Below are 72,089 nucleotides of genomic sequence, written 5' to 3'. Positions count from 1 at the left end.
AATCTATATACACAGGGCTGGCAGCTTGTTCACTCACACACTGTACGCAACACGTGCGGTTCACCTCCATCTGAGTGTTAAGGCACAACATTCTTCTGCTTAACCTCAAAAGACCTTTCCACATTGGGCTTTCTCTAGCCACATTCCAGTTGTTTCAAAAGCTTACTCTTAGGATGGTTCACAAAATGTTTAGGGAAAAAGTTGAAGTTTGTTTTGTTAACACAATACACTGGATTCATTCAGTTCTGCAGGTGTGGTCCAACCCAAATGTCATGCACTAAACTGCTGTTGGCTGAGCATCTGTCGATCAGCTCACTACTCACCCTTAGGACCTCAAAGTCGATTGGTAGATTCTTTCCTCCTCCCTCTCTCCTTCTTATCCTTCTGTCTTCCTGTCGTAAACAAATCAGCACCTCCTCTCCCTCACCCTGCACCTCGAACATGAACTGAAAGAGAGACAAATGCAGGAGGGAGAGAGAAAGAAAGAGAGAGAGACAGCAAGAGAGAGAGGGAAAAATGGAGAGTGCAGAAGGAGATAGAGAAACAAAGGCAAGTAATCAGGTATGACAAGAAAAAAGGCAGAGACATAAAAAGAAAGAGACGCATAATGAGAATTGTGGTAGGGAGGGATGCATAGTATATAATGAAAGGGAGATGGACAGAGATGGACAGCTAAAGTAAAAACATGTCTATGAAGTTTTACAGCAGTCCGACTATATCCATTCTGCTGAAGTTCAAAAATAGAAGAATATGGGAGTGTCTCTACCCACTCAGCTAAATAAATAACTTCTCTACCAACTGTCACAGAAGAACGGTCTGTGTTGATACTGCAGACATCTGTGTAATGTTCAGCAATACCTGAGGGTTGTTGAGAAACATATCTCTGTGGCTGATGCAGCCACCACACCTGCTTCTCTTATCCATCTCTCTCTCCCATCCTCCGTTCATCAGTCCATCTCCACTCCTCTTGACGCGCGCCTCCCTCTTCTTTTTAATTGCCTCTCCTCCTTTTGCCCAGTCTTCTGTTTTTCTCTTTCTTTGGTTCTCTCTCTGTGGGCTCGGAGGGTTCTCTGTCTCTCACCCAGTCTCTCCTCTTTCTTGTCTCCTCTCTGGGCCAGGCCTGGTTGGCCAACGTGGATGCCTCGAGCTGGGGGCGTCTTGGTGCTCGGGGAGATTGTTGTTCTGCGTCAGGGTTCCACTGGGCCTTGGGTCCACTCCCCAGAACAGTGGGCCCTGCTCCAATGGGATCTGGGCCAGAACAGAGACCATAACAAGCCGAAACACCACCACGTTGGTGAAATATCGACAGAAATCCTCAAACTCCATCCTGAGGGAAAACAACATATGACTGCTTTTTTTTCTCGTGGTAAAACCTGGCTGATATACTTTGTTTTATCAAAAAGTATTGGTTGTTTACAGTTTACTCCATACACACAAGTCCTCATTGAGTCAGGTACTTGTAAGTGTTAAATTTACCAGAACTCTCCCATGTCTCGAGTGATGAGCCCCATTTTCTCTTGCTCAGTGCGGTTCAGCTGCTGCCATTGTGGAGACCTGCTAGGGGCACCAAAAACAACCTGGCCTTGTCATCCATCATTGACGTAAACAACAGAATCAAAAGAATAAACTGAGGTACTATATTGCCATACAACGTGAACTACAAAAAACACACACAAACAAAACTGGGTTTAGTTTGTGTATAAATGTCTTCACACTCAAATTTGATTGGAAACTGGTTTCAAATGGACTGTCTGACTGAATGTTGAGATTTGGAAACATGAGCTTTCATGTTTGTGTGCGTGTGTGTGTGTGTGTTTGGTACTGTTGGCACTTGACCATCTGAATGTTTCATTGTGTGAGTGTTGAGGTGAAACTGGAATGTCCACAAGATTTTTGTGGGATTTAGGGCGCAGATGCAGAAAAACTGTTTTAATCTCAGTCCAGCTGTTGTGTGAATATCAGTTGTGTATTGGTAGTGTGTATAGGACAGCTCCATATCAAGCTACGGTACCCCTGTGACGTTCAAACCAGTTCCATAGTCACCTTTGGCCACTGAAGTTGCATGGTCTCTCAGTGTGGTTAAGAACAGGTTCAGTAACATTGACTTGGGTGTGTCAAACAACATTTAACACTTTTGTACAACACATTGATTAGATTTAGACTTAGACTGCTTTTATTGTCATTTCCGCATATGAATGACTCATACATACAGGGGAATGAGATTGCGTCACACGAGGACCACAGTGCCACATAAAACAAATAAATAACGCACAATAAATACTGAGGACAAAAAGAAAACCCCCAAAAAGTACTGAGCAATAAATATTAGGAACAAAAAGTACTGAGTAAAACTTGTACAACATAGGAACAAAAGTACTGAGTAAAACTTGTGCAACAAGTATACAATACAAAAAAATACCCCTACATATTACTAACCTAGACATAACAAGCACGCCTGTCACGGACAGTGAATTACTAGCAGCAACATTGTGCAGGTAGGTGAGTTGTTTGGGGTGTCAGTGCAGTTGTAAAATTGCAATTTATTGTGCACAGGAAGAAGTCAGAGAGTTGCTGTTTGGAAGTTCTCAGTGTTCAAGCTGTTGAAGAACCTCACAGCCTGAAGAATGAAACTGTTGCATAGTCTGGTGGAGGCAGCACGGATGAAGTGGGGGGTGAAGTGGATATGTGAAGGGTGGGTGGTATCCTTCACGATGCTGAGGGCATTCCAGGTGCTCCGTGCATCGTAGATGGCCTGGATGGATGAAAGAGCAGTTCCTATGATCTTTTCAGCTGTCTTCACTATCCGCTGTAGGGACTTGTGGTTCGGAGGCTTTGCAGTTCCCATGCCAGACAGTGATATAACTAGTCAGAATACTCTCTATGGTGCCTCTGTAGAATGTGGTGAGGATGGATGGGGGGAGACTTGCCTTCTTCAGGTGCTGCAGGAAGTATAGATGCTGCTGGGCCTTCTTGGAGAGCGCAGTGACATGTGAGGACCAGGAGAGGTCCTCTGTGATGTGCACTCCCAAGAACTTAGCGCTGCTGACTCTCCATGTCCGTACCATCGATGGTCATGGGGGTATGGTGGGCACTGGTCTTTCTGAAGTCGATGATGACCTCCTTAGTTTTCCCTGTGTTTAGGTAGAGGTTGTTGACTTTGCACCACGCTGCCAGTTGGTCCACTTTGGCTCTGTATGGAGATTCATCATTGTTGCTGATGAGGCCTACCACAGTAGTGTCGTCAGCAAACTTTATGATGGGGTTGGAGGTGGATGATACTGTGCAGTCGTGGGTCAGCAGAGCAAACAAGAGCAGACTGAGCACACAGCCCTGTGGAGTGCTGGTGCTCAGTGTGATGGTCCTGGAGGTGATGCTGCCAATTTGGACTGACTGTGGCCTCCCTGTGAGGAAGTCAAGCACCCAGTTGCAGAGAGGGGTGTTAAGGCCCAGCTGGCTCAGCTTTCTGATCAGGTGTTGAGGTATGATTGTGTTAAAAGCTGAGCTGAAGTCAATGAACAACATCCTCACACAGCTGTTCTTACTCTCTAGGTGGGACAGGGCTGGGTGGAGGGCAGAGGATATGGCATCTTCTGTGGAGCGGTTAGCATGGTATGCAAACTGGAAGGGGTCCAGTGTGGAGGGCAGGTTGGACTTGATGTGTTTCATGACCAGCCTCTCAAAGCACTTCATGATGATGGGAGTCAGCGCAATGGGGCAGTAGTCGTTGTGGCAGGACACGGGGGACTTCTTTGGCACTGGTATGATGGTATTAGACTTGAAACACGTGGGGACTGCCTGGAACAGTGAGATGTTGAAGATGTCAGCGAGTACATCTGCCAGCTGCTCAGCACAGTCCCTGATGGCTCGCCCTGGGATTCTGTCTGGACCCGCAGCTTTGCGGGGGTTGACTCTGGAAAGGGTCGCTATGCTTGACACAACCCTGTTACAAATACCCAGGAACCTCAAAAAAGTATACTTTAAAATATTGTTTAATAAATCCTTTACTATTAAGTAAAGAAAGTCGCATTCACACTGAATACTCATTTAATTTCAGATAAGACATGACTTATTTTAATTTAAGCAACTTTGATATGATATGATGATATGGTAACAGGGTTGCACAAAGTAACAGGGTTGAATGGATACATTACTTTTGATTGTAAATCACGACATAAATGTGACAAATAAATACTTAGGACCACAGGAATATTGTTTAACAATATGTTATATATCTTTTCGATGATGGATCAACAGGGTGAGTAAGAATGCAACCATGTTACTCTAATTACAGTAACAGGGTTGCAAATCAATGCTAATCATAGCTTTTTCTCAGGAATAGATGCAAGCTGTGGAATGTAACGTTACTTTCAAGGTCAAGGACAAACGTAGTTATATAAATAAGGGAAGAAAACTTTGAAATTCATTTGTCTTATCCTGATAATATGAGTAACAGGGTTGTGTTGGGCTGAAAGACTGGAAAAATATGAAAATATGAAAAATAGAAGAAAGGATTTACCTTTGGTCTACCTGTGGTGTTAACAAATGGCTTGATGATGTCATTTTCTCTGTGTCATATGACTCACTGTTTTTGTCTCTTCCTCTGCTACGCTAAATAGGTTTTGGTAACAGGGTTGCGTGCATGTTGTGGGATACAACTTCAGTGCATAATTACTATTATTTAAATATGTTGATGATTAAACAAATTGTTTTAACAATTACAAAAGGGAATTAATCAACAAAATCATACCCAGAAAAGTAGATTAAAAACTTATTTGAACTGTTACATTTGATATCCAAGTTGGTCATCAAGAAGGTGGGACAAGAGAAAAATGCCATTTTAGGCAGGGCTCGAGCGCTATTTGGTATTTTAAATAATATTTTGGAGCCACTTTTTTTCTACAACTATATACTTTTTGACTGAGGACAAGTATAATTTACACAACAAATACATGTGTTAGTATTTTGTGCATGGCTTATTTGAAATTTCAGGAGTGGGACAGAAAATGTCCTCCAATTCTGGAATGTCCCAGGTGCAAGCAGGCTGTGCAGTGTGTTCCTCTGTGAACAGTACCTTAGCGTGAATAGATTCATGCACAAAGGAACAAGAAACTCCAGCTACAGTGATTTTAAAACATTTACTCTATTTCTGCAGAGAGGCCAATTGTCACAAATGTTTTGGCCTTCCAAGGCATGTTAAGTGTTTGAACACCAACTCACAAGCTGCAGTTACACCTATCATGTGACCAGTTGATCATGTGATCAGTTACACAAATAAATGGTCCAATTACAAACCAGTGAATCAGCAACTTTACACAGACGAAGAGGAAACTTCTCTTTGTTGATCGATTTTAAGGAAATCAGGTGTAAATTAAAAAATGTGTAAGGCGTGATAGATATCTCTGTTTGCTAAATGTGTGTCGTGATTTAATTGCAGTGTACTTTTACAATTTTTTTAAACATAACCTCATGTGATGTAAGCTCATTTTATGGTGGCAACTGGATCAACTACTAATAAAAACTATGATTAGACATTTAAAAGCTGTTTTTCTTTTAATTAGTTTCACTGTGTGTTGTATAGGTGGTGTTCTTCCTACTTGACATCTTTGCATGCCGCACCTCCACTGTGCACTCTGGGTGAGCTGCAAGGTCGTCAGCTGGAGCCACCATTCACCGATGTTTTGCCCCCTACCCAGTACATCTCCTGATGGTGGGGGCAGTGGCCAGTTGGAGATGTTCCACCAGCAGAGTTCCACCAGAACCTTCAGTTAGTCAGCTTAACTGCTTTGTGTTGTGAACGAGCTGAAGTTTACGCAGTTACACAATACTTACCCGCTCAGATTCTTCAACATGGCAGGAGCCACTGAAGGGAACGGCCACGTTTACCAAATTATGATTTTGTGCGGCGTTTGATCTTTTCAGTAAAGCAACGAAGTAGTCAGCCAATTTACCCTAGTTTATTTGGTGTTCTAAATGGTGAAATACATATATATATATATATATACACACACATGCACAGATACATAGATCAGTAAATAATTACTTAAACAGATGAATAAAACCTATTTTAATAAACTGATGCTCAACATGATGAGTTTAATTGCAATCCAAATGTCATACATCTCCCAGTGGGGGGCAGAGTTCGGGACATTTCCCCACCACCCCCTGCTGCTGCCCTTATTGGGGTGTTGAGCCCTAGACACTGTCCCTCCTCCATAGCCACATCCAGTAGCTTGACATCTCAGCCTTCTCTGCCAGTTCTTTGATGGCCCTCTGTAGGCTCGCCCCAGTCATACCAGCAGCACAGAAAAGTTGCTGATTTGCCCCAAAAACCTCTGCATCCAGCTTGCACTGGGTGAATGGTTGTGGTCCAGCCAGCCTCATTGTGCTCTGCTGCCAGTTCAGAGTACCTGAGCCGCTTCAACTCATGACTATAATTACACACGTTGATTTATAACGCTCCCTGTAACCATAAAAGTGCGGCAGGACTTTGAATATCTGGAGTCGATAGTGGGCAGTTAATCCTCAGGCCGTTAACAAAACTACACTGTTCTTAATGATAGAGAACCTGTATTTGGTCTCATTCGGAAGCATAAAATGCCGTGGACACGAGTATGCTAATATAATTTTACTGTTCCCTAACAGGAAAAAGTTGGATAAACTTATATGAACTGAGCTGTGATTAACACTTTCTAAATTCCAAGGGCTGTCCCCTCCCCCTAGCCAGAGACGCCCCCCAAAAGAGATAGCAGCACGCCCTTTACTAGTGCAGATAAAAGACCAACACCTTTCTATCCTAGCTTTATTACTTGCCATTCGCCGTGTTGTCCTGCCTCATTCCCTCCTGTCCGCCTTCGTGGAGAACTGACCTAGTCTTCCTGAAGATCTGAGTTAATAACAGTTTTTAACTCCGAACGAAATCCATCTCGCGGCTTCCTAAGACCGTCTGTGCATCGCTCTGCGAAACTTCAACTCCTCCAGACCGTCATACCTGATCGTGGTTGGGCCTGCTCTTCTTTCTCCCCTCCCCTCACTACCATTGAGAGTAAGTAACTATATCTGTACACCCTTTAGGTAGACTTTCTCCTCGGTTAAGCGGGCCTCTTCATAGATCAGTTGTTAACTTGTATTTCATGTAGCTCAGTATCTTCTAAATGGGATGAGAGTGAATCCTTATTACATCTCCCCTGTTAGCCACTGGACCATCCCACCTATCAAAAAATAACAAATCACCTACTGGTTATAGTAAAAGTCAAGTGTTATTAGCCTGAAGTCTAATACTCACACTGAACTATTAACCATGGTTATCTTTACCACTGGCATGACAAAAGACGGTAGTGTAACTATAAACATCATATTTGGACAGGCAAAGGTCCTTCATTTTTTTAACTTAATTAATTCATATTTTAATTCATTAAAGTCGGTTGGGTTTTTGGGTGAGCGTAAGCTTCAGCTGTTGTATTACTTTCATTAAGAACAGACCCTATGAGAGACAATGTTAACAGTTGTTTCTGAAGACACAGACCAGAACCCCTTGTGCCACCTCGACTTCTGCGTTTCCTCATTCCATGTCGGTTTGTGTTTCCCAGACTGTCAAGCTGATAGAATGAGTTATCAGTGCATTTATTGCTATATATTACATAATAGTATAGTGTGCATAATGCAACACGGAACATCTCCAATGTTACCTAATTGTGCCCTCTGAAGTACTTAAGTTCTGACTCACTGTTGTTGTGTCATGTTGAAACCTGTTCACACACGTGTACTGTTTCCCATCCAACTTCTGCTATGGTACATGGGCATTTGATTCATTCAGAGATGACTAAAATCAATTAAATGTTTGCACAGGACTGAGTTTTTTTCAGTCACTGATGACAACAGATTCTGCAATTTTGGGAAAACTACACACCCTGGAGACTATAAGCATAGATACTTTTGTTGTTCTCCAGCTGAAGAAGGTAAAAAAAAAATCGAAACAATAAAACTGCATGGTGCTACTTTAGCTGTACACTGTAAGATGGTATAGTGGCTATGCCAAGAGGAGGGTTTTGCATATGGGAGAGGATCAATTTCCTTTCTTTAGTTTAGTATTATCTTATGGATTCAGAGAGTTGAGACCTAGAAAAAAAAGTTTTCCACTTTTAGTTCTGGCAGCCACAGTTATTATACGAGTAAGTTGTCTGTCAAAACCAGTTACTCTCCATTTTAAGACAAACATTTCTGCAAAGTGATGAACTTCCTCCTTCTGAAATTTACAGACATGGAATATATATGTGTTTTTTAAGGTCAGTTTGGTGGTTTTAATCAGATGTTCCATTGTTTTACATTTTGTTGGTCATAGTTGAAAATGCTGTCTCAAGCAATGCTTCCAAACCTCCCCTGTGTGTTCACCTAGACTGAGACCTGGTGACTTAGGGGCCATAAAATATCATTTATTATCATAATTCTGCTCAGAGGGTTGTCATCCTGCAAGAGACAGCACTAATCAGGACAGACATGCGCAGCAATAAGATGAAATTGATTGGTCAGAACTGCTTTGTAATTACTGCTTTTTTTTCACTGCCCTCTCTAAAGAAGCAGTTTTAAATCTGTTTCTCATTGTCACTTACTTATTTTCTGTTAGTAATTGTTTCAGTTAGTTACTAACAGAAATGCATTGAGAACCAGCGCTCTCCTTAACAGAGCTACCTGGTTCCCTGACTGGGGAAACAGAATACTAGACTATTCTCAATTAAAATGTCTAGACTGGTGTTTGCAGTCAGCTGATTCCGAATCTGGGCTTTGCTTTTTACAGACATCACAGTTGACAAAAATGCATTTTTGACCACAGTTGACCTTGGCTCAATATTCCATGCCAGTGTTAGCACTGTTCCTCAAGAAAAAAGCTTAGCAGTCTTTGTCAGTGAAGTTCCTGTTAAATGTGGCAACAGTCACCAACAATCGGCCCTCTTTCAATACATCAAGTCTCTTCCTCCCGCCAATGTAAACAAAATAACTGGTGAATGAGTCTGCTCAGGACCCAAAGGCTGAAGGGAGCTTTATATGACTGATTAACTCAGGCGACACACCCTGTGTGGAAGCTCGTATTTTTAATGAATGATGTACTTTACATTTACCTCACAGTGTCTCTTTAGTTTAGGCAGTTGCCTTACGCGACAAGCAAAATCTGAAACAATAAGGCAACAATAAACAAATAAACAAACAAAATCCCATTAAAGTACATTAATTAATAAAAATGGATTGAAAAAAACTAAAAAGATATTACTTCAGAGCTCTGACCTAGATGCTCCACAGAATCTCACCTGCCTATGGAAATGTGTAGATAGAAGGACTTTTGGATATTTTAAATAACAAAGAAAGATCCTCTCAACCAGTTTTTACAGTTATGAATTACATTTTTCAGGTTTGCGGTCAGTTAAGGCTCCCATTCCGTGGGGGCTCCCATTCCGTGTAGGCAATTTAAAGGCTGTCGTCTTCACTATTAAGCTCTTTGCTTCCGCAAAGAATCCTGATTAGCATCCCTGCTAATCCTGAGATTAGCATCCCTGCTATTGCAATGTAAATTACTGTGGTAGTCCAGAAAGCGAACAAGTACAGCGTTTTGTGACAGTAAACTGAAGTTATCTCGTTGTCGATGCCCGGGTTGTAGTTTGGGGGATAAATGGAGTAAATCCATACACTTCCTGCAAAGACAAACCCATATAAATTATTGTTGTAGTGAGGTGTTAATTTAGCTTAAAAAAACGCACATTAAATGAAATATTGAGTTTATATTTTGGACATCAAGCAAACAAGATGCAGATGGTTTCGCAAACCTGAGAACAAAATGTAAAACTATGTGCACTATGTGCAACTATCTCCCCACTCGATTAAATTTGTTTAGTTGCGCGCTCATAATTATTCACCCCTCTAGTAGCCTATAATTATGTCCTCTTGCTCTTTAAAACATAGTAAAATATTTGCCTGTGCTAATTTGAATACGTTACAGCTCAACGTAACTTTCAAATAGCCCTTTCAGCCAAAAGGCTCACAATAAATGAACTCAAAACGGTTCATTTTTAAAAGCACGTTTATTAGTTGCAAAATTCAAAACACCAGGTCAGTCGCTCATATTCAAATTCTGTTGTTAGGTATAGACCTGACGTGACACCAGACTGTCAGTCAGCAAAACTGAACGGGGGTAGGGCGCAAGGAACTAGGAGGTTGTGTAGGCCAATCCGGGCGCCTGCAGCTGTACGGCTGTACGCACAACACATACCATGATATTCTCGATTTGTGAGCGAGGAATGTCATGGTGACCGCCTATGAGTGTTTACTGCTATTTACAGTTCATTTGAAGTCTACTTCATACTTCTCCTCCGTCTAAACGCTCTTCAATTAAACTATGTGATTGATGTTTGGTCTGTTGTCACTGTTGTCATAGAAACAGCCGGGAAGGAAGTTGGTGTCGTCAAACTTTTGCTTCTTGCTGCGCATAAAGGGAATCTGATTGGTTAGCTGATGCGCAGAATCTTAAATGATCACTTTTTCAAATGTGGCGCTTTCACCCCCAAATGATCACCAGTGACAGTCCTACGCTGGCTAGTTCATGTTAGAACTAAGAACACGGCAGATTTCTACCTCAGCATTCAACGTGCGCTGAAAGTCCTGCTAACTAGCCAGCGTCCACTGCCTCTGCCGAACGCTCATGTGGCACAGAGGTGTCCAAATACTTATTTACGCAACACGCTGACAGACGGCAGACTTACTGGCCTTGCCCTTATGAACATTCATCCTGAAATGTTCATCAGGGACAGTGGGGAAGCGCTCAAACAATTCGATGCGACCGAGAGAAGGAGAGTAAACTTCAAAAAGGTGGGCCAGATTTAATGATTCATTAATCAGTCAGTGGTGTTTCTCTCTCTCAGCTCTCTCTCGACGTGTGTGTGCGCGCGGGCGTGAGCCCTCTCGCGCGCGGTCAGGTCTCTGTGCATAGTGTAGGTCTACCCTAAGAAGAAATCCTGCAGGTGCCCCTGGGCTACTCATCGCCATTTAGTTGCGTTTGACAAATATGACACAGCTGGTATGATAAATACATTTAATAAATTTCTCCCCTAAGAATCTTTGACTCCCCTTTTAATAACCTTCCGCTATCTTTTCCACACTGACAATTATTTCTCGTTTTCTCTCACCACTAATAAACCAGCAGATCTGTAGCATGGATAGCAAGGAGTTCCAGACAGAACACACGTAATGCAGTGCCTCATTGCCACTGCGCTCTGGCTCCTCAGCACACGGTAGGCAGGACAGCACCGATATGGCAACACCAGTCACTCCCATCACCAGCAGATAAATGGGTATGTATCGCTGCAGGGGGCAATCCTTCCGATACAAAGTGCCTACAGGTAAAAGGTAATAGGAAAATACGCGAAAATCGTTAGAACTAATTAAAAAGGAATACGATTCGTATGAGAAAAGTTTTGGTTATTATAATTCACACCAAGTAGTTTATGGTTAAAAATAAAAAAAATGATATTTGTTTTTATAATGGGCAGGATAAACGTGTCTTGGGACAAATAACAGCCGCAGAAAACAAGTTGAACTCACCAATGGCAATATGCACGATCGACACGATCATGAGGAGCAGTTTGAAAAACACTAAAAGATTGAAAAACAGCACAGGTCGCACATACAGTCGTACCTTCCCATGTTTTTGTTCTTTACCAAATTTAAATAAAAGTTACATTTTTTTAACAACATGACAATATGTAATTTTTGAGCCACTATGTAACTGATTGTCAGATGCTATAATACAAGGTTTCATCAACATCACATTTCCCACGTAGATACAGATTCATAATAAACACAATGGATCTTTTTTTATATAAATTGTCAAGGGCTATGCACCAATAGTAGATACTCTGATATCAACGGTTTTAGGCATCCGATTTAGAATTCTCCTCGTCTCCATGATGTATCACCACACGCCAGTAGGACGGGAGAGGAACACACATACAACCTGGTAAAGATAGTGTTGTGTCAATACCCACTCATTTTCATGAATTTTTAAGTATTTATTTAACCAGGGTAGAGCCACGGAGAACCATTTTTTCCTTTGCAAAGACACACCAAAGAAGGGAGCAGATGGGATGCTGCTACGGTATGTTTGGAGCAATTTATTAATGATCTTGTGCAAGTATTAACCAGTTAAACCAGTCAAGATACTAAGAGGCACCTGCCCAATACAGCTGGAAAGCCCCAGTGAGAAAATATACGGCTGTTCTAAATGAAATAGATATTGGCAGCAAACATTGGTCTTCTTTCTATGCTTCAAATACATACAAAGAAACCATGGAGGATAAATGGAGTAAATCCATACACTTCCTGCAAAGACAAACTCATATAAGATGTTGTTGTGGTGTGATGTTGATTTAGCTTAAAAACGCACATGAATATTAAATACTGAGTTTACATTTTGGACATAGAGCGAACATATGAAGATGGTTACGCAAACTTGAGAACAAAATGTAAAACTATGTGCACTATGTGCAACTCCCCACTCGATTAAATTTGTTTAGCTGCGCGCTCATAATTATCCACCTCTCTAGTAGCCTATAAGTCTATCCTCTTGCTCTTTAAAACATGATAAAACACTTGCCTGTGCTAATTTGAATACGTTAGCTCAGCGTAACTTTCAAATAGCCATTTCAGCCAAGAGGCTCACAATGAATGAGATCAAAATGGTTAATTTTTAAAATTACGTTTATTAGTTGCAAAATTCAAACTGGCGGTACACCAGGTCAGTCGCTCATATTCAAAGTCTATTCTGATCAAAATGGTCCATTTTTTAAATGATGCTGCCCAGCATGCAATGCGGGAAGCATATTCTTGCTATTCTCATTTTGTTTTTTTCATTCACTTTTCTCCCAGGCCAAACTCATACAAATATAGGTCCGATTTGCACCACATATGGTAGGCATGTCAGGAATGACATGAACTCGTGCATGGAAACTTTTTCATTTTAGAAGGTACTTTTCAATGACCTAAGCACCCCAGGCCGTAGGTTTGTGGAATGTCAAACCTGATCCTGGACGTAGCCCTAGGGGCCTATTAATCCAGTTGCACTGGGTTTATGGATATCCGCTATAATTTCGGAGTTACCTGGATCAATAGCTCATCTATGCCATAACATCATAATCTCACATAGTTTATTTCAAGCTTTATTTTAACTAATTGTGTCGTGACTTTCAGTGTCAAAATAAGCCATTTCATACGCATGTTTAAAATGACTGAACAAAGAAAATGTGAAGGGATTTATGGTATCTTGTTATGCAGAGAAACAGTTTTTGTTCTGTAGAGACGCATACTTACTGTACGATTCGTAATGTCATGTTAGTCATTTAATTTAATATGTTTGATTAACTTTGCATGCTGGGACTATTTCACTCTTAAACATTTTTCAGGAGAGATATTTTAACTCTACCTGGAGTAACTTCTTCTTAGCAAAAGTACATCTACATTTGCTATCTCTGCTGGTACAATAAGTATGTTTAATAAATTTCTTCCCTGAAAATCCTTGACTCCCTTTAAATAACCTTCTGCTATCTTTTCCACACTGACAATTATTTCTCGTTTTCTCTCACCACTAATAAACCAGCAGACCTGTAGCATGGATGGCAAGGAGTTCCAGACAGAACAGACGTAGTGCAGTGCCTCACTGCCACCGCGCTCTGGCTCCTCAGCACACGGCAGGCAGGGCACCAAGGAGTTCCAGACAGAACAGACGTAGTGCAGTGCCTCACTGCCACCGCGCTCTGGCTCCTCAGCACACTGTAGGCAGGACAGCATCGACAGGACAATGCCAATTATCCCCGTCACCAGCAGATAAATGGGTATGTAGCGCTGTAGGGGGCAATCCCTCAGGTACAGAGCGCCTACAGGCAAATAGGGAAACATGCGACAATTGTTAGAACTAAGTGAGAAGTATTATGATTCGTATGACAAAAGTTTTGATCACACTTATACATAGTAGTTTATGACTAAAAATGGAAAAAGAAAAAAAGATATACGTTTTTATTATGGGCAGGTTGAAGTTGGCGTCAAGAAAAACGTATCTCGGGACAAATTACAGCCAAAGAAAACAAGTTGAACTCACCAATGACAATATGGACGATCGGCACGATCAAGAGGAGTAGTTTGAAAAACACTGAAAGATTGAAAAACAGCACAGGTCTCACATACAGTCGTACCTTCCCATGTTTTTGTTCTTAACCAAACTTAAATAAAAGTTACATTTTTTTAACAACATGACAATATGTAACTTTTGAGCCCGATTGTCAGATTCTGTAATACAAGGTTTCATCAACATCATCTTTTCTGGCCTAGATACAGATTCATAATAAACACAATGGATCTTTTTTGTATATATATAAATTGTCAAGGGTTACGCACCAATAGCAGATACTCTGAGATCAGTGGTTTTAGATACCCGAGTTAGAATTCTCCTCGTCTCCATGATGTATCACCACACGCCAGTAGGACGGGAGAGGAACACACATCAAACCTGGTAAAGATAGTGTTGTGTCAATACCCACTCGTTTTTATGTATTTTTTAAGTATTTATTTAACCGGGGTAGAGCCACGGAGAACCATTTTTTCCTTTGCAAAGACACACCAAAGAAGGGAGCAGATGGGATGCTGCTACGGTATGTTTGGAGCAATTTATTAATGATCTTGTGCAAGTATTAACCAGTTAAACCAGTCAAGATACTAAGTGGCACCTGCCCAATACAGCTGGAAAGCCCCAGTGAGAAAATATACGGCTGTTCTAAATGAAATAGATATTGGCAGCAAACATTGGTCTTCTTTCTATGCTTCAAATACATACAAAGAAACCATGTGTTACCTTGAAATGACTTTTCTTTAGTGGGAGCCAATTGCAGAATTATAGCCAAAATGTACTGTATATGCACTCATCAAAGGCAGAGCAGTCAAAACCCTTCATGGAAACTGAACTTCCTGTAATGTACCTTAATTAAACAGGACCAATGTGACAAACATTACTTTTCTAGACACTAATTTCAAGACAGGAACATAAACTTACCAGATTAACTGTCAGGGATCACAGAGGTGTTAGAGAAGAAGTGGAGTAAGGAACGATAGACAAAGCTCCTTTTGTAGATTTGCATATAACCCGTCCTACAAACCTGATAGCTCGTTCTAACGAGCTGCTGTCCATCCTCATTTTCAACGGACAGAGCAGAGCACATGGTCCAATGTACGAGTCTGTCTCAAATTCAAGTTCTCAAATCATGTACAATCTCAAAATTTTATATTGATAACTTAAAATGTGGGTATATTTTTACTTAATAACAAGTACGTTAGAGGACTGCATTCCCACAATGTAATAAGTGTTAAAATTGAGTATTCAAAGAAATTTTAAAGGGTAGGTTTGAAGACATACACAGTAAAGTCAACAGTGTTCAGTTAACTCTAAGAGCTGATTTTAACACTTTCTGAGCATATATGGTCCCGTTCAATAAAGTGTTACAACCACTCCAGTTATAGTGTGAATACGTAGAGTTAATTTTACACTGAATAGTGTTACAGAGGAACACTACCAGTGTTGACAGTTACACTCATCACTGTTGATATCATTTAATACTATTGCTTTGCTACACTGTTGATGCCATTCTTCATTCCATTGTTGACTCTGGTAAGTGTTATTTGTTAAATGCTCTTACCAGTGTTGTTTGTGTCTGCTTTGCCCTATTTGGTTCTCCAACAGCCAGTTCACTCCAACAAATGTTTACATAACCCTACCTTCACACTGGAAGCTGCGAGAGCATCAAAGTGACTGGAAGTCATTCATATTCTATGTGAGCCAGCATCTCTTGGCGGTGAGTAGCGGCGTGACCATTGGCGGCGCATCTTGGGCAGTGTGGGCGTCAGAATAAAGCTGAAGTACAGATAACTTTATGTGAATGAGCTGTCACGCGGTTCGATGGCAACCAATCACAATTTAGTAGTGCTCTGCTCTAGAGCATTCTAGAGCACACAACCATGTAAACTTTTGTTCCCACCAAACTTTAGTTCCCAAGCACAATGGAGAAGAAGTTAATAGTTGCCGTGGCAGATTTTCCCGTTCTTTATGACGTGTTCCTGTTTGCGTACAGGGACCCAAAAAACAAAAAGAAGCATGGACCAAGGTGTCTGAAATTGTTGGTGTTCCAGCTGAGTTGGTGAAGTTCATAATATATTTAAAAAAAAAACAAAAAAACAGGAGGGAATTGCATACTAACTTTACCGTCAGTGTTGGTTGATGCAAAACTGTTGGTAATATTAACATTACTAATTTAGAACATAAATGTTTGTTTTAACATAATTAAATGTGCAACCAGAACAAACATGATAAGGCTGTTTAGTTACATGTGACTTATATGGATGATGCTGTCAAACGGGAGGTATTAGTGGAGCTGTACAATAGCCTACTTTAGCTTGCCACATTTCATATTCTAAAGACAAGTTACCGCCAGTGTCATTATCAGCTGTCATATATATAACATAACATGGGCTAGTTTCATACTTTTCATGATGTAGTCTGTGTTGATATCATACAGTGAGTCATTCTGCAGTACATTTGAAGTACATGTAGTACCTTTACTCAGTTTAGATTTACATGTAATGAGTGGTCAGCTAACACGAACTAGGTTTGGTGGCGGGGGAGTGGACTGACAAAACAGCCAGTGTTAACGTATGAACAGCTACATAAATTTATTATTTTAGGGTTTCACAACATCCCCTTTTTGCTATTCAGAAGGCATCCAAAATAATAACACAAATAAGAGCTCTTGTCACAGTACCAAATAAAACAGAAAAGTCTGTCTACCTGTGTGTTTAACTAGTGTTCACGCTAGAGAGTGAGAGTCTTGCTCATCTGTATCCTGCTAAGTAGAATATGTCCTGATCTTCAAAATTCAAAGGTTCTAGTCGATCTTCAAACCAGCATGCGGAGCTTGTTCTGGATCCAGCGGGACTGACTCGCAATCAAAAGTCATCCGTATTCAAAAACCAGTCTGCAGCACATGGAGGCGTAATGCAGTACAATCAGTGTCATTAATATTATGAGATCTCATTTAAAATACAAGGAACTGGTTTCACTCACAGGTCCCATAGTAACTACAGTAACCAAATCTGTATATGTAAGTAGTTTAAGCTACTCCTATCTGTAGTTTGCTTTTAACTACAATTAGACTTCCGTTCATCAGCTTAAAATGTGATGTTTTACCTTTTCACTTTTACTACTACACACTGTACAGTTATTTCAAATTGTGAAATAACATTAACCGTACAGGGTTTTACACACATACCATTACACACCAGCTTTCACAATGTTTCCATTTTGGGAGTGCTCACAATCATTCTCATTCTCACATACATTCTCACATGCTGCAACTACCTAATGTGTTCAACTATAACGCTGCTCTCATAAAGTAACATTCATCTAAATGAACTTAACAGAAACGTTACGTGACTGATAAAACTCCAATTGGTTTTAAATTTACTTTCAGTTACAAACCAAAGTAATCTTAACATATTACCATTCCAATGTTTGTACAAGCATGCTAATCACATGCATTGCTAGAGAATACTATACAACTCACAACTCACGAGTTCTCGAGTAAGCAGCTACAACAAAGCATTCAAGCTTCAGAATGGTTAGTAATGAAGTAGTCTTTGAAAATCTACTTTTTCTTCTCAGAATGCTTCGAAATAAACAACAACTTTCACATTATGTTTCTTTCCAAATTCTTCAGTTACATTTCGAACACATGCACTGATCGTGAGGCTTGCCGAAAAAAAAACGGATGTATTAGAATAAAAAAGTGCCCCTCTGCAGGCAATGACATCATCATGAAAATAAAAGACTTCCAGAAAATATATATAAGAGATAATGAAATACAAATAAAATACATGCGAATAAATTCCAGTTTCCTTCTGTTTCTTTCATTTTTTTTCATTTTAAATAATCTCATTCCATTGTATTAATTAGCTGTTTTGGCAGCAACTAATAATAAAATTGCCTATTGTAGTACCCAACATATAAGGTGGGTTACATACACACGTTAAACTTTAGCTACGTAAGCAATGTAGGGGGGAAGCCCTAACCCAAGAGGAAAGAGAAGATGCCATGGCCAGGCACAGTCAGGCAGCACACCAGTGTGAGGCCAGCAAGAAACAGCCGACCCAGTTAAGTCAGAGCCCAAACCCGAGCCCAAGACCACCAATCTAGAGCCAGTTAGGTCAGAGCCCAAACCCGAGCCCAAGACCAAGACCGCCAATCTAGAGCCAGTTTAGTCAGAGCCCAAACCCAAGACCAAGACCAAGACCGCCAATCTAGAGCCAGTTCAGTCAGAGCCCAAACCCAAGCCCAAGACCGCCAATCTAGAGCCAGTTTAGTCAGAGCCCAAACCCAAGCCCAAGACCAAGACCGCCAATCTAGAGCCAGTTCAGTCAGAGCCCAAACCCAAGCCCAAGACCGCCAATCTAGAGCCAGTTTAGTCAGAGCCCAAACACAAGCCCAAGACCAAGACCGCCAATCTAGAGCCAGTTAGGTCAGAGTCCAAACCCGAGCCCAAGACCGCCAATCTAGAGCCAGTTTTGTCAGAGCCCAAACCCAAGCCCAAGACCAAGACCGCCAAGCCAGAGCCAGTCAAGTCTTGAGGGACAGGCAGAGCCCACACGCATACACACACACACACAGAGTAAGAGGCCACACAGCACATATTTTTAGGAGAGGCTGCTAACAGCTTTGGAGGCTGTTAGTAGAAGAGCTAGCCCTCCCAGCCCTCCTCCTGAGGACAGTCTCTTTTTTAAAAGCCTCCTGGAAGACTTCAGGACACTGTCCTTCAGGAGAAGACAGGACTTGAAGTTCCGGATGCACAGACTGGTTTATGAGGCAAAATGTCTGGAGGCTGGACACAGACAATATTGAACAGTGAGGAGAAAGTAACGGGCTGCAGCTGACAAGGCTGTGAGGGGTGTTAGTAAAGCTTATGTCCCTCGCAGTCTTGTCATCTGTACCTTGTGCTCTCTCCCTCACACACACACACACACACATTCAGCTACTTGCACTTGCACAACTGTTCACTGAAGTGCATCGTTTCAGGTCGTTATGGTTAAGATGTATAGTTCCTGTTCAGAATTACTTCAGTAGTGATTGCTTGTAGAAGTACAAATATTTTGTTATGAGGTGCAGCTGATAAGGCCGTGAGGGGTGTTAGTAAGCTTATTTCCCTCGCAGTCTTGTCAGTTGCTGTCTCATTCACACACACACACACACACACACACACAGACACACACACACATTCATTTTCAAACAATGTTACTGAAAGTATTGTGCCAACTCATTTTTTCATTTTGAAGTTAATATAATACATTTTTAAAAGCATTTCTGGTTATGTGTTTTATATTATTTTCAAATCTATCATACTGTAATTGAAAAAGTGTAGGGAGAGTGGGTGATGTCACACTTTTCAGGTTTTTTTTTTTTTAAATGACTGCTAACAATTCATCAATGTTGAAAATGTTATACTAAATGAAACACCTTAATCTTGGTCACATATGTCATGTTCAAAAGACTGTCATATGATATTTCAGTGCAAAAGTATTAGCCAAAAGTGCACCTCTGACAGCCTGCCCATAAGGGGCTAAATTGTCACCAACAATGGGTAAGTTGTCACACTGAATTACACAATGGGAAGACACAGTGTATTGAATACAAATAAGATGACAGTGACACAAACAAGTTTGACAGTGGGAAATGAAAAACAGTAAAAAGAAAACAGTGTATGAACAGTAGACAGTGTGTAAACAAAACAGGTACTGTGCAAAAGACAGAGAGTGCAATATAATAAAGTGTGCATTGTAGAACTGTATCCAGTATGGAAACATTTACAGTGAGTGCAGCATAGTATGTACTTGGATCAACCAGCCATAGTGTGTATGTGTTGAACACTGGCAACATTGTACCCTTTACAAAGTGGCTGTGCGTTGTCTTAACTGTTCGATAGATTGGCTGTGCAAGTGGGGGGAATTTGTGGGTCTGAGGGGGGTTGTGAAAGCAGGATGTGAAGAATAGTCCAGGGAGGATGGGGGCAGCATTGTGTTCAGGAGCCAGACTGCTTGGGGGAAGAAACTATTGCACAGTCTGACAGACCTGCTCCTGATGCTGCAGAGCCTTCTCCCAGATGGGAGAGGGATGAACAGTCCATGGGAGGGGTGGCAAGAGTCAGCTACAATGCTGGTGGCCTTGTGGATGGCTTGGGAGGTGAAAATGTCCTGTAGGCAGGGGAAAGAGGTGCCGGGGATCCGCTCTGCTGCTCGCACAACTCTCTCAAGAGCTCTGCGGTCGGAGGCGTGACAGTTCCCATACCAGGCAGTGATGCAATTAGTCAGAACGCTCTCGATGGTGCCCCTGTAGAAGGTTGTGAGGATGGGTGTGGGGAGGTGCACCTTCTTCAGCCGTTGGAGAAAGTGCAGGCGCTGCTGGGCTCTCTTGACCAGGGAACTGGTGTTGGTGGTCCAGGAGAGGTCCTCCGTGATGTGAACACCAAGAAACTTGATGCTCTTCACTCGCTCCACTGTGGCACCATTGATGCTGAGTGGAGAGTGGACAGCGTTGGACCTTCTGAAGTCGACAATCATCTCTTTGGTCTTGTCAACGTTAAAAGACAGATTGTTGACCTTACACCAGTCTACCAACCACTGCACCTCCTCTCTGTATGACTTGTCGTCAATGTTGCTGATGAGCCCCACCACGGTGGTGTCGTCGGCGAACTTGATGAGGCGGTTCATGCTGGAGCTGAAGGTACAGTCATGGGTCAGCAGCGTGAACAGCAGCAGGCTCAGCACGCACCCCTGAGATGCGCCAGTGCTTAGTGTGACAGTGTTGGAGCTGCTGCTACCGATCTGTACTGTCCGAGGCCCCCCAGTGAGGCAGTCCAGAATCCAGTTGCAGATGGAGGTGTTGAGCCCCAGCAGGCCGAGCTTAGCAGTCAGTTGCTGAGGGATGATGGTACTGAATGCTGAACTGAAGTCAATGCACAGCATTCTCACATGGGTGCCTCATTGATCCAGGTGGGTCAGAGCCAGATGAAGTGCATGTGAGATCGTGTCATCTGTAGATGTGTTTGTGCAATACGCAAACAGCAGTGGGTCCAGTGTGGGGGGGGAGTCGGGTCTTGATGTGGTTCAGGACTAGCCGCTCAAAGCACTTCATGATGATTGGAGTGAGTGCTACTGGGCGGTAGTCGTTGAGCTCCGACACTACAGCTTTCTTCAGCACAGGTCTGATGGTGGTGGCTTTGAAGCACTGTGGGACAACAGCCTGGTTCAGGGAGGTGTTGAAGTTGTCCGTTAGGACGTCAGCCAGCTGGTCTCGACCTGGTATGCTGTCAGGCCCCGCAGCCTTGCATAGGTCAGCTCTGGAGAGCATCTTTCTCACGCTGGCCGGGGACAGGGAGAGCACCAGATCATTCGTTGGGGGGTTGGTTTTCCTTGCTGGCTCGGTGTTCTGGGCCTCAAACCTGGCGTAGAAAGTGTTGAGTGCGTCTGGTAGAGAGGCGTCGGAGTCACAGACACGTGGCGGGGTCCTGTAGTCTGTGATGGACTGGATGCCCTGCCACATGCTCTTGAGCAGGTGAAGTGATGAGTGACTCTTTGTGCGTAGTCACGCTTTTCCTGCTTTATGCCATGGGACAAGTTGCTTCTTTCTGCTCTGAGTGCTGCCTCATCTCCCACTCTGAGAGCAGCATCCCGGGTTTTCAGCAGTTTATGAACTTCTGCTGTGAACCATGGCTTTTGATTGGCTCGTGTGGTGATGGTTTTCATGAGTGTAACATCCTCAATACATTTGTTAATGTATCCAGTCACTGATGCAGCGTACTCCTCAATGTCTGTGAGATAGCTGCTGGTTGCTGCCTCTCTGAAGATGCTCCAGTCTGTACACTCAGTCCTTCAGGGCCTAAATAGCTCTCTCTGGCCACACTCTGACCTGTTTGGTTGCAGGTATTGCCCTCTTCAGCAGTGGTTTGTATGCTGGAGTGAGCATTACAGTGGTGTGGTCAGAAAGTCCTAGGTGGGGACAGGGAATGGCTTTGTATGAGGCCTTGATGTTTGTGTAGACCAGATCCAGTGTGTTTAATCCTCTGGTTGGGTAATTTGGGTAATACAGTCTTTAAATTTGCTTGGTTGAAGTCTCCGGCGATAATAAAAAATCCGTTGAGGTGAAGCGATTGCAGTTCGCTGATAGCTACGTACAGCTCATCTTGTGCTGAAAATGGAAATAATGCTTTCTTGAGTAATTGGTGGCTCTTAAAAAGGCCATTTACAGCCATGGATTATGCCACAGGTTGCCAGAGGACAGCTCCCTTTGTGGAGAAATGTGAGACAGATGCTTCCCTGACACAGATGGCCTCCTGTGTGGAGTTGCTGCTGCCCACTCAGGTGACCTCCTGTAGGCAAGCAACTTCTTCATCTCCAGCCAATGGTATGGGTGTTCTGGTGGTGCTCACAGTCCTCCTCGAGAAGATATGCAGGACACAGGTGGCTCTCGCACAGGCGTCCACGTTGGCAGGGCTGATCCCAATGACTCTCCTGTACATACATCACTGAGCTGTCAACAATCAGTCTTGCCCGTGACAGCCCGTAGTAGAAAACTGTGCTTGCCAGAGAGGTTGGGTCCTGGAAAAGGCCGCATGAGACAGAGCAGAAGAGCCTCATCTGCCACAAATGCGTGTGGCTGTTGTCGCAAACGCAGCAGAGCATCCTGTGGCAGATCAAGGATCCCATCTCGGAGTGCTTGGCTGAGGGCAGAGTTAGACAGTGCACAGCCATTGCATGTCCTGCCCTAGCGGCCCGAATCCACTACCCAGAAGCAGCACTGGGCATCTACCCCAAGAAAGTCCCCTTGTAGTTGTAGAACAGGGACCCTGATCACCACATGTTTCCCATCGATGGACCCAAGACAGTTGGGGAGGTTCCACCGATGGAGAAAGTCAGTGGCGATGCTTTGCCGGTCCTTCATTCTATGATAGCTATTCACTTTAGCCTACCTGGTCACTGAGGACCCATAGTGTATAAATTCGTTCCAACGGAAAGGTAAATTAAACATCCATTCAGTATCTAGGCTACATTACACACAGCTAGCTAGCGACTTGGGTTGGGCAATATCAAGGTATTACAGTATACCGGGGTATTCAGAAATACCAAAGGTATGAGTTTCAATACAGTCAAAAATACTGACGCTTCTCTTTTTCTATATCTTGATATGGAGATGCTTTATTGAGGTGAGGTACTGTAGTGCGCAGCAGGCGCCACCAGAGGCCAGTCTACTGGTAACAAAGATGGCGACTGTGAGTGGTGGAGATAACATTGGGCTAGTAAAAAAGAAAAATGCCTCTGCTCCAATGTGTGTATTATTTGCTCTTTTTATGAAAATATAAAATGAAATGAATTTATTACAATAGGGATCTGAACTTAACAGGGAACTTTCCCTAACGCTCAACTTTCACACTGGTGATCCCATTTACGCTCAGATGATTCCTGAGTTAACAATGCATGATGGCTAATGCAGTTTCGCTCAGATTTCACCTAGCTTATCAATTAAATATGACTAGATATGGAATCATGAAAATATTGCCAAATACAACTGTATCTTCAGATGACTACTTCCAACTACAAAACCAGTTCATTAGCCACATGATTTTATTCAACTGTGAGTCTGCCACCACCACCCGCACCTTATCGGATCGGTATCGGGGCTGATCAAGCCATTTTAACTGATTGGTGTCGGCTTTATTGGGCACGAACGAACTCCCAATCCTTTGTTTTATGTCAGCTGTCACACAGAGTTTGTGGGAGGGCACGGATAAAATGTCTGCAGTGTGAAGTATTTTAAATTGGAGAACCAAAGCAGTCAAACAGCAACATGCAATGTCTGCAGTGCAAGCATTTCGTGAGGTGGAAGTAACAGAGCCACGTTCAATACTACAAATTTGATACGGCACCTAAAAAATATACACCGAGATCACTCAGGTAGCTCAGGGAAAGGCTGCACCAAAACAACAGACACTGGAGGATACTTTTAAAAGGAGAGAGAAGTTTCCTAGAGACAGCGACAAGGCCAAAAATATTACAGAGAGGGTAATTGAATTCATCGCCTTGACCAGCCCATCGCTGTGGTAGGGAATACAGGTTTTGGAACTTTTGGAGCCATGGTACGCCCTACCCTCTCGAAACTATATTTCAGATACTGCCCTACTGGAGCTTTACAACAAGGTTTGTGACCACCTATGAGGTCTTTTATCAGATGTGACTGCTATTAGCTTTACTATTTGGAGTTCTGATGTTTGCCCAATGTCATTGCTTAGCCTCACCGCACACTGGATCGACTCACTTTTGATTTAAAGCGTGCGGTATTGCATGTGCAACAGTTATGCAGTGCTCATTCAGCAGAGCATGTAAAACAGGCAATCGATGAGATGCTGAACACTTGGGAAATAGACAAGCAACGGGTCCATGTCATTTTGCGGGACAATGCAAGAAATATGAAAAAAGCAATGGAATATGGGGGTACAAAGCATGGGCTGCATCTCATACACACGTCAGCTGGTTGTACATGAGAGTCTGCTTTCTCAATGCAGCATCATAGACACACTGGCAAACGCAAGGAAGATTGTAGGGCATTTAAAGCATTCACCTACACACGTCTGGAAGATATCCAGATTGATATGAAAATGCCAGTCAAGCACCTACAGCAACATGTGCAAGTTAGATGGAACAGCAGTCACAACATGATGCAGAGTCTTCTGGAGCAAAAGCGGCCTCTCATTGTCTATGCAGCTGACCACAACCTCCCAGCTACACTGACGGTGAACCAGTGGACACTAATGGAAAAGACAGTCGAGGTTTTAGCTCATTCTGAGACTGCAACTGCAGCTGATGTGATCCCAGATACAAAGACAGGCAAGTCCAGTAAATGTACCTTTTGAATGCTATGATAAAGTCTATTTTGCTTTATAATGAATCAAATGTAAGTCGCCAGTATCAGTCATTTAAGTCAACTTCTTTTTTTTCTTTATTTATTTTTTTATGTAGATTTGGTTCTGTTAATGGTTAATGATTTTTTATTTAAGCACACATCATTTATCTATCCTCAGATACTTCACAAATTCAGAGAACCTGAGGCATGCCAAGGATGCTCTCATTCAAGAGGTGGAGAAGATGGAAGTAAGGAGGGCCCCCCAGTGAAGTGTCAGAGGCAGAGCCTGTGAAAAAGGCACCACGTCAAAACATAGCAAGCAGCAACCTTTGCAGGGAATTTGATGAGATCTTAGAAGAGAGTGAAACAGAGACAGGGTCTTTGAGCACCTCATCAGCAGTTGTTCAGGGGCAGAGTTACCTCACACAGCAAACTATCCCAAGGTCAGACAATCCATTACAGCACTGGAGGGCACATGCTACACAATTTCCCTCACTAGCTGCTATTGCAACCAAGTTTCTCTGTGCCCCCTGCACAAGTGTGGACAGCAAGAGACTCTTTAGTGCAGTCTCAAACATCATTGATGAGAAGAGGAACCAGCTGTCCTCTAACACGTCAGAGATGCTGATTTTCCTTAAAAAAAACATCACTTCATTTTGAAGTGAGAGTAGGAGTATAGATAACTGAAAGAGAGAGCAGCTCCAATAAAAGCACTTTAAGAACTGGCTTTCCTTGATAATGACAGAGTGCCTCGCAATTTTATTATTTTGATATTCAGGTTTTACTGTAATGCTGCTACTCCAATAAGTAGAAACTGATTTTGTTTTTGTTTTTTCATGTTAAAGTTAAGCTGCTACACCACTTTTAAGTGGAATTGAGATTTCTGTTGTTCATTTTTAGTATACTAGTTTTACGATAATGCCGCACTAAGCGGAATTATGATTTGTATTTGTTGTGACTGTGAATTTTAAAGTTAGGCTATTACACCACTTCGAGGTGGAACTGTGATTGTATTACTCATTTTAAGTGTTGTAGTTTTACTACTGCAATGCTGCACTAAGTTTGAAGAATTGATAAGAGCTAGGCCATTTATAAAGACATCTTTTAGTTTGTTCACTTGGTTATTTTGTTAAAAAAACAAATGGAAACCAATGCTACACTCAGTGGAATTGTGATAAGAGTAACATAAAGATACTTTTAGTTTGTTTACTTTGTTGTTTTGTAAAAAAATGAATAAATAAAAATAAAAAACATGAAGGAACAGCTTGAATGCAGGCAATTTCGATCTTAATGCATTGAAAAGCTATTCAGTTGTCAAGCTCATACACTGAATTAATTTTAATAACTTTAATGTACTTGAATGCACTGCGCAACTGTACTATCTGGGAAAATACAAGTATTGGATCAGTATCGGCAGATACTCAATATTAAATGACTCGGATCAGGATCGGGGGTTAAAAAAACGTGATCGGGACATCCCTACTTAATTCCTATCTATTCATTATTCTATGTGCCATAAGTATTTAAACCCAGCAAGACCTGTCTAAGTAGGCTAACTGCATATTAGACAAACAGTAGTGTAAGACAATGTTGTACATGCTACGACTTCTATCACCAGCAGCTGTTTTTTTGGGGTTTTTTTTTAAAAACACAAATACCATCATATCCTATACCCCGGTAAAATGTCCGGAAGGTATGACGGTATGAAAAAATCAATACGACCCAAACCTACTAGCTACGGAAACATTCTGGTTGACCAACTAACGTTAGCAAGCTCTCCTCACCAGTAATAATAGCATTGGTCATGTTACTGCTGTAACCACATGAATAATGAACGAAAGGCTCAGGCCCAAAGACCTATATTTATGAGACGTGAACGAATCACCCATTCCTACACTGAGAATGTGCAGCGGTCATGTGACAAGTGAAAGAGAGACTCGGACCTGAGGACCTGTACTTACGAATTGTGAACAAATCACTCATTCCTACACTGAGAGTGTGCATCGGTCGTGTGACAAGTGAACGAAAGGCTCAGGGCCCGTAGACCCACAATTATGAGTCGTGAACGAATCACTCATTCCTACACTGAGCCTGCGCAGCGTTTATATGACAAGTTTATATGACACAGACCTGAAAGACCTGTTTGTGAACAAAGCTGAGCCTGAGTGGTGCGCATGCGCGGCTTAGGGGAAAAATGAATGAATCACTCACTTAGACGACTTGTTACTCCCAAGTCATACAAAAGATTAGTTCAAAATGAACGAATCGTTCATGAATGACATATGACTAATGCCTGAATACTTTGGACTGTCCTCTGTCCTCTATGTGACAAATTCCATCAAAATCCACCAAGGGGTTCTATGGGCTGCCATAAAAAAAATTCTTTGCGCACTTTGACGCTCTCGCCGCTCTCAGTGTCAACGTACAGTGAGAGCGGCAAGAGCGTCAAAGTGGCCGGAAGTCATTCATTTTCTATGAGAGCCAGCATCTTTAAGCGGCGAAGAGCGTTGCGGCGAGGGTGGTTTGGGCATCAAAACACAGTTGAAGTTCGGTTAACTTTATGGTAATGAGATGTGACGCGGTTTGGTGGCAATCAGTAGGAATTTGGAAGTGCTCCACTTTAGAGAATTTTAGAGAACACAACAGTATAAACTATTGTTCTCACAAAACTTTAGAGCTGTGTCCGAAATGGCATACTAGTGTACTGCATACTGCATACTAGCCTAGTATACACTGCGTACTGCGCACTACTCCACACACTAGCATACAGTATGGTACGCAATTATGAGAACTTTCGTGTAGTGTACTACACGTTTGCTATCGGTTGGGCTATCTGTTCTGTTAAAATCGAACAACACACGACAACCACAAATATGTATCAAAAGTAGCCCTATAAGAAAGCATATGAAGACTTATTACACCAAAATACGCAACTGATACACTTATATTCGGAACTGCAGCTGCAGTTGAAGTTGAAGCTGGTTCTGTCGCTGTCCGCCATGTTTTTAAAATTTTTTGACAGTTGGAAATCACCGCGTTGCTTAAGGGGATGCAGTAGTCGGCGAAGTGAGCTCGGGATGTATACTAGAAATTTTCGCCAGAGTAGTACATCATCCGGGTAACTGTCGTGTACTGCAAAATTTTTATTTTTCAGGTACTGCATACTACTTATTACTTTCACGTCATAATTAGTATGCGAGTAGTATGTAGTATGCCATTTCAGACACAGCCTAGGGCTGTGTCCGAAATGGCATACTACCGTACTACATACTACATACTAGCCTAGTATACACTGCATACTGCGCACTACTCCACACACTAGTATACAGTATGGTACACAATTATGACAACTTTCGTGTAGTGTACTACACGTTTGCTATCGGTTGGGCTATCTGTTCTGTTAAAATCGAACAACACACGACAACCACAAATATGTATCAAAAGTAGCCCTATAAGAAAGCGTATGAAGATTTATTACACCAAAATATGCAGCTGATACATTTATATTCGGAACTGCAGCTGCAGTTGTAGTTGAAGCTGGTTCGGTCGCTGTCCGCCATGTTTTTAAAATTTTTTGACAGTTGGAAATCACCGCGTTGCTTCATGGGATGCAGTAGTCGGCGAAGTGAGCTCGGGATGTATACTAGAAATTTTCGCCAATGTAGTACATCATCCGGGTAACTGTCGTGTACTGCAAAATTTTTATTTTTCACGTACTGCATACTACATACTACTTTTACGTCATAATTAGTATGCGAGTAGTATGTAGTATGCCATTTCGGACACAGCCTAGGTCCTAAGCAAAATGGAGGAGAAACTGATTATATCTGTGGCGGGTTTCCCCATGTTGTACTGTAATGTAGGTTATGCACAAACGTTAGTGTTAATTAAAGACCAAAGCTAGTAAACGTGTCCTATAAACTCCATGCTGGAATTTGACCTAGCCTAGCATTAACACAAAAGACACACAACAAAAAAAGCTTTTAAGTAGTGTTTTTTGTTAGTTTATTTTGTTACGAAATATGTAATTAGCATTGTCAATTTATTTCTGTCATCGATCGATTTCTCACCTTCACATTTAAAATATCTCATAAGGTTAACTTATAGCCTGCTGGTGGTCAGTCAGCACAAACATACCGCTCGACCTGTTTTTTGCTTTGTGGCCCCTTTAAAAAACATTTGCATAACCAAGCTTTCCGAAGGAATTTGTACCCGCCTATTTCATCAACGTCAGATCGTCCACAGTGTTCAACAGCGTTGTTGGCAGGGAGGTTTTAGCGACTTTTGACGCTCTCGCCGCTCTCAGTGTGAACGTACAGTAAGCCGTTAGCTAACTTAATACCAATTCCAATTCCCCACCACACTTAAGATTACTAGCTTTAATCTCCTTGTAATATGTCTGACTAACTTTGCAGCCCCATTTTTTCCAAATACAGATATTTGTTGGTCTCACTTTCCATAATTAGCTACGGTATCTAGCTCGTTAGCTAGCTAGTTTTGTTCTAGGCACGAAAACAAGCAAGCAACTGTACATATTATACACAATTTACCACGTCCCACTTTCTCATTTCAGCAAGTGCTATGTGTCCTGTGGTTAATTTTCAAAATAAACCTTGAACTTACATTTTAAGATTTTAACAAACTCACCTTGAGATATATACAGATCTCTTCTCATGCATATTAGAAAATCCCTTACTAAAAAAATTGGAACTGAACGATTGGGCGTTTCTTGTGGAGGTGTGGTTTCAACCGAGTTTGCTGGTCTTTTCAACTCAAAGGAGCTTGTACTCTAATTATCAACTCTTACTTTAGGGGTCATTTCACATTTACAGGATTAAAATTAACTCTTAAAGAGTTTATGGAATATGCCACTTCAGATTTTACACTTGTGATTTTACTGTGTAAAATAAGAAACTGTATTAAAAACTGAGCATATTTCGCCTATTCAACTTTAGGGTATTTAAAAAGCACATAAAACAGACAGACACCACTTAGACCATTTTTAATTTAAAAAAGACTAGTAAAAAAAGACTGGTCTGAGTGACCTCCTCTGGACAGTGTAATTATTTCACACAAAGGCTGAGATGTAACTGACTAGACCAGACGACCGGAGCATATTTCATCCTCAGAGAATTCATACCAAATACCAGCAGGTTCAAAGAATGAACAAACAATAAATACTTGGTATTTACTATGAAACTCAAGCATTTTAATGGAGGAGAGTTCTTCTCCATTTTTTTCCACAAAAAAGATGTAAAAATATGTATTAGAAAATCCTACATTGGCAGGTGCTCAAATCCTGAGGCCGTAATGAACCGTTAAAGCACCTTCACAGAGACATCTTCATCAAAGTTACCTTTGTCTCCCTCTTTGTCTTCTATGTAATCTGGCCAGCAGATTTTAGATATTCATAACAATTCATGCTGTGATTTCCCTGGGCCGAAACATATTTCACTGAACCAATATTATATGTGTGTGTGTGTATGTGTATATATATACTGGTCATCACTGAGTAGATCTCAGCAAGGTTTTGGCAGAACTTGAGGGTTTATGAGGGTTAGTGCCAACTAATGAGGGTTAGTGTAGTTCTGTTAAAAGTTTTGGATATGGGCTGTAGAGTTTTTTTTAACCTCTATGTTTGTGCTCCTCCTATCAGAAGTCAGATGACTTAGCAAAAGCAACAGAGGATCATGTGCAGTGAGCCGTTTCAATCCACTCAGAGTGAAATATTGGCCACCATCTATTGTCTGTCATGTTGGTAGAAGTCTTGGTATTTGAGGTTGTCATGGTGATGCAGGAGGTGGCACCAACACCAGATGTCAATCACAGCTCAGTCAGGCACTGGCTGGAAGAAGTCTCCACATAGATGCATCCTCCAGACTGGCCACCCTTCAGATCAATCACTCTGTTTCGCCCTCTTTCGTTATCCCCAGTCTGGAGTCGAGCTGCTCCAAGATAAGTGTCCCACAGCAAGCCTCTACTCCATAACTACACACACACACACACACACACGTATTAGTATTCAGCTATTCCTACTTCATCACTATTTGTAGTGTCAATCAAATCATTTCTGTCACCTCTATGTGGATATGTGTGTCAGGATATCTCCTGTAAATTATGGCTTTGGTATTGAACTCTGGGTTGCCATCTTCTGTAAAGACACGTGTCTTTATATTGTCGTCCTCACAGCGAATAACTGCATACACATCTGGGGCTGAGAAGTATTGGTAGAGCAATGAACTGGTGAGTTTGCTTGATATATAGATAGTACAGAAGAGAGACAAGTAAGGTAGAATAAGTAGGTTGGTAAGGATTAAACAGACCCCTTTGTTTGGGTCGACTGAGTCCGGAGGCTCTGCGGAGATGCACAGTGGTAACGACTACAGGTTGGGGCAGACAACACTGCCACAGAGCGGGAACAGGTAACTCCTCCTTCAGCTCCCTGAGAGAGAGAGAAAGAGAGAAATACAGAGAGAATGGAGAGAGAGAAAGAAAGGTAAGAGAGAGATGTTGAAAGAGGAAATTACCGAGGTAAAGCTAGACAAGGTGTTTCAAGTGAAGTTAAACTCAGTTTAAAGAGCAGGAATTCATTTCATTAAGAAACATAAAACAGACAGTTATGCAGAACTGCACATAGACTGACTGGCTGGTCGATCTACTCATCTTCACCTCAGTCCAATGTGGGAGTGAGAGAAGAGGCGGAGCAAGAAGCGTCCGGTGTTGCCTGGTTGGAAGGTTGTGGGTAGGAGGGCGTAGCGTCCAGGTCCCAGGGTAACCCGCAGGGCCACACTCCGGGAATCCATATACACAGAGCTGGCAGCTTGTTCACTCACACACTGTACGCGACACGTGCGGTTCACCTCCATCTGAGTGTTAAGGCACAACATTCTTCTGCTTAACCTCAAAAGACCTTTCCACATTGGGCTTTCTCTAGCCACATTCCAGTTTCAAAAGCTTACTCTTAGGATGGTTCACAAAATGTTTAGGGAAAAAGTTGAAGTTTGTTTTGTTAACACAATACACTGGATTCATTCAGTTCTGCAGGTGTGGTACAACCCAAATGCCATGCACTAAGCTGCTATTGGCTGAGCATCTGTCAGTCAGCTCACCACTCACCCTTAGGACCTCAAAGCCAATTGGTAGATTCTCTCCTCCTCCCTCTCTCCTTCTTATCCTTCTGTCCTCCTGTTGTAAACAAATCAGCACCTCCTCTCCCTCACCCTGCACCTCGAACATGAACTGAAAGAGGGACAAATGGAGAGTGCAGAAGGAGATAGAGAAACAAAGTCAAGTAATCAGGTACGACAAGAAAAAAGGCAGAGACATAAGAGGAAAGAGAAGCATAATGAGAACTGAGGGAGGGAGGGAGGGAGGGATGGTATATACTAGGGATGTAACGATATATCTCATTTCGTGATATCCCAATAAGTAAAGTGTCTCAATACCGTCGTGATGAAATCTACCAGGCCATTACATGGTCATTGTGTTCGTATATCTGCGTTCTACTATCTCTCCTTGTCGAAAATTTTAGTGAACTGATTAAGACACTTCAGCTGGTCAAGATGATAATTGAAAAAAAAAAAAAAAAAGTAACACACAGCTTAAAGGCAGCATGCATGTCACATCCAGGCTGGCCAATTACAGAGCTTTATTTGACAGATAAGAGTTCGCTGGGAACAGAAGTTGTTGGCTGCTGCTGGGGAGACACAAGTGTAGTAGGAAAAGAAGCAATGTTTGCTGCACACGTTTAACATTTAGTTTAAAAGCTACATTTGTTTTGTCATTATGAAGCATCAAATCATGATACCCGTATGTAATGGTGGGCAACTCTAAGAACCAAGTGCTGTCAGTCCACACTGCACAAATGCTTGGTGCATGTAGGGCAATTGCTGACATTACCCTGCTAAGTTTCAGACTTTAAATGTTGTGTGGCCAGCTAAGCAAGTTAGCTAAGTAGCTCACCAAGACAGCCAGATTTGTACATTCATTTGTGTGGAAAGGGATATTTTTTTGTGTGTTTTTGCGGTTATGTAGTATGGAATTACTGACGTCATAAGCCAGATCACTGTCTGAATTAGCTAACCATCAGATTGTATAGTGGATCATGGTATCCTCGATTTGCTAACGGGCCATCACAGGCTGTCACTGGCAATTATGAAGATTATATTTTAAAAAAAGAAAAAAAAACAGCAACAACAAATGTGTGCATGCAATATCTGTAGATGAAAGTCACTTTAGTTGCTAAAGCAGAAGCACTTTAATTTAAAAGGAAAAACAAATTTTACATGAATAATATCGTATCGTGGACTTTTTATCGTGGTATTGTCATACTGTGAGTTTTTGGTATCATTACGTCCCTAGTATATACTGAAAGGGAGACAGAAAGAGATGGACAGCCATACTAAGAACATGTCTATGGAGTTTTACAGCAGTCCAACCCTTCCCTGTATAACACAAGGACAAATGCCACATCTATTTCCATTCTGCTGAAGTTCAAAAATAGAAGAATATGGGAGTGTCTCTACCCACTCAGCTAAATAAATAACTTCTCTACCAACTGTCACAGCAGAACGGTCTGTGTTGATACTGCAGACATCTGTGTAATGTTCAGCAATACCTGAGGGTTGTTGAGAAACGTATCTCTGTGGTTGATGCAGCCACCACACCTGCTTCTCTTATCCATCTCTCTCTCCCATCCTCCGTTCATCAGTCCATCTCCACTCCTCTCGATGCGCGCCTCCGTCTTCTTTTTAATTGCCTCTCCTCCTTTTGCCAGCCCAGTCTTCTGTTTTTCTCTTTCTTTGGTTCTCTCTCTGTGGGCTCGGAGGTCTCTCTGTCTCTCACCCAGTCTCTCCTCTTTCCTGTCTCCTCTCTGGGCCAGGCCTGGTTGGCCAACGTGGATGCCTCGAGCTGGGGGCGTCTTGGTGCTTGGGGAGATTGTTGCACCGGGCCAGGGTTCCACTGGGCCTTGGGTCCACTCCCCAGAACAGCGGGCCTCCCTCCAATGGGATCTGGGCCAGAACAGTGACCTCTCCACCAGCCGACACACCACCATGTCAGTGAAATATCGACAGAAATCCTCAAACTCCATCCTGAGGGAAAACAACATGTGAACTGTTTTTTTTTTTTCTCGTGGTAAAATCTGGCTGATGTACTTTGTTTTATCAAAAAAGTATTGGTGGTTTACAGTTTACTCCATACACACAAGTCCTCATTGAATCAGGTACTTGTAGGTGTTAAGTTTACCAGAACTCTCCCACGTCTCGAGTGATGAGCCCCATTCTCTCTCGCTCAGTGCGGTTCAGCTGCTGCCATTGTGGAGACCTGCAGGGGGCGCCAAAAACAACCTGGCCTTGTCATCCATCGTTGATGTAAACAAACAGAATCAAAAGAATAAACTAAGGTACTATATTGCCATACGTGAACTACAAAAAAAACAAACCACCCCCCCCCCCGCAAAAAAAAATGAAGGTAAAAACTACACATTTGGAATAATTGAGTTGCGACCAAAGTATGTCTCTCTAGTTCCTTGTTTTATCTTGTCATAACCTGGTTCAACTACTTTTCAGACAAAACTATCATTTATCTACCCACATCATTTTTGGATGGACAAAAAGACAAACAAACATTTTCTTCAGTTTCATTTTATTGCAAAGTTACTGCTCTTTGCCTTTGCAAGGAAGTATATTTAAAACTATATATTACACTCTGATGGAGTTACACAGTAAAACAATGTTCTTTCCTTAAGCAATATAGAGATGGTATAATACTTTTTATAACAATAATGAAACAATACAGACAGATTAATGGTGGACAAATTGAAGAATGGAGAATGAATGGATGTGTGGAAAGATGAATAAACAGCAAATGGGAGAACAGACAGACGGCTGAATATGCGGATGTAGAAATGAATCCTCACCCCTGGCTAAAGGCTCCGGTCCAGTCGGCCGTTCCCCAGGGGTTCCTCATGCGCACCATGCAGAGGCGTGAGGTTCCACACACGCCCAGTAAATGCTCACCCACACGAACCTTCCTCACAGCCGTTACGCCATATGCGTGACCCCGCACCAGGCCACAGTCCAACACAGACTCTATACGCTCCCCTTCCTCTGGCTGGAGAGGAGAGATGGAGAAGACAGAGGAATGAATAAAATTAAATGTTAATGAAGGGAGGAGATTTAATGAGATAAACAAAAAGGCATGATAAGGAACACCGGGGAAGGATAAAACAGGGGCATGGGAGTAAAGAGAAGGGAGAAAGGGAGTTATGAGCATAGTGAAAAGGAAGAGGAAAAAGAAGCCAGTGAGGGAGAGGGAGCCAGAAAGAGGAAGATTCATGGTTAGCATGGTTTAATGAAAGACAAGTCACAGGTTGTCCTATAGTTTATATCCACACTACCTCACTCTAAAGAGCACAGAGTGTAGTGGTCTGGCAAAACTGAGCTTAGTTTGAGCCTTCATGTTTGTGTGTGTGCATGTGAGTGTGTCTCAGGTATCGTTGACACTTGACCGATTGAGTGTTTCAGTGTGTGAGTGTTTAGGTGAAACTGGAATGTCCACAAGATTTGTGTGGGATTTAGGGCACGGATGCAGAAGAATTTTTTTCCTCTCAGTCCAGCTGTTGTGTGAATATCAGTTGTGTATTAGTTGTGCGTGTAGGGCAGTTCCATATCAAGCCACGAACCCGCCCCCCCCCTTTGGCTACCAAAGTTCCATGGTCTCTTAATGTACTTAAGAAAAGGTTCAACAACATTATGAATCCTTATTTACATTACATTTACATATTTGTTCATTTATTACATTATATAAATATTACATATTTATTTACATTATGAAACATTATGTAAAACAGTATTTAACTCTTTTGTATAACACATTGATTATATGAGAGGCTATGAGAGCCTCACACTTGGGGAATGTTCCAACATCTGAAAACAAATTAGAGGAGGTGCAAGCAGGTTCTGCCGTGTGTTCCTCTGTGAACAGCACCTTGATGTGAAAAGAGTCACACACAAAGGAATAAGAAACTCCAGCTACAGCGATTTTCAAACATTTACTCTATTTCTGCAGAGAGGCAAATCGTCACAAATGTTTTGGCCTTCCGTGGCATGCTAAGTGTTTGAACACCAACTCACAGGCTGCAGTTAGATCTATTATGTGACAGATCAGTTACACAGATAAATAATGAAATGGTCCAATTACAAACCAGTGAATCAGCAACTTTTCACGGACAAAGAGGAAACTTCTCTTTGTTGATCGATTTTAAGGAAATCAGGTGTAAATTAAAAAATGTATAAGGCGTGATAGATATCTCTGTTTGCTAAATGTGTGCGTCATGATTTAATTGCAGTGTACTTTTACAATTTTTTTTGTGATGTAAGCTCATTTTATGACAGAAAATGGATCATGGATCAACTACTAATAAAAACTATGATTAGACATTTAAAAGTTGTTTTTTTTAAAATTACTCTCATTTGCTCTGTGTAATGAAATGAAAAGCGCTGTGAATGTATTCTTTTAAATAAGATGCTGGATGAACCGTTTCCGAACCCGAAAAACAGAGTTTTTGTAGTCTAGAGTCATTATGGAGAGTGTTTGGATGTGTCTCTGTGAGTGTTTGGGCTTGCCTCTGAGTGTTTGGGTTTGATTCCAGACATGTTTGTGTTTCCCTCTCTGAATGCTTTAGTTTGCCCTATTAAGTGTTTGGCTTTGACCCCCTGTGTAGATCTGACTCTCTCAGTGTTCAGCTTTGATTCTGTGTGTGTTTACAGGACATCTCCGTCAGTTTTTCGGATGAACTCTGTGAATTACTGGCTCTGACCCGTATGGAGCAGGTGATGAGAGCCCGTCGGCTGTGCGCCCGGGCCAGCGTCTGGAAGAGCGCCCTCCTCTGGTCTGGATGTTGGGTCAGTGCTTCCCTGTCCAGGCTCAGGGGCTCAGACACTCCTCCAGTGAAATCCACAAGAGCCTCTGCCGTGTTCCCTCCTTCCAACGCCTCATAACAACCATTCAGTCTGAGAGAGAGAGAGAGAGAGAGAGAGAGAGAGAGAGCATTCTATAACCTAGATCACTGTCTGAGACAAAATGAGACACTACACTGTCTCCTTTGGACAATGTCTCCATGTCTTATCAGCATCTGGCATTGTTCAATGCTCGTTTAATCCATCTTGGACAATAATCTAGTCTGAGTTTAGTTGTCGGATATCAGTTTAAATTCCAGTCTCAGACTACTGAGAGGAGAGGAAAAGAGGAAAGGAGGCTTTGGAGAGGTTCCTGATCTAACAGGTGTCTCACTTGGCATAGGCTTTCTCCAAAAGGGCGCTCCAGAATTCCCGCGGCGTGGCTGATCGGCAAAACAGCAGCGTACCGTCCTCGCTGACTGGCAGACGGTCATCAACCACCACGTCCGTCCAGCAGCCCAAGCGCCAGAACCGGAAATGGAAAATTCCGGCATACAGGTCCGGACGTTTGGGGTTCCACTCCTGTTCCACGTGATCTGGAATCACCTAGATTAGGGAGTGTGGGAGTGAAAGGCAATGACAGAGTGCTCCGGCATAAACAACAAAAATCACTGTTTCACTACATAGTAATAATGGTGCCATGGACTGCTATTGAACTAATGGTAGAGGAGCATAGAGACAGTCCACTGTTTCTGTCTCTTTCTCTCTCCTTCTTTCTCTCTCTCTCTCTCTCTCTCTCACACACACACACACACACTCACTTTCTTCCATAGCGTTGGCTCAGTGGCCAGGCAGGATGTGGCAGCGACCATCCAGCAATTACCCAGACTTCCCTGGTGTAAGTCCCTGGTACTGATACCATCCACAAACAGCCGAGGGTCTTTACACAGCTCCTGAGACATGGGAGGTACAAAAAAAACAAGACAAATCCTGTATTCTCCCTTATAATGGTTACGCTATTGTGGGTGAAATTCTCAGCCTGGGCCAAGTGAGACTGAGTCCCAACGCCACACGATACCTGTTCTGAGACAAAACAATAGGAGTCTAACAATGAGTCAGATGCAGTGTAAGTTTATTGTATAGTTCAAAAGGTACACAACAAACTGAGTCGGGTCCCGGGGAGTGACCGACGCCTTCTCACAAAGCACTGGTTTTTATACACGTTTTCTCAAAAAAAAAGATACACATTACTTTGTCTCTTTGTATGTGGGGCGCCTCTGCCAGCCCATCTTCACAGAACCCTCTCATCGCTGGTTTATGTTACTTTGTTATTGTTTAGTTCCTTTACGTTTACCAAACGTCGTCACCAATATTTACTGCCCTGCTAAGTGGTGGAGTAAGATATGTCAGAAACCTGGAATATTTCACCTTCTCCATATATTATGACTGACCACAACACTCTGGCAGAGGCGCCATCCTTATCTCACATGCTGTCCCCTAAAGGGCCACACAAGTCTCTTCTTTCTGACCAAAGAGAACTTGATGTTTCTTACAATACAAAGGATTGTATAGTTATAGCTGTTAATATAAACGATTACATTGGTTCACCCCTATAATAATGAATACATTATTGTTACATTGTTTATCATGGTTACTACAGTGGTTATCTTAAAGGAGAGTAATATTTCTCCAACACTATCATTAAAATCTCCTCAGGAACACTCAGATTCATTTAACAGCTAGCTAATTTATTGTACTAACTTAGTACAATAAACCAATCAATAAAGTACCCGTGATGAATTTACCAATGTACAATACTTGATCTTCTGATAAACTGGCACCAGGACACAGACTCTAGATCAAGGCTTGAGTGAGACATTTTGTTTAATAACCTATGTGAATGTACATATTCGTACTTGGACTTTGACCTTGGCAAACATTCCAGAGGTGGTTAGATTTTATTTTATTACCTTTGTTCCGCTGATCAGAGGTCTTTGCATTCTGAACCTATTTGTATTTGCTTGTATTGTGCTGCACGTAAAAGTGTTTTTACAGCCCATTTCATTGGCCACCATCAGTGTGTACAGGAGAGTGAGCCGATCAGCTTGAACCAGCTGATTGGCGTTTTGACATTGAATACCGTCTCTCTGAGTATCTGTCAGTGTAAGGTTACAGAGTTGACCCACAAACAAACACATAAGCACACATATACATATACATAAACACACACACACATACATTTTCCTTACAGTTTCTTAGTTTTTAATTTTGTAATATAACTATCTACAAATGCGTACAAAAAAATCACGTTTTAGGACACCTCTACCTATCACTATTAAATTTAAAAAGGTGTGTGTGTGTGTGTTCTCAGAATGATGTGGCAGATGTCAGCCTAACATTCGATTCCCTGCGGACTGACGCTCAAAATACTTTCACATTGCATTAGAACCACAGCGGACACACACCTCAGCTGACAAAGATAATTTATGCACACGCAGGTAACACTAACCAGTGTATGAAGCAAAAACTGAGATTATTACGCACTTTATCCATTAACTCATAGTCAAACAACACTTATTCTTATCTTCCCCTTGGACCTTTATGGTTGGCTATGCTAACATTGTCTCCATTTATATGCCATAAACAAGTAGCCTATTCACATCTACGCATATTCGCCGCGCTATATTCGATTTGTCACACTCCAGCAGATACATATGCTATTTTAATCAGCGCCGTTTTTATAGAACGTCCCGGGGCAAACACGGCGATGCTTTGGGATTGCTTCGAGTCCCAACCCACACACGCGACACTCACACTCTCTGCCGGGTCGGATTACGGTGGACTGACGCCTCGTCGCCGCCAGAAAAGCCCTTAATTAAACATATCTCTTATAGCTCTGCTGACGGGGCATGCTGCATCAGAGTCAAAATATGAAGTAAGTCCTTACTCAGAAAGGAAAAGAGCGCAAATGAACAGCCTCTAGTCAAACACAATGAACGTTGTACGCTTCAGAGCACCCGCGCATGTTTTCAGTCAGAGAAGGGACAAATTCCTGATTTTTAATCTTAAATGCAGCAGTTTTTTTTCTTCTCATTTAAAGGTCACCGTCTTGCGAGGCCAATTTGATAACAAAATGATTGGTTAATATGAAAATTAGCAAAATATCAGCCGTCCGGGATTTCTTGCTGTCAAATAATCTCAGGTTATATAAAACTGATATAATTTATAGATCTGATTGAACGCAAAGTGTTATCAATCAGCACTACTTTCTGTGTTGTACAAATAAAGTAAAACAAAAATGAAATTAAAAAATGTTAAAGTAATATGTCAGAATTATTATATTTATATCCAATAAAAGAAAACACCTGCACAAATACAGCAAATATATACAAAATCCAATGAAGAATTTACATATATATATATATATATATATATATATATATATATAAACAGAATTTGTTTAATATCATGTATGCTGTCATTAGATTCTGACACAAGCATGTGCACTAAGATTCAAACGGAGATTACATTGAAATATCAACCAGGTTAGCCACATTTTCTCTCTTACTCTCATTCACCATCCCTTTCCATTTCTATATCTTTGTCTTTCTTTCACTGTTTCACTCTCTCGTTCTATTTCTCTCACCCGTGGCCTCCTCCATGTGATTCCTGGGGGGAGTGGACGTTTGTAGAAGAGAGACTGGACTGAGGGGGGGAAACAGGGGTCTTGGAAAAGGACCCCTCGTCGCAAACATGCTTGCTTCAGCTTGTGGTAACTCTGTCCCTGGAAGAGACACAGACGTTCTGGCATTCTGGAGAAGAGAAGAGAAGAGAAGAGAAGAGAAGAGAAGAGAAGAGAAGAGAAGAGAAGAGAAGAGATGAGAGGAGAGGAGAATGACATTTCAGATGTCAGGAGGAGATTAAATGTAGGAAAACAGATCTGTGTCAGGATTACCTATACATATCTTTAACAGCATACAAAACCTGACACTTTTTTCTCAAACAGTTACACTAACCATGTTCTACTGACGTCTGAGACACCACATTAAAGCAAGTTCATTACAATACCATGACATGACATTGACGAATCTGTGGAAAAATAAGGGGGAATTCATGTCAGTTTACATCAGCTATGTGCAATGAATTAAAAACAGGAGTCTCATCGGAAATCTTAAAATAACAGGATCATTTGTCATCCGAGATGCAGTTTTTTTACAATTTGGATCAGGACAGAACTGAATCGATCAGCTACGGTTTGGCCAATGCCAAGACATCACCGACAGGTTTAGGAGCAGTGCAGGAGAGTGCGACGTACGTTGGCATGTGGGTTCAGTGTCGGGGGATGGGGTAGCAATGGGTAGGGGTTTCGTTTCAGTAAGTGGAGTGGGGCCATGGTATGGATAGAAGATAGGGTTAATAAGGTTAGGGGGCAGTTTTAGTCATTAGGAGCTCTGGTAGAGGCCAGAGGGCAGGCCCTCAGCCAAAAGAGTACGTCAGTATGTGAGCCAATGCGATTCTGTGTCAGTGTGTATGCCAAGTGTGTGTGTGTGTGTATGTGTGTGTGTGTGTGTGTGTGTGCGTGCGTGTGCGTGTGTGTGTGTGTGTGTGTGTTTGTGTGTGTGTTTGTGTGTGTGTAGTTTGTATCAGCAGTGTGTGCATGTGTGTGCAAATACCACACAGGCCATAGCTGGTACGCCACACTCTCGACTTCCCTCTCTAAGGAGACAGAAACACTTTAAACGAACGGAGGGATCCTTTACAAATAAACAACATGAAATATCCCGCTCATACACTCGGCACACACAGAAAAACATACAGTTCACGATACACTGGATCTCACAGCATTGTTTACTCCACTAATGTTTGTGAGCATATCAATAAAATACCCATTTAAATGATTCACAAATATAACCACAGGTACTTCAACACAAAATACTGAGACAGAGAGACTGATAATGAAAGAGATCCATGTTAAGGTTTGAGTGAAAATTTGTTGAGATTTTGGCATACAGGACATCCATAGAGCTTAAACCAGATAAAAACATCAACACCAGTAATCTCCCAGACAGAGTTTCTCAATCTTTTTAAAAGCAACTACTATCAGTGTACGTATGGATGATAAACCCACTGCACTACACTTCACATATTTATATATTTTTCAAAGGGAGAAAACTTTTGTCAACATGAAGGAACTGAATGGAGTTAATTATAAATGAATGATATTTGATACTTCAGGGAAGCACAGTATCATCGTTGCAACTTAAAACATATCTTACCATTTATGAAAAACAGGCATAAAATTACATTTTATTGTCAGTATATACTTTGATATTTATGTGTGCACATATTAGCATTATGCATATTAACATTATGAAGAATCAATGATATTTACAGTGATATAAAATAAAATGTAAAACATTTGATGGTTAATGGATGTACTTGTATGATCCAACATATAAACAAAATTATTAACTTAGATAAACTAAAAGATGAATGGATATGTTTTTCCAAATAAATAAAACTGATGAGAAAAAAAACTGTCTCTTGTAATGAACGTGTATTCTAACAGGACTGTGACATTAAAACTGTATTTATGTATTTGCTAAATTCTGTAACAGATTTTTTTTTTCCAGAGAACCGATGAATTTAAAAATGATTTTTCTTACCTCCAATAAGTTCAGTTTTCCGTGGCTCAGGGATCCAGTGTGTGGCTCCGTAATTTAGAGGCAATTGAGAGTTCACTCCACTTTAAACTTCCACTTGGTATTTAGCAAAGTTTCGAATGCCTTTCTCAATACAGGGAAGCTTTCAAAGCTTTGTGTTAGCTGGTTGTCAGGGTAGCCCGTTCTCCATTTGCCATGTGTGTGATACGTGGAGATGACGAGCAGCAGACACAGGTGTTGCCTTTCTGTTGTTACCTGTCCGTGTTACATCACTAAGGAAACTGATCTTCGTCTAGAAACAGGTGCTGAGAACCTTGAGTCTCAGCAAAACAGATCTGTGGTTCTGTGGACGTCTTGGTGTGCTGGTCTTCTAATGTGTGTGCTAGCACATCTCTACCTAAGCTCTGGTCTTACTGTCTGTTCCGTTATATATGTGTCGCATTGTCCCGTGTGCGTGTGTGTGTGTGTGTGTGTGTGTGTGTGCGTGCGTGTGTTTGTGTTTGTGCCTCATCACTCAATGCACATGTTGTTTTAAGTATGTCACGGCACACACATCAGTCTGTCAACTTGATCAAGGTGTGTTAGTTGATTAGCAACAAGTGCTGCTTTTCAACAGTAGGAGAGTGAGGGGTGTGTGTGTGTGTGTATGTGTGCTTCTGCAGTTGTAATGTCATCCCCTGCACAAACTATCTCTAAACAAAATTACATAACAATGACAATCAGTAACAATGTTAAGGGCTCAGGTAAAAGACTGAGCGAACATGCCTCTTTAAAACATGCCGCATGCAGGATGGACTTATCTATTTCACACACGTCCGGAGAGAAAGAATTCAGACGTTAGCCAAACCAGTCTCAGCAACACACTCAGTCTCCTGCACGTCCTACGTATATATATTTAAAAGGAAAAAAAAAAACAAAAAACAAAACAGGCCCTCAAAGCCTCCAAACTTTCATTCCACCAGCAAAAACGGAAAGGAACCCTGTTTGCTCCGTTCTGTATCTGAATGTCTTTGTATCTGAACGCTCTCTCTCTCTCTCTCTGGTCTAATGTATTTAGTTCTGTCCTCTTGTTGACCCCTAGCTGCCCAGTAACATGCTGAACAAGTGCCTCCTTGCAGACTGCGCCAGCTTGGACTTGTCCTTATCCTCTTCTTTTTCACCCCCCCCCCTTCTACTCTTGCTCTCACTCTCTCTCCCTCCTCCCCACTACTCTTTTCTACTCACTGCTACTCAAAGGAACATAAATTAGATGAGTGAATGTCTCATTCATTTCTATGTACCCGGTGACATTGAAAGCATACAGCAATCCATACATATTTTCTTCACTACTTCTGCTGAGGCTTTCCAGTTAGTGTCAATATAAAACTCCTCTCTCTCTCTCTCTCTCTCTCTCTCTCTCTCTCTCACACTCTCTCTCTCTCACTCTCTCACTCTTGCTCGCTCTCTCTTGCTCTCTCTCTCTCAGTAAGTTTATCACACCATATCTGTTGTCATTAAGCGTGTGTCACTGATACCTGAGTCCCCTGAGGCCACCAATCAGCACTGTAACACACACACACACACACACAAGCCTTTATTCATATCCTAGTGGGGACTTCGCGTTGACTCCCATTACCCTGTAACTAAAGAACGCTAACCGTTCTATAACTCTAACCCTAACCCTAAGCTTAACCAAAGAAATGTTTACACTTTTTGTTTTTATCAATAACAACAATATAGTTTAGAAAAACATTGTTCTCCTAGTGGGGACCAGCGTTTTGTTTTGTTTTTTGTTTTTTTCAAATCTGTACTTCATTTACTTAGTTTTAAACTAAGATATTCTTCAGCAACACTGACAAACATTGACAATTCATTTAGTAAGCAGGTGGGTGGATAATGATTTATATTCCTGTAAATTCTATTCGGTTTTTAGAGAGTTTAACAATTCTTATCTGAGTTGACAGGAACTAGCTTAATATATCATTAATGGGCCTAAAACGTCTAATGAAACCACTGAGTCAGTTGTTTGTATATGGGTGATATGGAATGTTTTTAATTTTGAACATAGGTTTGGTGATATGTTACAATGTTCACATTCTCGAAAAAGAATGATCCTTTTTGCCTGATTTTTGGGAAGTGTCCACTTTCAACCTGTACCACTCTGTGTTGAAATCCTCAAACTGTGTCAATTTCAACCGACACCAAATTCCCCACCGGATGTGAGGACAGTAAGTGCCGTCAGAAACACTGGAGCCCAGCGTCTAACGCAAAACAATGAATGTGTCACTGCTATAAATACATCTTTCTTTTATTAATTTGTGCATTGAACATTTTGATCCTAAACTCCATCCAGCCACCATATCGTCAAAGTATCTGCCCTCTGTCATCCACAAATGCCCGTAAAATCAGAAGGACACGGAGACAGAAAGAGAGAGAGAGAGAGTCTGCTGCTGCAGTCTATCAAAGCTGGAGTGAGAGGTGAGTTAGATTCATTGCGATGTGAATTTGACAGCTGTTAGGTCAAGTAGAACTTGATGAAGTGAAGAGGTTGAAGCCCGCCATCATCTGAGAGTCTGCGGACAAGGCAGGACTTTTTCATGCTGTATGTAATTTGTGACCAAATAAAAAAAATACGCAAAGAAAAATATATAAACTCCGTGCGTTGATTTTTACCAGTTAAAATACTTTAAGCTGAAGATTGCCACCTAAATAATAAAACTCTTGTTTCTGTTGCACGCACTGGTGGTCTGTTGTAGGGAACGGTTACTTCCAGATTTCTAATTTTAAATACATATGTAGTCTACAGCTGACGGATTAGATTTAAAATAGTTGGATATACCAGAGTTTTTCCCACTTTCTTTTCGCGTTCGATATGATCTGCAATCGATTGTGTTTCCTTCGACCGAGTGCACGTTCTCTCTTTTCTCAGGTTTACATCTGCGCAAACTCTAAGCCATCAGTCTGGGAGAAGAGACCCAAAAAATGCCGATGTGGCTTTGATGAACTGGTATAGTGTCCACGTCTACAATTAGTAAATAAAGGCTGTGATGAAACGAACACTGTTGTGCGTGTTTTGGATCTTTAACCTTGCCTTTGCGGAGCAGGAAGAAAGGCTCCCAAATAAATGCGAAGGTTAGTAAACCCTAACTTTTACTTTCAAAGTCACAAGTTGCGGTGCACGTTTTCAGCAAAGAAAAGGAGATATCTGAAAACAAGAAAACGTGTGAGCAAATGGTGCTCTATACGCACTACATTATGCATGTCTGCTGTACTTCGGATGCTAATATGTTTAAAGAGTGTAACCTACTGACTTCATTGTTTTTGAGGCAGTCTTATCACTGAGCTACTCTGTCGCTCGTGTAACTCTCATTTACGGTGACTTTCTTTAGTTCGCTAGTGGGTGTGAACCTTCCGCCTAGACAATATGTTTCATATCATTATTTTGATCTGAACACATCGCAAGTTTTACGTTGCTCATTACCTTGGGTACCTTTCAGTGTGTAAGTTTCTGACCGTGGAACTTCAAGCAGCTCTGGACCGAACGGGACGTTCTAAAGAGGTTCTGGAGCTGGGAGAGGTTCTGGACACGGGAAAACGCCGGCGCAAGATCAAATACAACACTTCGTAAGTTCATTTGTCGACAAAGAGCACGAGCTCGAACAATAATGAAAAATGTTAAAATATATGACAATAGAATCAACTGATCCCCAAACATCAGGGTTTTGAAAACAAACGAAAAACTCCGTAGGTCTCCTCTCAGTATTCAAAAACCGTGTAGTGACAGCAGCTTGCCTGGCTTCATACTCTTCCGAATGACTTTATGGTGTTTTTTGTTGTTTGTTTGTTTGTTGTTGTTGTTGTTGGGGGTTTTTTGGACTTTGCAAGTTCCCTATTTGGTCCTTTAAGGTGTTTAAAAACTTCGTTTGGACCAAGTTTTGGATTCCCTTTGATTGTTCTGTTTATGTTTTTGTTTTGAATGCATAACTAATAATCTTGATATGTAGTGACGTAATTTCATAATTGCATATGTTACATAACTAATGCATAACTTTGTACAGTATGCACAACACTGAAATATTTCATATTCAAGTTCAGGTCTGAGCAGTTTTATGATTCATTAGTTTTATGAGATTTATTAGTTTTAATACAAATATGTTTATGTGCAGAATCTCAATTGGCATTTTGAGCTTTTCCTTTTGCCTTTTTGAACACTTTTTAAGTGAAACCCGCCTGGCGGAGGCTGTGGACAACATCTGCGAGGGTATTCTCCAGTACAGCGTCCATGCAGAAAGACCTGGAAGTCTCCGATACGCCAAGGTGCAACTCCCACCTTTTAAATTCTCCTTCTCGTACCAAAGTCACTGAAGAAAAGAACAAAGTCTGCTGTGATCCTGTTGTAAACTGATGCTGTGTCATGTATAATAGTCAGAAACATTGTGATTGGATGTTTTCCCAGGGTACCAGTCAGACCATGGCCACGCTGAAGAACTTAGTGAATAAAGGCGTGAAGGTGGAGCTTGGGCTGCCTTATGAGTTATGGGATGAACCGTCTGTGGAGGTGGCTGACATGAAGAGACAGGTACAGACAGTCTCCAAGTCACGGACGTTTTGTTTGTTGTTTCTGTGTGGACAGTAACGCGTGGGTGTTTTATAGAGTTAGAACATTGGGAAAATATGATAACATGGTGAAGAAGTTTGTGTTGTGTGACCAATGCTGTGTGTTTGGCATAAGACAGTGTTAAGCAAATGTGAACTTAATGTGTATTACGTAACCCACAATGTGCGCTTGAGTGTAAGACAATGCAAAGCAAATGTGAACTTTAAGTGTGTGTGTATGTGTGCGCGCACCTGTTGTGTAACCATACTGTGTATTTTTCAGTGTGAGACGATGTTGGAGGAGTATGAGGAGGTGGTGGAGAATTGGTATTTCCATCATCAGGATGAGAGATTGGAGAGTTTCCTGTGTGAGAACCATGTCCTGAAAGGCCTGGACCAGGGTGAGATTACCTTTATAAAGCGGATAAAGCTTTACACTCTCAACAACTTAACTCTTATTAGTACACACCCACTCTTCTGAGAAAACCTCGAAGGGCATCCAGTGTTCATCATCCTGTGTTACTTCCTCTTCGATTTTCTTTCTCTTTCTCTCTCTCTCTCTATCCCCCCCCCCCCTCAGAATGTCTGAATGAGATGTGGAAAGGTGACATGGGGAAAAAGGAATCGAAGGAGGAGGCTGTGAATGAGGAAGAGGGGGAGGACAGAGGAAAAACACATGATGCTGGAGAATTTTGACACAGGATCCAACACAGCGGCTCAGGGCAAAGCTACGGGACAAATCAACGTTGTCCTTTTCCACCAGAGACTCAAGGATGGTCAGTTTGCCAAAATGACTGACCAATAAGTGTTGTTTTTCTCATCATGATTGTGTAGCACAGTGAAATGAAGGATATGAAGTTATATGCTGGTTTCTCCAAAGATGAAAAACAATTTCTCAAGGTAACCATTGAGATCTTTTCTCATGAAACAAAACAAAACAAGCATATTTGATCTGTCTAAACACAACAGGCACTAGTACTGTCACAGACAGCTTTTTCTGTGACTGGTTTTTTACTCAAAGAACCCATCACTGGTGACTTCCCCCAACAAATCTTATCAGTCCATTCAGTTCTATGACATGCATACAACCATTGAATATAAACAGTGTCACCTGTGTTTACATAACTTATATGATGCTTTTTGGATAATGCTTCGTAGAGACACTATTATTTACATTTGCATTTTCTTGAATATTATATTATACCATTGACTTTTTCAGAGATGTGACAATGCAAGCTTAACTATACAGCAGAGTACAGCTGGATAAGGTACACTAAAACTCTATTGTTTACACTAAGAATTGTCTCATTAAGGGAAAAAGGTCCTTTTTTTGACTTGGAAAGGTGAAGCAAAAATGTTTTCTCATCAGTGTTGTATATTTACTCGGCCATTTTTGTCCCTATGATCATATGTTTATGGATGAGGCACAAACTGTATATTACACTACTTTTTAAAGTTTCAAAATGTAATATCTGCAATTTTTACCTTTTGTAAAAAATAAATAAATTCTTTCTGTTTCCTGACCTTGTTTTTACATTCAGATGAACTCTTTATGAAGACTGAAGACTTTAATAATATTACCCTGGAACACACAGGTACTTTCCAAAAATCTGTAGGATTACCCATTTTCCAGTAATCCGTAATAACTGGATAAAGGAACATGGTTGATAATTTAACCTAATCCACTAGTGTGTAGTGCTCCTGTCATATTACTCTTATTAGAGCTCTGAGACACATGAGTTCCTCTGACTTGGTTTTGATTACTGAATCATTATGTCAGCACCAACTGATCAGGGTTTTTACCTTATCGCCATGCTGTTACATCACTTCAGCTCAATTAATCTGCAGGCCTTTTGACTAATTAAACAAGCATTTTTGAACCAGAAATAAACGCCTTGTGCGAAAGGTTGGATAAACACAGTCAATTCCAACCGTTCAAGCTCCACTGAAGGTGGGAACAAAGAACACTTTTTTTGCTAACTCTGTAACAACCCCAGATCTCTTCCTAGATCTCGCGATCCTTCTCTCAGATCACACAGAATGCCCACAACCTCTCAGCTCTCTCCCTGACCATGTGTTTTCCAATCAAACTAAAGTAAGTTCAGAAGGGTGTTTGAAAGATGCCAACTCACTGGCTGTCATTCATTAAAGTTTGTACCTTAGAAGTCAACTCTTCTCTGTGATTTGGTAGATTGTGCTTCATTAACTTGAACTTAAATCTCTTGACTAAGGTGGACTGTGCAATACTGCAGCACGTACTGCTCTGTTGCATCTTGCTCGTGTCAGTGATCTGTGAATTCTACACGTCCGAATCTCCACCACTTTTAATGACTTTGTCTGAACCAGCTGCTAACCAGTGGCAGTTTCAAAGTCAGAAAGTTTATACTCAGAAAACCAACAGTCTAAATGCTCCTTACTACTCCAATATTCGCCCATCCATTGGGGGTTCCTCTGTAAACACTGTAACGGTGAAGTGCACCAAGAATGCCATGGAGATAACGGTGAATGCCAATCCATTCTGTGTGGGAATTACTCTTATAGAGGAGGATTTGAGACTTTGGGATGTTATTCCCACTGAAGATTCCTGTAAGGGAAGACCATCCAGGCATTCTGTGTATGAGGTTGTTGCTCTGTTCAACAATTGTGATATCTTACGTTGGAGACAGGCCGGAAGATCCTGCAACAGGTCATTTAACTGCATTCAAATCACGTCCTACTCAACTAAAGAGAATTAGTTTTCACACTTTACTGCTGTTTCAATGCTGCCACCCTACGATGGACGTTTAAATAGTTCACTTCTCTGAATGAAAAAGTAATGTTCTCACAATGAAAAATTCAAATGATAAACTAACTAGTTTTACATATCTGTGAGCTAGCTGCTTATGCCTGAGGCATGAATGTATGAGCTTTAAGTGCACTGGCTTCTAAATGTTCAAAACTGTTTTTGAAGAGCAGTCTCTTTTTATAAGCCTTTTGGTTTGGGTCAATTTCTCCATTCGTGTTGTAATGCACACCTAACAGAGAATTCGGTGATTTATAGTAATTGCCTCATCTACTCTCCTACCTAATCTGCCTATGGAGCCTTCGACTGTAACAACTGAGTGTTACTATAACAGGTTTAGACTGTCTGTGAGAGAGTGAGTGATTATTTGTGATTATTCATATTAGAGTGAAACTACAGGTCTTTACAGTTTCACGGTATTGCATGTGTTAGTGGATAACTGTGGATAATGTGGACAATTTCTGAAAATGGCCCATTGTTTAGTCAAAAATCCAGCATATTTTTTTACCGGATTTTTTTCTTTTTTTACCATATTTATTGAGATTGGATGGCAATTTCAAAACTTTTTTTTTTTTTTGAAAAATCTCACCAGACCTTGTGCTGAGGACACAGTCCTTTTAAAAATGAAATGACGACAAAAACAGTGGTGGCAGGGCAACATTTACTCAAAAATTGTAATAGACAAAATGATTTAACAGATATAACCTTCAAGGTTTTTTTTCTTTAGATTTGGTTGGTCTTACAGGTTTAGTTGGATTGATAGTGCATATTTCAGCCAGTAGGGGGCACTACAACATGACTTTAAGTTTTGATTTCACTCTGGGTGATGTCATAAACCTGGAAGCGGCAGTTGGCTTGGCTAGGCATCTACCTTAACAACTACGTGAACACTTGTGTGGCTACCATAGAGCCAGACATGACCCCCCTGATACCAGATATGCCTTCATCAAAGAGAGAGGGAGAGAGAGAGAGAGAGAGAGAGAGAGAGAGAGAAGGAACAAGGAAGGGAGAGAGCTGTGATTTTCATCCAACAGAGTAAAACCTTTTAAATGTAGCATGTACTACCTGCCATTTCACATTAAACATACCTGACTCACAATCTCCGCATTGTTTAAGAATCCTGGACAGAGCTCTAAACATAAACTTGTAGGAAACATTATTCATAGAGATTATTACCATGTTGAATATGTACAAAGTGTTTTCTCTGAAGTATGTCTGAAATTAATCTACCAGTTTGATGCATCTTGAATGAACCTCATTTGCTCGTTGTTATGAAGACACTTCTGACCATTTCGTTCTTAAATATACCTCTTATCTGACACTAATATATTTCACTGACCACTTTTCAAAGTGTCCAACTTCTTGTCCAGTTGTCTGACAGATGCCCAGCAAACAGGCTCCTCCCCTCTCCCTCCCCTCATGCCTCGCCTACATGACAATAAACTACAGTGTAACCTTAATGCCTTCAGGTTTTACCCAGCTAACAAAGATTAGTTTAGAGTTTGATTGTTCATACCTTACTGATTAATTTAAAAAAAATCAACACCTCTAGTCATCTCTGCCTTTATCTGTATAACTAAAAAGATTTTGTATGAGGGTCAGAAAATGGTATTCCTTTGTTTTTTGCTTTTTTTTCACCTCAGGCCATGCCAAATCCACACACAACTCCTGAGAAGTGGGCCTGTTTCTGCTCTGATGGACAGTGGGCTCTTCCGTTTCAGTAGTTTTCTCCTTTAAGTGACTGTTCACTGTAGCATTTCACAAAAGCATAAAGTAATCTCTGACTTTTAAATAGAGCTGCAAAAGCAGTATTTCCTCTGATAAAAATTTCCTCTTGGATTAATTGTACATTTCGGGAAGATCTCATATCTAACATTTTTTAATTTGAGTATAGTTGATTTGTTTGACCAGCTAAGCGTTGGTGGATGGCAATGATTTGGTCTGTGAGACACGTAGCAGTTATATGAAGTTAAATCAGAGAACCAGGCCTGAGCAGCAGTGAGCCTGATAAACAGGTCAGTCTGATGAAACTATCAAAACAGCAAACAAACATCCGGAAAGGCATCTACCACTTGTACGCACAACGATCTTCCATATGTCGCACGCACTACAAATTAATCTACATGTGTTTGTTTCATTATGGCTTGAAGCAAATATCCATGAAAACAGGAAATCTTCATTTTTTCTCATCAAGAGTCAGTTGGAACTACTGTGGTCATAAGAAAGAGTGCAAAAAACATCGAGGCAATTTTCTCTTTTCTTTTTTTCACTGTACCGATTTAGATTCAAACATTTATACAAACTTTTAAATTTCTTGTTTAAAACCGAGGGAGTTGTTGTTCCAAAACAAGGGAACATTGACATAATTGGGAAGAACCTACAAGCAGTCTTCCACACAGTTCTCTTTTCATCCACTTCTAAATAATTTCTTCACATAGTCAGTATTCCACGTGTAAAATATTGTATTGTCCCCTCAGAAATAACTGTTGGGCAATTTGTGGTCCTCCTGAGGAATCACAGTGACCCAAATGTCATTGGTGGGTGACATTCGCCTTGATCGATGATGTCACTGACTCCATTTTGATTGCCCAGTCTGGGCTGTATATTTAGGTTGCTTTCTTACTTTCTTATTAGCTTTCCATTCTGCATTCCCTATTAGTGTTGGTTTGAGAGGTTTTAAAATATCCCACTGAACTGAAATCCTGATCCAGGCCATACATCCTGCCCAATTCCGCTTGGTTTGTGGAACACTCGGAATCCCAGTGTGTGTGTAATCAATATACATGGGGCTACCTAACTTTGGAAAACCATGACGCATGAAAGTCTCCAGGGACTGATAGCTCTTTTTTCTTCTCCCTTGTATTTCAGGTTTCTCACGGGGTCATTCATGGGAGAGAGGAATTTTTTCCTGTGAGCTGTTTCGACTCAGCTGGCCACAAAACTGGAGTTCTTTTTGTTTCTTTGCCTTTAAGCTGTTGAGGAGTGAAGAAGGTACTCCACTCAAACTGTGGGTGGAGCCATGACTTGCTACACAGAGTTGTCACTCATACAATGTAAAAAGGCCAGCGTTTAGAAAACATATATTTACCCAGCTCAGCTAAATTAATAATAAATACTTGGACATTAGTCATTTAACTGACACACTCAAAAAGTTTACAAACAGAAGAAAGTGATTTGGACAATAACTATTTCACAGTAATTTGTATCTTAACTGTCAAAGGATTGAGACAGGGAATATTGGAGAGTCAGTGTTAAAAGCTGTGATGTTATATTGTTCAATTTACTTACCAGCAGAAAAGAGATTATTTAACAGCGTAGTCTCCTTTCTTACTGTGGAATTTTGCCATTACATGCTATTACAATTTCCAGTAGATTAAAATATCAACATTTCACAGTATACTGAGGTAAAATTCAAGCAATACATTCAGAATCATGTTATGTTCCTAACTCACAAATACAGCTTCAGCTGTTATCAATCAAAACAGGCAAAACAAAAGTCGACTCATGAACTAAGCAAACATTACTTGACTCGTTTCTGGCTGCTCTTCTTCAAACTTCATGTTTTCAGCTGGAGGGAGACATACAGCTACCACCTGTCCAAATTTGTGAGAGTGAGTCCCTTTGCACATGGTTTTAAATATAACACTTGCAAAATACACCCCTGTAACACATAACTGAGACAATAAGCAATAAGTAATAGATTTAGAGAGAGAGAGAGAGAGAGAGAGAGAGAGAGAGTATTCCAACAGAATCAGCACAAGGGTTACTGATTCCAGTCCAAGCATAACCATTACACGGGGTTAAAGGTCAATGCCGCCTGGACCCAAACGTTCTGTATCTTTAATAACGCCCTCATCTTTTCATATCGAAGGAAAGTTATGAGTTTTATTGTGTGTTCCACTTTACAAGCACTGACTGATTTGAGAAAAGTATAAAATAACACCGCAAGGCAAAAGCGTACCCCCTCCCCATTCCATTCCAATAACTTTGGCATGTGTCTTCATCCTTGTGTAAACTTAGGAATATCCCAACTTTTATTCACAACCTTTTTCTTCTACTGGGCGGGTCACTATTATTAGATGCGGTGCAACCCCTCCCTGTTGATGGCACGCTGGACTGTATGGGTAAAAAATAGTTTGATTATGAACCGTTAGATTCACACAGGGCACAGGACTCTTCACATGGTTGAGCACACGGGCGAAGGAATGTGTACTGTGCAGTGCCACACCGTCTGGGTTAAAATGCAAAGAACAAAAGCAAACAAAAGTTTAAGAGGCAGTTACACTGAAATACAGAGGAGATTGTGTACCTTGTCTGCTAATCTTGTGTGGCCATCGTTATGTAAGAGGAGGATTCATTTCCAAAGAAATGTGCCTGGGTAAATGAGGGAGTAAACAGTGAGAGGAGTGAAACAGAGCAGTCTGTCTCACCTTTGGGTTCAGAGGATTGGGCTGTTTCTCCACGTTTTCCCTTCACATATGCTTATATGCAAATAGACAGGTTGGCGCATACAGAGATGAAATCTGGGCCTGGGTTCAAACAAATTCACAAGGAAATATGGAGAGCAGAATCCTTCTTCCAGTTTCCAAATTATTATCAAAAAAACAAAACAAAACACGAGTTGATTACCCAGAGCGGCCTCTCTGAATGGGAGAGCATATGAGTTCACCTATCATTTTTAAACTTGAGTCAAGTGAAGCATTACTGACAGTTATTTTGCAGCTATTTTAACTGGTTCCGTCTTGGTAATATCGCTCGAGCCGTCACCCTTGAATGCATATGTAAGAAAAGCATAAATATTCAGAATGGAGAAACAGCAGATGCACTTCACAGCGTTTGAGTATTTAAAGGAGCGATTATTACGAGGTACATTACTTTAAGAAACATAATGTTTTCCGGTTGAAAAATCAATCTTGACTTACTGAGTCGTGTAGACCACGCGTGAGAGATTTTCGGACACTGGGATCTGCGGAAACGAACGTTAAATGCGACATTCTTTGACCAGGAGACCAGATAATTCATGTTTAACAACTTGATCCTTCGCAGATATTTAAGGCCTCTATCCAAAACCTAATTTTCTGGGGGCCCACTGAATCCCGGTGAGATTGGAGAAAAATTCCCTCCAAACAAACTGTCAACCCCATCACGACAACGTCATGTAATATTAAGATAAGAAATTAAACAAACACTCGTTTTGTTTCCAGGTTAAACTGTGCGTGCTGTCTAGTCTGATTATATATTTAGGTATCTATTTGTGTTGGACCGGGTAGTCGTCAATCATTTTCCTGTGACACACGTAAAACTATTTCTGTAATTAAAACAGATATGCCTCGCATTTGTACTGGCGTGCCTATCAGTAATTGTGAAGAGAAAACAGGCTTCAGGGGAAACTAGACTGTGTTCTGTTATGGCTAAATCCAAGACAAACAGTGTTTCATCCTCTCATAACGAGCAGCGAAAGCTTCTGAGGAGCAACGACGGTTAAAAATCAGAGTAGTCCGTGTACTCGTTCAGGGGAGACATACTCCTAGGTAAGGATTCACTGTTCTTGATGCTCTTCGATAAACTGTATTTGTTGTATCTCTTATATAGCTTTTCCAAAATCGTTGCCATTTTCATAAGATTAAACCGGTTTATATTGAAAAAAATCTGATAATTAATACAGATCATTGTCATGAAAACTACAGGCAAATTATCTTGATTTATTTTATTGTATTTACTTTTTGTTTCATTTTATTTTAAAAGTACTGGCTTGAGGTTGTATTTTAAAATATTAGATTTGGTGAAAGCTAGTAGATAAAATATCAGATCTCACTCTGTGACGGTTTGAATAACCATAGTGCAGACTGTGAATTCAGGGCTTGTCTCTCCGGTTATTAGAGACCGTGGTGGAGCTGAGGTACTGAAGTTAAACAATGTGATTTTGACGATTTGGGTGTTAAATTTCCCCTTACTGTAGAGTAAGTAGTAAGTAGTCACAGTAGTCATCGCCTCGGTTTTGGTCATATTCTCACTTTTTGTCTGACACGTGCATTGTTGCTTTCGGTGTCTGGGCTTTATCTCGCTCTTCTCAGTAATTAGCTGGTGTGATCAGTTCACTAAGTTCTGTACAGTACAGTCACACCTCACATCTCCATATGGCCCTCAGCTGAACTGTTTCCTCACACAAATATCGTCAAAACTTCAAATTTAATATGAAGCATAATCGTGCCAAGTTGCCTCCCAATTAATTTTACTGTACTTGTCTTTCTTCCAAGGATATCAAATCTGTAAGCACGCTGCTTTCTCCTAAACATGCACACACACGCGCGCGCTCGCGCGCGCACACACACACGCACGCAAACACACACACACACACAAAGACACATACACACACACACCTGGGAAACATTCCTCAAGGGAAGTCATCAATCAGTTTTATAGGCTACTCTGGGAAAGTTGCTTTTTCTCTCCGCCCTCAATTCTCTTGGTCATTTTCCTTTAAATTCTTTTCTTTTTCTTTCTTTCTTTCTTTCTTTCTTTCTTTCTTTCTTTCTTTCTTTCCTTCTCGCTCTCTCTCCCTCTCTCCTGACTTTAGATCATCTCTGCCATCATGCACACGCGAGCTCTATTGTAGGGACTGTTACAGAGATCGATCTATGTTTGCTCAAGTGTATGCCTCAGTGACGTTTTAGACAAAGTAATGCGTGCTCTTCAAAAACATTTCAGTTTTATCAGTTTATCTGTTCTGTCGTCATTCAGTTATTTAAGACACCCGCCAGCGCTTAAAGCATCGGAAGTCGCCTCTCAACATTTCGTTTCGTGCATGTGCGTACGCTGCTATAACCTGTGTGTGTGTGTGTGTGTGTGTGTGTGTGTGTGTGTGTGCGTGTGTTGACGTAAGGGCGCATCGCCACCTCCGCTGCTGTGAGCTGAATGCAGCAGGATCTTGCACTTGCTGTGAGCGACACGCGGACGAGAATCTGTCCACTTGACGTGCCCCAGTTGAACAAGATCACAGAAGACGCGGGCGGCTGGTGAACACGACTGAAGACGCACATGGTTAGTTCCTCTGAGTTTGCTTCCATAAGTTTATTTTGTGTTTTATTAAAGTGGGTTGTTTCTCCCTATGGACAGTTTGTGCAGTGTGGGTTATGGTTTCAAATTTGGAAGAGAGGGAAAGGCATTGACAAACTGATTGGTTTGAACCAGCGGTGCTACAATAATCAATGTAGCCTTTCCAAAATTCAAAAGTTAGGCTGGTGCAACATTCACTCTAAGGATGATAATGCTCCCTGTAGTTATGTGAATACCGTTTAAACAGACTCCAAAATATCCATATCCTTATTTTGAATGCGGCTATGTTGTTTTTGAATGTAACTGCTGTAACAATAGATTACATAACCTATAGGCAAATTAACTAATCTGAGTAAATATGCAGAACAATTTGCGCGAATTAACGTATTAAAACTAGGTCACAGTTAAAAATATAGATTGTATTGTGATGCAACATATTCTTATTTCTTGACATTGTCAACCATTCGCTTAGACTATGCGAAAGGTTGTGGTAGCGATATTATATTACTAAAACGAAAAAAAAAATCCTAACTATATTTTACGAAAATGACCACTTCTCGATCCTCTTTTTTTATCAGTGACATAATTAGCTAATTCAGTACCACATCCTAAATAATAGCCTACTTTAAGTGAGCGTATTAATACCAACTCTGTTTATTGTATTTTTGGCACAAGCGATTAAGTTTATTAGTCCCGTATTCTTTGGATAACTTCTGTTCAGGGCTAATGAAAAGAACATGACTGATCACGCAAATAGAGAATAATTTGTATACCACGTTCGCGGCAAAAGGGCCTTAACAGAATACAGTCCAATATGTTACAACAGGCCTAAGAGGTTATAGTTAGCAACATCAACGGCTAATGAACAGATTATCTCCGCTACTCTCGGGTCACGGTTTCTTCGTGAATAACGTTCATGTGATGCCAGAAATATAGGAACGGAATTTAGAGTTGACATAAATCATGAATTGGGACGGGCTTTTTTTCTAAAACGATTTCGGCTTCCCTATAAGGATGTTAATAAATGGCAGTAGGCTTGAGTTAACTGACATCTGTAAACCCCACTGTTAACTTGTCTGAAACATAGATTTGTCCACGAGAGAACTGTCCGTTATTAGGACTTTGGTATTTTCCTGTTTTCTTTTCGGATGCAGAAAATTAAGTATAATTGTAGCCTATAGGCTAATTGAACACGTGTATACGAAATTTCAAGACGAGAACCTTAATCAGCTTATTCAATTAATCATGCGAAAACAGGATAGGTTAGACCCGCAACACATTTAAACAACAGTCATTTTATAGTTTGTGTAGACCTACGTCTTATAGTTAAACGTTTAATATACCCATAGAAACAAGAGCTCTGTAGATTCAGTGACATAAAATACAAATCTGGATAAATGTATGCACTGTCTAACTAAATTTGAAATTAGACACATCTTAGTTTACAGCCTTCGAATAAACGCAACTTTTTGGCACAGAACTACATACAGCTCCCCAAAAGCCCAATAATAATAATAATAATAATAATAATAATAATAATACAATCGTTGTGAGTAGGCCTATTGAGCCAACGGTTTATTTGATGGTTTTGTGATTTGACGATTTGTCAAGAACGTATGCGTTGTATGCTACGCTGCAGAACTATCAAAACCGAAATGCTTGCAGACAAGCCTGTTCTCCGTCGCCTGGGGCTTTATAGGTGGCCCAATGCAAAACCGTTACTTTATGAAAGAACTGCAATTTCCGTTTTCTCTCGGTGAACGCGCTCTCACGAGTATTGTGGTACTGACAAATGTCACCTCTCATGAACGTGTAATGTGATTTATGGATGTAATTTCTAAACAGACTTTAAAATTAAATTTTCATCAAAACGGCAAATTAATAACAGGTTTGCTTTTCGATTCATGATCTCATAACCAACTGTGCCATGTCCGGTGGTCTTGTGTGAACGAAACTGGGAAAACAACCTCTGATACTGATTGGGGGGTTATTTAACCCTTTGGCTTATTGTATTTTTTGCATGGAAGTGTAGCTGGAGTTCAACCCGTGATCTAGTTGACTTTCTACAAAGGCTTTTAAAACAAGCAATTATTTTCGGTTAAACTACACTGACAAAAGGGCCTGTTCAAGGAAAGTGTGCTAGTCAGTAATTGTTCCGTCTTGTGAACATATGTCCAACGATATGACTAACAGATGCTTAATTACTACATTATTAAAAACTCACTACTTGAGATAACTCCATGTGTATTTCCGTTTAGTGTGGTCTGTTTTGGCATGCCTGTAACGTGAAATCACGGACCATGATTTCAAGTGCATCTGTTTTTCAGCGTGGACAGTCAACCTCCAAGGGAAATGTGCATTGCTCGCTAGCATAGCGTGGGAGAACCTCTCTCTCTCTCTCTCGTGCAGATCAAACATATGGTTTCCCATTCAAAAAAGACGTGTGTAGCCTATACTAACATGGATGTCCGAGCTATATATATACATATGTATAATCACAGTTCAAATATTCTAATGAATAGGCTTACATTAACTGCAGCGAATATCTCATCTGTTTTAACAACAATTAACTATTCGAATTCAGTTGTTTAAGCTGCTTCAATGTATAGAGACCACGCAGGGCCCTGAAAAGTTAAATAAGGATGTAGACCTATTTCATTAAAAAGATCTATTCCGATAAATTGTGGATTTAAATATGTGCAACTCTGAATAGTAAGTGGATCAATAATTACATATTCTTGTTTCTACGACTAGAAAACCCAAGACCTATATATATCCAGATTCATTCACTGAGAACTTATATTTATGAATCCAAGTAGGGATCTGACCTACCGGAACAACATATAGGGATGTGTAATGTAATCTGAGAGCTAAATAGAGAAATATAGGTATAAACAAGGCCAACAAATATCTAGGTCAACAAATCGTCCAGGATCTGCTAACTACTGTTTTATTGGTATTTTATTTAACATTCTGAGGGGCATTATACTGGGTTTGATAGGTGCGTACCGAGGAGTTTGTATAGACCCTCTGAGACTCCACAATACGACTTCAGAGAAAGTCTGTGACCCATCACAGTATACACACGGTGCAAACGTCTTGTGGGACACCTGAGTGGTCACTGAGTCCAACACTGATTTCCGTGTGTATAAGTTCAGCTGTCGGTCAGTTAAAGGAACCAGGCAGTAGCGTTTCATTAAGTTTGGCGGAAAATGTTTGGATAAAGAGCTATAGCCTGCAGACAAAGAAAACGCAATCTGCGCAAAATTAAGTCCGTTATGAATACGCTTGTGATTACCGAATTTTGTTTGTCTTATCCAAACTCTGTTATTTTTCACGATTTTTAAAAGCAGTGTATCCGTTATTCGTGAGCTCAAGTTAAAGGCGGGGAGGGAACGCAGATTAAACAACATTTGCACTGGTAGGGTTCACGTAAAATTTAAAATGTAAACGTAAAGCGGACTGCGGACTGCGTTTATCATACATCTTTCTCAACCATTCCCCTGCCAGACTGCGCGAGGATCGCAAGGTTCCCAGATTCTGCGGAGCGAGCGTTTGATAGACACTGCACTGGCTCAAGATACGAGCAGTGATAATCCATTTTCTGTGGCCTGTCAGACGACCCATCTGGGCTCCACTAAAATTAGATTATTACACCTAAAACAGGACTCCAGGAATCCTCACCGTGTTGAGCGACGCGGAGAGCTGGAATGCCGTTTGGAGATCGTGGCAGACTGTATATCTTTTGTACTGTGGACCTCTGAGGTTCCAGGCGGATTATGTTTCACACGCTCAAGGGACAATTGGAAATTAACAAAGGTGTTGCTGGCAGCCGTTAGCACGTACGAATATGAGTATGGTTCAGAATTAGCTTGTGTGTGTGTGTGTGTGTGCGCTTATCGAAAGATAAAGTATTCATTTTCCTAGATCAGAACCGACGAATGCGAAAGTTCACGACCGCATTTTTCTGTCATTACCATCAATGTGCTACACTGTTCCGGTTTGAGAGTTTCCCAGAATAAGGGAATGACTTCACACATTAACAGGCGACGTCGCTCTTTCTAATATAAAACATAAAATCCGGCTCATGGGATTTGTTACTCTGAGAGTGAAAAGCCTGACGCATTTAGTATAGTTACGTACAACGACCTAATATTATAATAAATGTAATTTGAATTATCCGCCTGATGGTACTTTGATCTACAAAATTCACATTAATCTATATCTTAGTCCCAACATGTTTTGCACTGCTGAGGTGAGACTTCTTGCCAGGACTCTATAGCCGGGCGCTAAACGAGTATTGTCCATGACGAGGAATGTTAAAGTGTGTTGGACAAGCCAAATCCAAGTCATCTGCTAGACAGTCCTGCTCAAAATCACAGATTAGGCTGCACAAAAGCGAGGGAACTGTACTAGGGAACCTACACTAACAGAACCAGGCTAAAAGTGTCCCTCGAAAGTTCGATTTTAAAAGGGAAGCGGTGTATGATTTCATCCTTTTGATAGGTAAGAATGCATTTTGGATTAATCGATTTCATTTTATTAAATAATTACAATCCTGTAATTTAGATGTATTCTAGTTAGAACGTTGGTCGTCGCTGGGATGTTTCGGTTGGAATATGTCATAAACATGGCATGAACCTAATTCACAAATTTAAAGTTCAAGAGAACTGATAAATAGGCTAAGTGCGATTTGGAAACAGAATTCAGTATTCATTCATCTATTATTGGGCACTTTCCTTTTAACAAATAAATTCAGAGCCTTCAAAAGTTACTGACTTTACGTCTCTTATATTAAATTTTATGTAATCTAGCTTGTTGATTGCAACACACATAAATTACAGCAGCAAGACATCTTCGTAAACTGGGACAATTTCTGTACAAACTCGTCGAGGACCGCAGTGCTGCTGGAGTTGTCACAGCCTACAATAGGCTACTGTCCAGAGATAAGACCTATGACCTAAAACGCTCCACCCCATCTGCACACTGACAACCAGAGGGCCTAGTTTATTTAGCTTCTGTGTGTCATTCAGAAAGAGATTAAGTAAATGACTTGCTAAGAAGAGTCGTGAGCTCATCCCAAACTTTAAACTAGACAGCACTGTAAACATGTTTGAAGCTGTCATCGAGTATTTGTCTAGATAACGGTCGGCTTGTGGCAGAGTTCCCACATGCGCTCTCTTTAGCCAGTCGGTTGGTCTGACTTAACGTCCGTTAATAGTGTAGGCCTAATTCTTGGCAGTTCTTGGTACAATTTTGACTACAGTTCTAGTAGCCTCTTGTGTATTTTACGTTTTTGTCGGTAAAAAAACGACATGTTTATAATTTGTTCGGGGTTTTACTGAATGAGAGTCCGATTGACTTACTGTTGCACATAGAAATCCTTAGATGGAGGCTATGTAATGTCTTCACACATAAACAAAATCATTTTGCTAATTCCTTCTTGACTTTTAGGTGAATTATTGTAGGGTAGCTCTACAGACTAAGGGTTGAGTCCATATCCCTTTCACGTTCTGTGCTCACTAACAGGGAAAGTCAAATCATGCTCCGTCTTCCGACGACCACCGAGTGAGAATTTATGGAAAGCGAAGGACAAATCGTGGAAACTGAATCCAGGGGCTACATCCGCGGTCCAGTAATGACGATCCGGCTATAGAACGAGTCTGAATTTGACCTTTGGGAAGGGAAAGCTATACCCCTAAAACTCCCCGAGGTGCATCAATCCATCAAGTGCCTGTAATAAGCTATGTTTAATTAGCAATGTAATAGAACCGAGGACAAGCGCAAATCATACAGCGGGAATGTCAACCTGCCCCCCTCGCCAATCGCCTCACCTCACAGACAGCCGCGAACGTTTTCCCGCACTTTCCAAACTTACTAAAGCGTCTCATTGGAGCCGTCTGCAGAGATTCAATTAATCAAGTTATTAATTAATGAGGGTAAGTTTTTAACAGACCGCTCGTGTTTCCCTCAGGGCATGTCGCAACACGTTTGGAATGACCAGGAGTCTCATACCGGACCGTAGGAATGCGAGAAGGGACAGTAGGCACAGTTGGACCGCTCATCACCTCATGCTTGCGGGGTGAGAGTCCGTGTCGTTACCCCTAACAACGCGCAAAACAGAGTGTTGGAGATAGAGATAGATGTGACAAAGACTGATTGATAAAAAAAGAAGAATGAGAGACAGAGCAAGAGAGAGGGGGGGGGGGGGGGAGAGCGTGTGAGAGAGAGAGAGAGAGAGAGAAAGAGAGAGAGGTGTTTAGGAACATTTTTATTTATCTTCATGTGTGTTTAAGAGGAATGTATAAGAGAACAGTGTGTGAAAGAGAGAGCAAGGTGAGTGAGGAAAAAAATGGTATGAAACAGGGGAGGGGGCCAGAAATGGAGCTCGGTGTTTGGTTCTCACCCGTGTGTGCTCCTCCACTGCCCGCTAAGTCCTGAGGGGGTCCTCATGTTTCAGGCATGGGTCTAATTGAGTGTGGTGACTACCCTCCCAACTGCCTCAGCACTCTTCTCTCTCCAGCAGGGGTGGTTTATGCATCCCCGCTGACTCCGCTGTCTGTGTCAAACACTTGTTTGGTCATCATCAATCTTCAGCACTTAAGAATATTCCCAGAAGGACTGAGGCAGGTGATATGAATCCAAGAAGGAGAGAAAAAGCGAGAGACAGAGGGAGAAAAAGGGAGAGTGAACAGAGAAAGAGAGAGAGAGAGAGAAAGAAAGAAAGAGAGAGTGTGTGTCAGAGAGAAAGAGAGAGAGAGAGTGACAGTGAAAGAGAGAAACAGAGAGAGAGAGAAAGTTGTCAGTCAGAGTGAAGTTCCAACGTTTAACTGTTAATTGTTTTGACAACTATATGACTCTGAACATTAAAGCTATATGAACCGTACTGAAATAAATTAAGTCGAACTGACACGGGCGAGAATGAGTTTAGAGTTGAGGCTGAAGAAACTTTGCTTGAGGGGGAAAGAGCTTTACAATGTGCCTCATTGTGCGACGCTGGGTGTGAAGTCACTATTTGGCATAGCGACTTGCCTTCTTCGCTGTCTGTTAAAAACCTACAAGTTGTCAAAGCTGTAGATTATACTGGAGGGGTAACATGGGGGGAAGGAGTGGGTGCATTGTTCCTGGTGTCTTGCAGGGTGAAATTTTGCAACAGCATGTGTGAGCAGGCGTTAGAGAGAACGCAGTTAGAGGAGTGATATAGTCATGCTTCCCCTCTCTTACCAGAGGAAGCAACTGGATTAGGGCTCAAGTTGAACATGCATTTCTCACATTCAGTCCATAAATCTGTCACTCAGTTTTTCTTTCTAGCCTCTGTTTTTCCTTTGGCCTCTGCTCTCAATCTGTTCCAATACTCTTCCCAGTCGTCTACCCATTCCAATCTCTTTCTTCCACTTTTTTTTTTGTATGTGGACCATTTTGTATGTTGGAAAAAGCATTATCGATTATTCTGGTGACTGTCCCAGTCTCTCTACTTGTTGTTTTTCCAACCCTAAGTAGACTGAATCCAAGTGCAATGAATGTAAATAGGACAAATTAGTTTTGAGCTGAGGTTCAGGGTTTGGCCCATGTACTCCATATGCTTTTTGTCGTCATATGCAGACTTAGTTTACCCTGATCTAGTCTACATGGGCTTGAGATGTAAAGTATGTTTTACAAAGCACTGCTTTTGGAGGGGAACACTGATACGGGGGAAGCAGGGAAACGCACCCTCACTGACGGACAGGCATACAACTGCTTACACATTCGTTGTAAAATGTTTGAATTCACCCCCTGTGTTCACCTGCATATTCTTTAAATCCATCAGTATGTGATATAGTGATATATGTATTTTTTCTTTTTTTTTTTCCTGCATCATAGGCTCAATGACATCATGGTCAAACTTTACTCCCCTCCCTCCCTTCCTTTCCCTTTTCTCCTCCTTTTCCTCTTCCTCCTGGTTCTCCTGCCTCCCTCCTTATCCTCTCCCTCCCTCTCTCACTCTCCCCTGCGTTGGACCTCGCCTCACGACCCCTGTTACCACCTTGACGGGCGTCCGCGTCACTGCCTGTCCGAATTCATCAACGCTGCCTATGGAGTGCCCGTACAGATTGGGGACCCGCAGCAAGGAGCCGAGAGGAACGTTAGCACCTTGACCGACCTCCACAACCCACACAACGTGACATGCTGGAAGGCGTTTCAGGGTTGGGAAGCGGATTGGACTTTCACCATCCCCCTGGGAAGACGTTTCGAGGTCACCTACATCAGCCTGCAGTTCTGCCAGCAAGGGGAACCAGCCGAGCCCTTCTCGATCTCTATCCTCAAGTCCATGGACCATGGCCGCAGCTGGCGCCCCCTGCAGTACTACTCCAGTGATTGCGTCGGAAAATTCGGCCTCCCTGCCCAGACCCAGGCTATGAACAGGCACCAGGAGACAGAACCGCTCTGCTCGGATCCACGGCCCCTTCAGAAGCACCGTGGGGGCATGGTGCTGGCATTCTCTACCCTGGATGGACGACCTTCCTCTCCGGACTTTGACTACAGTCCCGTACTCCAGGACTGGGTGACAGCCACAGACATCAGAGTAGTGTTTCACCGGTCACAGGGTAGAATAAACGGAGTGGAAGCGAGGCCAGAACAGATGGGACAGGTTTTTAAATGGAGGGCTGGTTCTAGGAGCAAAATTGTGTCTGTGTTGGAGAAGGGAAAGGAGAAGGCTTTTCTGAGGTTTGATGAAAAACATGCAATGGCCAAAACGACAGAATCAAAGGGGAGAAAGCAAGGAGACAAATCAGAGAAATCTTTGAGGAGAAATAGTGGCAAGAACTCTGTGCAAGAAATTGTGCACAATGTGACCCGGAAAGAGACAGATACTCAGACAAGAGACAGACCTTCTTCCAGAAAAGGCAAAGGGCGCAGTCGAAAGAAGCAAGACCACCAATGGAAGCCCTGTCAAGACGGGGGGTGTCCTTGGACTGTTGAGGGACACAGGCGGAGCACAAAGGGCCGAGAGCTGAGGAGGAGAAGAAACAACGGCGAGGGGAAGGGATCTCGTTCCAGGAGCAAGGGCTATCACCTGCTCCCGTCCTCTCTCTCAGCACCCCCTCCACCTCCCCTGGCGCTATCCGACTTGCAAGTCGGCGGGAGGTGCAAATGTAACGGCCACGCCTCACGCTGTCGCCGTGACAACCAGGGACAAGCAGTGTGTCAGTGTGAGCATCACACAGCCGGAGCAGACTGCGATGTGTGCAAGCCCTTTTATTACGATCGCCCATGGCAACGGGCCACACCCACACAGCCACACCCGTGCGTCCGTGAGTCATGATCTGCTGTGTGTGTGAGCGTGTGTGTGTTGGTGTGCGCGCCTATGTCTGTGTGTTTGAGTCTAGTGGTCTGTTTTTTTTTCCTTTCTCTCTTTCTTTTCTTCTTTTCATCTATGTCGCAGAAATAAACATTAATCAGCTTATTCTAGAAAAAAATGTGAAATTTCAGTGTGTGTCACATTTTCAAAGTGTAATTACATTTTTTGCCATTAAAACCGTTTCTGTTACGGTGTCTCTCTCTTTCTCTCTCTCTTAGCATGCGAGTGCAACAGTCACTCAAACAAGTGCAGATTCAGTATGGCGGTGTATCAGCAGTCAGGCCGGCGCAGTGGGGGGGTCTGTCTGAAATGCAGACACCACACGGCAGGACGAAACTGCCAGTTTTGTGAGAACGGCTACACACGGGACCACAGCAAGCCGATGAACCACCGTAAAGCCTGCCAACGTTAGTCAAACTCTGTGTGTGTCTGTGTGTGTCTGAGTGTATCAACACTGCATACATGACCGTTTGTGTATGCGCTGTGAAAGCTTTGGGATTATGCAAGTATACAATTTTGCAGATATATGACACTACCAATGTATATGTATGGTGGGGTTTGTATGAAATTGTTCTCACTCAGTTTCAGTGTCTGTGGGAGGTTGGAGTTTCAAAGTGTGTATATGTGTGAATGTGTGTGTGTGTGTGTGTGTATGTGTGTGTGTGTGTGTGTGTGTGAGAGAGAGAGAGAGAGAGAGAGAGAGAAAAACAGAGTTTGCGTCTATGTTATGGCTGCACTGTGAACGTTGGAATGTGCATTGACACTTGGCCTTTGACTGGTCTCATGTCTCAGGCATGCTTATGGCGAGCTGGACCAGAGTCCCAATATAACTCCAGTTTACACTGTTTACGTGAGAGCAATGTGTGTGTGTGTGTGTGTGTGTGTGTGTGTGAGTGTGTGTGTGCACGCGTGTGCGTGTGTGTGCGTGCATGCGTGTGTGTTCAACATCTATGTAGGTATGTTCACTCATAATTTCATCTCTTGACGGGAAAAGAACTCTCACGCATACACAGTATCTACTTTATGGCCCTAAAATATTTATCATGTGAGAGCTAACACCTAAATATTTGTATCTACCACCAGGTTTCCATCTCAAGTGCTCCTAATCTAAAAGATTTACACCGTGGTTATGGTGAGGGTAGGCCTGACGATGGGAAGTTGTTTAAATGTTTGTAGGACTGCTGGAGGTTTGTTTGAATGAACACAGATGAGTTTAAACAGGGCTGCTAAAGCAGTGCCCAGTCTGCCTGTGCGTGCTCTTATTGTAACAGAGGGAAACCTTATTTTATGAGGAAAAAATAACGTTTATGGGGAAAGAAAGACTGAAAGTCCTACGATAGGATACTGAGAACAGTTTGGACTTGTCCCAAATACAACACGGACTCTTCCAACAACCACAATCAGAACGTTGCAACACAACGTGTGGAGTGACTTTGACATTTTGACCGGCTTTTTTTGTAACATAATTATGTTCATAATCTTAATTAGAATTTGATTGTAATTGAACTTAAAACTTGCCAAATTATGTGTTTCTGGCTCTCTGGAGGCCTGTGTTTAATTTTTTTTTTTCGTTCATCTATCCTCATAATCTTTTTATTTAATCATTCCTCCTAATTTCTTTTCTTGCCCAAATACCTCCCCTGCCTTAATATTCTCCTCTGTCGACTTTTAACATCTTCCAACCCTTTATTTGTCCTCTCATCCCTCTGTCCTTCTTTCTGCAGCGTGCCAGTGCCATCCACTGGGAGCTGTGGGTCGTTGGTGTAACCAGTCAACCGGTCAGTGCCTGTGTCGGGAAGGGGTCACAGGTCCGAGGTGCAACCGCTGTGCTCCGGGGTACAAACAGGGCCATTCGCCCCTTCGACCTTGCCTCCGTAAGCCCCCAGTCTTCTGTTTACACATGTATAAACAAGGAACATCATTATACTGAGAATCTTCTATAAAGTGAAGCGGTGTATTATAACAAACATCTGATTATAGTGCTTATGTTTGGGGGTTGGATGGGTTTTTGAGTCTGGAAGACCGACAGACGATGAAAGTGACTGAGGTTGTGTCACCGCTTGGCGAGCGGGGCCATAAAGGAAGGAAGAGGGGGATAAAGCCAACAGCCACCCACCCCCCCCCACCCCAAACTCACTATACGCCTTCCGCCGCATTCCTGTGAATAATTCCTGTGCAAAACAGCTCTGTGAATCCTCGCCGTCCTCATTGGCCTTCCTACAGCTTTACCCCCACTTATTAATCAGGCTCACTGGATTTCCCATCGCTTTATTCCTGCCGATCCTGCCCGCCCTTGTCGCAATGAGCGATAATCCACATGTGTCGCTACCTTTTAATTTCCGGAGTTCTTGGAGCGGCGAGGTCGCGACGTGCAATACTAAATCACCAATCGGGTGACGGCGCATAAAGCACCTGTCGCTCCACTCAATCTGCCGTCAGTGAGCGTTGCTGCCGGGGGGCTAGACGCATAATTCTTCGTCTGAAAGGACCCTCTGATAGAAAAGCTTGTTTGTTGTTTTTACTGACCTGGCTTCTCTATTTATAGAGAGAGAGAGCGAGAGGTCCAAGAGTCTGCCACCAAAGACGGGCCGCGTCTAAATACAAAATCTCGACACCCCAAACTGTTTTCCACTTCACCCCGAACACCAAGAGGAAATACCCCCACCCATTCATCATCGAAAAATGAGCCAACGGGGTATTATTAGCATTACACCAAGAACTGTGGTGGGAGGGGGAGAAAGGGGGACGGGTTTCAGCCAGGACAATGTATGTAGGCCTTCCTATTTTGATAAATACGCATTTTGGGATTTGCAAAAGTCTTCAAGGCTAGCATTGGGACTAGCATCAGAAGTTTTATCACTTCGGTATTAGCTAGTGTTGGGTACGTAATTAGCATTAGGTAGGTAAATATTAGCACGAGTTTTTGTTTAATATCATTTGCAGTTGTTTTAAACTCATTCCAGACGTTATGGTTTTGCATTTGAAAGCTGACCATGCATCTCCTTGTCGGAGGGGTGTAGTTTGGTGTCCCTGTACCCTCTTTTGGATGGGCAGAAGAGGGATAAGATATCACTGGCCTAGTTGTGTCAGAGATGCAGACAGAAATTACGCTCTGGGGTGGGGGGTTAATATACGGTTGGAGAACTGTACACTTTTTTGCAGCCCAAGTCTGTATATGAATATGTGTGTGTTTGTGGGTAGAGTGACACGATGAGAGAGCGTGCGTAAGCCTGGTTTGTGTGAGAAATAATGTCTAGTGTTTATGCATTGTTTTCTTCACGTCTGCTGCTCTGCCCCTCATGTCCTTCAGCCTAACACAGCGTAAAGACATTTCAAAACATTCCTCTGTGAGGGTGCATGTGTGTTTGTGTGTGTGTGTGTGTGTGTGTGTGTGTGAGGTTGGCTCCCTGACCTCCCAGAGGACCACACACATGTTCAAACTTGTCCAGGACTCAAACACACATGTGAACAGACACACACTCTCTAACACTCTCGAATTCATGCTCATCCTTCGCACAGGCATTCCGCATCCGTTCGGAGAAAGGCACGAGGGCACACTGCAAACATAGCACACATCCTCATTCCCTCATTTCCACTCACACACACACACACACACAAACACACACACGCACACACATACACATACACACTTAAAGCCAGTATGCACTAATGAGCTGCCACGAGGATTAGAACATGCACATACACAGTCGAGGTGTGAAAATAAGGAAGGACAAAATCAAAGGCACCTAAATTATTCCTGTCCCTGCTTGCAGTAATCTGAGTCTCTCTCTCTCTCTCTCTCTCTCTCCCTCTCTCTCTCTCTCACACACACACACACACACAGTTTCTCTTGCACTTTTATTTCCCCTTCTTCATTCATCTTTGTTTTTTGTTGTTGTTGTTTTTCCCATCTAGGTATCCAAGAAGTTGCCCAGCCAACACCAGCATATCAGGCCCAGTACAGCATAGGTAGTGTCACTCAAATCTTTGGCATTTGTTCTTGTGTCAAAACAGCTGTCTGTTAAATGTTACTATTAAATAAAAGGTGTTGTTATGTACTGCTTTTGGTGCTGGTCTAAGTCTTAGAATAGTTAGTGTTTCATTAGGGTGTAAAAACATTTGGTTATAGAACCATGTTCAGGAGTCTACTTCTCCTTCATTTTTTGTTAACTGTTGCCCCCTTGTGGTTTTATGGTGCACTGTACAGGTTTTGGGGCGATATTGGATATTGGACATTACAGCATACTGACAGACTGTGGACACACTCTCATCAGCATTGACTGGATTAACTGTTCTTCCGCTGTCTTGTAATGTATCACTCTTCTTTCTCTCTCTCTCTTTCTCTCTCTCTCTCTCTCTCTTTCTCTGCCACCCTGCTCTTGTCCTCAACTGACTTTCAGGTGAAGAGTGTCTCTCGTACTGTCAGCCCTCCCAGGCCAAAGTCAGGATGAATCTGGAGACCTACTGTCAGACAAACTATGGTAAACCATCCAGCCAGTTCAGTTATGTTACTCTTCCTATTTGTATTCAGCACAGTCTTTCCCCCTCACTCTCTTTCTCCCTATCTCTGATTCTCTACCTCTCCTCCTTCTTACTCACATTAAAAGTGCACAAACAATGACTGTGTGTAATAATTTTGACTAGATAGGTGGTACTTAATAATTAAAAAAAAAATACCCTTTTCTTCATTGTCTGACTGTCTTTCACTCTTTCACCTTTTCACTCTGTCTCAGTTGTGAAGGTGCAGGTGAGAGGTAAAGAGCGATCCGGACCCTGGTGGCAGTTCTCCATCTGGGTGCAGTCTGTGTTTCGTGTGGGGACGTCCAGCGTACGGAGGGGTCTTCAGGCACTCTGGGTACCAGAGCACGACCTGAGCTGTGGCTGCCCCGCCCTCCAGGTGGGCCGCACCTTCCTCCTCATTGGTGCAGAGGAAAGTAGGCGGAGCTGGGCGCCGGGCGAGAGACGATTGGTGGCAGATCGGGCCACACTGGCTCTGCAGTGGAGAGAACACTGGAGCCCTAAACTGAGGGGATTTAGGGGGCAGGACAAGAGGGGGAAGTGTCCCACTGCTCCGTCTGGCAACTCTACCATACGGAGCCTCTCTCACCTTCAAACACAGCAGGAATACACACCTCCGCACCTGGTGCAGTCAGAGACAAATGGTCACACGTATCCACGGCCTGCTGACACGGGTACACGAACGTCACCGTGGCAACAAGCAGAGCACACACGTGACTCTGATGGACAGAGCACCCACACACAGCAGACACACGGACAACATGGACAAAACGGACATGAGACTCCAAATGTTCAACTTGAAGATCAGCATCATAGGTCATCCCTGGTGCAGAACACCCAGAATCCTTTGCAAAGCACCCAGAACTCCCTGCAGTTACAGTAGAAATAACAGTTGGGATGGTGGGGGTGGGGGGCCTGAATGTCTTTCTCTTCTAGCTATTTGATCTTGTCTGTTTTCAATTCCCAAGCAGTGCTTATACAAGATTACATCTGCTGAGTAATTGTAGGATATTTTCTTAAGCATTTTAGATATTTGTCTTGTTCACAGGGCTAAAATCTACTCTTGTTAAATAACATCTAATGTTACTGAGAAAAATATGAGATTCTCAGAAATTTTAAAACAAAAACAATGACAAAATGTCTGAATTGCCAATTCAGATTCATACCATTGTATTAGATGCATTGACCATTGCAGGAGACAGGGTTATATTTTTTGTATGGGACAGAAATTCCCAAC

At 41.9% G+C, this 72,089-nt stretch overlaps 3 protein-coding genes across 3 annotated transcripts; 2 read left to right on the top strand and 1 right to left on the bottom strand.

Annotated features, from left to right (window-relative positions):
• Positions 1 to 30,841: 30,841 nt before the first annotated feature.
• On the bottom strand, positions 30,842 to 40,729 carry LOC115816981 (calpain-5). Its single transcript, XM_030780184.1, has 12 exons — positions 40,565 to 40,729; positions 37,740 to 37,871; positions 37,313 to 37,524; positions 36,840 to 37,032; positions 34,938 to 35,131; positions 34,265 to 34,342; positions 33,636 to 34,110; positions 32,135 to 32,257; positions 31,688 to 31,884; positions 31,342 to 31,460; positions 31,096 to 31,232; positions 30,842 to 31,006 (listed from the first exon to the last, which is right to left on the bottom strand). Exons 1-12 carry the CDS (start codon positions 40,727 to 40,729, stop codon positions 30,842 to 30,844), a joined length of 2,190 nt encoding a protein of 729 aa, XP_030636044.1.
• A 4,878-nt stretch (positions 40,730 to 45,607) lies between these two features.
• On the top strand, positions 45,608 to 47,852 carry cnpy4 (canopy FGF signaling regulator 4). The gene is made up of 6 exons (XM_030779138.1): positions 45,608 to 45,692; positions 46,058 to 46,184; positions 46,781 to 46,877; positions 47,017 to 47,139; positions 47,440 to 47,557; positions 47,737 to 47,852. The coding sequence occupies exons 1-6, from the start codon at positions 45,608 to 45,610 to the stop codon at positions 47,850 to 47,852; spliced, it is 666 nt and encodes a 221-aa protein (XP_030634998.1).
• Positions 47,853 to 64,867: 17,015 nt separating this feature from the next.
• On the top strand, positions 64,868 to 71,735 carry ntn5 (netrin 5). Its single transcript, XM_030779137.1, has 6 exons — positions 64,868 to 66,287; positions 66,553 to 66,741; positions 68,059 to 68,208; positions 70,250 to 70,303; positions 70,735 to 70,815; positions 71,068 to 71,735. The coding sequence occupies exons 1-6, from the start codon at positions 64,868 to 64,870 to the stop codon at positions 71,733 to 71,735; spliced, it is 2,562 nt and encodes an 853-aa protein (XP_030634997.1).
• Positions 71,736 to 72,089: the final 354 nt, after the last annotated feature.

The sequence above is a fragment of the Chanos chanos genome, chromosome 7 (assembly GCF_902362185.1).
Source record: "Chanos chanos chromosome 7, fChaCha1.1, whole genome shotgun sequence".
Taxonomy (NCBI): domain Eukaryota; kingdom Metazoa; phylum Chordata; class Actinopteri; order Gonorynchiformes; family Chanidae; genus Chanos; species Chanos chanos.
This window is presented reverse-complemented; position numbering and strand designations above follow the sequence as displayed.

Bases quoted from the DNA above. Each gene is read 5' to 3' on its own strand.
- LOC115816981 (XM_030780184.1), bottom strand. From the start codon at position 40,729: ATGCCAGAACGTCTGTGTCTCTTCCAGGGACAGAGTTACCACAAGCTG. The intron at 31,461-31,687 runs GTGAAGATGAGT...TCTCTCTCTCAG, and splicing joins CACTCCCACATTGGACTGAG to GGAGCTGAAGGAGGAGTTAC. The intron at 31,233-31,341 runs GTCTGTTTAATC...AATACTTCTCAG, and splicing joins CAGTCGACCCAAACAAAGGG to CCCCAGATGTGTATGCAGTT.
- cnpy4 (XM_030779138.1), top strand. From the start codon at position 45,608: ATGAAACGAACACTGTTGTGCGTGTTTTGGATCTTTAACCTTGCCTTT. The intron at 45,693-46,057 runs GTTAGTAAACCC...GGTACCTTTCAG, and splicing joins GCTCCCAAATAAATGCGAAG to TGTGTAAGTTTCTGACCGTG. The intron at 46,878-47,016 runs GTGCAACTCCCA...ATGTTTTCCCAG, and splicing joins GAAGTCTCCGATACGCCAAG to GGTACCAGTCAGACCATGGC.
- ntn5 (XM_030779137.1), top strand. From the start codon at position 64,868: ATGGTCAAACTTTACTCCCCTCCCTCCCTTCCTTTCCCTTTTCTCCTC. The intron at 66,288-66,552 runs GTGAGTCATGAT...TCTCTCTCTTAG, and splicing joins ACAGCCACACCCGTGCGTCC to CATGCGAGTGCAACAGTCAC. The intron at 70,816-71,067 runs GTAAACCATCCA...ACTCTGTCTCAG, and splicing joins CTACTGTCAGACAAACTATG to TTGTGAAGGTGCAGGTGAGA.